The sequence below is a fragment of the Daucus carota genome, chromosome 2, assembly GCF_001625215.2.
Source record: "Daucus carota subsp. sativus chromosome 2, DH1 v3.0, whole genome shotgun sequence".
NCBI lineage: Eukaryota > Viridiplantae > Streptophyta > Magnoliopsida > Apiales > Apiaceae > Daucus > Daucus carota.
The window spans coordinates 19,164,141-19,236,229 of record NC_030382.2 but is presented as its reverse complement, the minus strand read 5'-3'; the positions used below and the strand labels follow the sequence as shown (position 1 = coordinate 19,236,229).

The following is a 72,089-nucleotide window of genomic DNA, read 5'->3' as shown; positions in this document are numbered from 1 at the left end:
GGGTTTTTTAATTCTACTTATACATGTCATAGAAATTTATAAAATATGTTGAGAGTTAAAAAAAAAAGGAATATACTGTATATGGTTAAACCTATCTCTATGTATTACATATCATACAAAACAATTAGAGATCACTTCATAACAAGTGGATGATAGATATTATTAGCTCATTCAGTATGGGCCTCGTTAAGATTATTTGATAGCAATTTATTTGGATTGGACAGTAAACACTCTCTCGACCGACATGTAAAGAACTTCCGGAGGATGCATCCTCAAATTTCTCGCTCAATCGTCCAAATAGCTCTCCAATTTATCGATTCCTAATTAGGTTATATGTGACCAGTTTTTTGCGTTATTTTCGACCGTTTCTGCTCAAAAATAGCTAATTTCGACCGTATTTGGCCGGTCGAAATAAGCCGCTTTTCTTGTAGTGTAAGATAACCCGCTACCGTCGGAGGTTTTTTGGTGCCTATTCTTATCATTTCTGCTATTTAGGTATTTAATGTATCTTCTTCTCATCTGAGTCTCTGTCAATCACTTCTAGTTCTACCCAAGTACGAGTCTTTCTCAACCTAAATTGTAAATATTAGTATATTCATGTCGTTTTCTTTGTCTGTTGTTTTTACATATGTGTGTTATTAATACTTTGAAGCTTATCAATTGTGCATTTCTTGCTTAATTTAAAGGCATGAAAGCTTGTAGTATATATCTTTTTCATTTGATTTTTGATCACTCATCAGTCACCAGTTCATAAGTATATATGTTAGTGCGAACTCTACCAAAATCTTAAGGTTATTGGAGAAGTACATTGGACGTGTTTAGTAAGTTGTGTTGGGTACAACAAACGCTCAATTATCTTCTTAAAAATGACCAAAGCTATGTGGTAGAACAGTCTGAATATCAAAGGAAATTTACTATGAATTTATTTAAAGGCAATGAAAAGATGTATATAGTACGACTACAAATTATGTAAAACGTAATTGTAATGGTGGTGGTTTTCAAATTTATTTCAACTTAATAGTTTTGCGATTTTATTCTAACTTCCTCAGCCACTTTTAGTCTAATTATCTAACTCCGGTTCCATAGTTCTGTTTAAATAAATAATATTCGATTTGAATGGTAAAAATTTTAAAAAAATATTTTTACTACTGATATGCATGTTCATATTTTGTAACATTGAGGGAAATGTACGGCTAGTTAACCAGCATACAAGGTGCATGTTTTTTAGCCCCCCCAAGAAATAAGTTTTAGATTTACATAATAAGTAACTAGTATATATGCAGCTTTCTTATTTGTTAAGGTTTTATGATGCGTCGAATAAATACGTTTTATGTTGGATTGGTAGAATTCTGGTTTTTCATAAATACATGTTTTTGTTGAATAGTTTCATTGAATAAATATACTATGTCTTTTACTGATTATATTATGGATGTTCAGGATCGATTGTTATGTTTAACGATAATGTATTGTTATCTAGAAAAGGTTCGTTCAAGAATAAGAGATAAGACCTCTTCATTACTTGGATTTGCTTGTACATTAGAGTTGATGGATAGTTCCAGCATACAGTGTTAAGATATGATGCGTCTTTCTCGTGTTGCATATATTCAACTTTATAACCATTTTAAGCAACGTGGTTGGCTTCGGGATAGTCAATACTCCACAATCGTAGAAAAATATTCTTCAAGTTATAAGTCATAATTATCGCTTTATAAAGGTTGAACGAAGATTCCAACACTCTACTCAGACAATACATAAATATTTTCACGAGGTTTTGAATGGAATGATGGAGTTTGCAATAGAAATCGTTGTTCGTACATAAACAAAACAAAACTCAAATATTTCGTAGAGACAAAGAGAACTACTAAAAATATTGCAGTTCATAATTTTATATGGAAAGAGAAACTAGAAAACAAATACTTTCATCATTGCGATGAAAGTAGTGATGGTGAAGAAAATCACGAAGACATGGAACAACCGACAAATGAGACACAATGGACATCTCAAGCTACAAATACATGAATGATCTTCGAGATCATATTACTTTAAAATTGTAATTCTTTTTTCTAATTGTTACGTAGTTGTGTTTAAAGACCTTGTTTATGCAATAGAAGATCTATAATAACATGAAATTTTAATTTTTTTTATCCTTTATAAATAAGTATATCTTATTTTTTTCATGTGATTCAATCAAAATATAATTTCATATGATATTATTCATTTAACAAGTTATACTAGTAAATTATCATCATCCAGATATATTTGTAGAATTTTTAACAAACAGTATCATTCATTCACTCACATTACTAATTATCGAGATCATCCAAATGTTCCTCTCGTCTAGAATCAAAAGTTCAGATTTAACAAATTCGTCGTGCTCTCTCTTGATTGTGATGAAATACACGATGTTCATATCACGGCAGATCAAATTAGATCAAATTGTGTTATGTTGAGTTTGAGCATATCAAATCTGATAATGGGATGCGGTGGGGATGGTGGTCACTAGAACGGTGGCTGTGATGGGTGTGTAGAGGTTGGAGTGTGGTTGGTTGTGTTGGGTTTGAGTAGATAAAGGCAGATAGATATGGGACCGTGGGCGGGTGCTGATGGTGAGTCGCACGGGTTTAAGTTTGAGTATAATTGATTTTGGGGTTGTTTGTGTGTTATTGCTATGGGCTCAGCAGGGGCATTCATTTTTAGCCATTTGCAATTAGTTGCACGTTTTCAAAAGATTTTTTCAAGTCTGTATATGTAATTTTCAAAAGATTTTTTCGAAACTGCATATGTGGTTGCTAGATACAGTTGCATATGCAACCTCCGTATTTTTGCAAATATTTTTTCAGATACAGTATTTTTGCAATTTGTTTTAAAAAGTTACAGTATTTTTGCAAAAAATCGTTTAGACTTGGGTATTTATGAAAAAAGCCCTAAATATATATATATATATATATATGTGTGTGTGTGTGTGTGTGTGTGTGTGTGTGTTTAATCTAATTTTTAATTAGCTATTTAACAGACTTAACTATTAAGAATTTATTCGGCTGTTAAATACAAAATTTATTTAATCATGTTATTCTATCATAATTTTATTTTCACAATAAAATTAGTTATATTTAAAATATTTATAATAAAATAACAAATGACATAACTGCATTGCACCAGTTATAAGCTAGTATGATTTAATTTAAGTAATATTGAAATTAATGGCATTATACATACCTTCGTTGCCCCTGTCCATGTCAGATATGAATTGGTGCACATTGGCAGATATGAATTGGTGCACATTGGCAGACTCCCTGGTTTGGACCTCCTTTTGGAATTGCATCATTTGAACTCCTCTTTGGTATGTTTGAGTGAGTAAATTGACGATATCATGTTTCTCGTTATCCATGGCTCTGTAAATTAAAGGCATGATACCCATCAATTCAGGATACATGCGCCATATGCGCCGGCCATAAACTGGATTTTTTGCCAGTATCAGTTTAACCACGTCCAGATGATTTTCCTCTACTGCCAGTTCTAAAATCATACGTCCCTTCTCATCAGTCCTATTAAAGAACTGCATTAACCTTTGATCTCTCTCGTCTGAGGTCCCATGCTTATTTGCATGTTTGACTGCTTTAATGATTAACTTAATTACAGCGGTTGCTTCTTCTTCTGCCCCTGCTAGGAAAGTACTGTAATATTAGAAGAAAATCTCCCTTTGGACATATTCGTATTTGAAACATTTAAGCTATTATAAAATTTATTTTTATGATGCAGAAATACTATACTGTTTGTTATTATTAAGTATAACGAGTTGAGTCCAAGACCTGTTAGAAACTTGAAAGTCGCATTTTATGGAAAGTGCAACACAAAAGGTGTTTACGAGTGTTTTGTATAATCAGTACTATAACTAAATTTAAAATATAGACAATTAAATTATAAATGTCATATACGGGTTATAAACTAGTCTATCAACATTATAAAAGAATTATATATATATATATAATATAGGCTATTGTTCCATGGAGAACCATCTTATATGGAGTCCCGTGGAGAACCATTTGATTCTACTTTAAAATTTCATTAATAATTTTAAAATTAGACATACTTATGCATAAATTTTGATTCTAATGTAGAATACTAATCATACATAACATGTATAAACAATTTAACACATACAATCTAAGTAAAAAAAATTGATTTTTAAATTTGGTTCTACTGTAGAATCACTCTGGATGAATATGGTTCTACTGTAGAACCAGTTTGTATATTATGATTAATTTCCAACGTTTTTTTGAAGAAAAAATAATGAAACCACTAAGGTTCTTATCTAAATCTAAATTTATGTTTTTTACATGTTTAAAAATAATTTTAAAATATAATATATAAACATGATACTTTTTACATATCTGCAGTTCTGATCCATAACAGTTATTAATATGACAAGGTTGTAAGAATTCTTAGCTTAGGGGTTTTAAGAGGGCCTGTACATCTAAAAAAACAAAAAAAAAGTATCTTAAAGCATATTAAATTGTTATATACAACATATATCCTACATACCTTTGTCGAGATTGTTGATAAGAATATGTAAAACAGTCGTCCTACCAGCAGGAGCATCCAAATTAGGAGCAGCGGTGGAAGTTGTACAGATCATCTTTGCTATATCGTAATACCCTCTTTCCACAGCTATGTAGATCGGTGTTTCACCTTCACTGTTCTGTGTGTGCGGATGACTTGGATCCGCCTCCACTAATAGCTTAACAAGGCCCACATTACCCTTCCTAACTGCATCATGTAAGGCAGTCTCCATTTTATCATCAGCTTGCCAAAGGAAAGCTTGAAAAGTAGTCACTGGATTATCATCATCTAGAGAAGGAGGGAGCAACTGTCTAGCAGTATTAATGAGGATCTCAGCCACTTCTGTATGTCCTTCACACGATGCTAAGTGAAGTGCTGTCTGTTTATATTTGTTAAGCTTGACCAGAAGCTTTTTCTCAGCAAACTCCTTTAATATAAATTGCACGTGTTCTGTATTTCCGTTTTCGGATTCTGTGTGAAGAATAGTTTCTTCGTATTTGTTCAGTTTATCAGCATGCATCTCCAATGCAGCTATGGCATCATCATCTCCAGCAATGGCAGCTGAATACAGAGCATCTTTGTCCATAATTTTATAGAGGGTTCCACCAGGGCTTTTAGCTATATAGATAAACATGTGTCAAATCGTGTGTATGTAAGGAATCATCATGACATTGAATATATAGGTCAAGAAAAAATTTACATAATAGGAACTAAATATAGTGGGTGTTTGGCAGCCACTTTTAAGCCGAGCTTCTCGGTTTATAAGTTAGCAGCACTTATTCGTACCGTTTGTGTAATGGCTTCTACTTATTTCCCAAACACTTTAATCACTTGTAAGTCTTATAACTTGTTTCTAACTTCTACTTCACTTTTTTCACTTTAACCAAGAAGCACTTATTATAAGCTCATCCAAACGGCCCCATAGTTTAATTACCAAAAGGGTATGCATGCCTTTATAGTATATATGTCTAACATTAAAAAAAAGAGGCAAGAGACAGAGTCTTTATAAGGCATACCTTGGTCCAAATTCTTGTTAGGCACAACACTACTACAATCAGGTCCCAGCAAAGATGGAGCAGTGCAAGTTGTTGAGATGATCTCTGCTATATCATTCAACCCTTTCTCCACTGCTATGTACATTGGTGTTTCACCAGACCAATTTTGAATATGTGTATCACTTGGATCCGCCTCTACTAATAGCTTAACAATAGGAGCGTGCCCTTTCAAAACTGCTTTATGTAAGGCAGTGTCCTCATTCAGATCAGATTGCCTAAGAAACGCTTGAAAAGAAGTAACTGGTTTATCACGAGTATTATCATCATCTGAAGAAGGCAAATGTCTAGCTGCATCGATGAGGATCTCAGCCAAGTCAGTGTGTCCATTTATTGCTGCCAAGTGAAGTGCAGTTTGTTTCTCTGCAGTCAGCGTAGCCAAAAGATTTTTTTTTGCAAACTCCCTCAGAATAACTCGCACACGTTCTGCATATTTATTTTCAGATTCACCGTGAAGGATAGTTTCTTCCCCTCCGTTGAATATATCAGCTTGCATTTCCAAATTATGAATTGCATCATCATCTCCTTCAATGGCCGCCACATAAAAAGCGTATCTATCCATAATTTTGTATGTTGTTCCCCCCTGGCTCTTACCTATATGTGTGTATATGTGAAGAAAGCTTTTAGCAAAAAACATAAAGAATTAAGCTTAAAAGTAACAAAGAACTACCAAAAGAGTGTTTAAAGAGCATACCTTGGTCCAGATTTTTAATACGCACCACAGTACTACCACGAGGCCCCAGCAAAGATGGTGCAGTGCAAGTTGTAGAGATAATGTCTGCTATATCGTTGAGCCCTTTCTCCACAGCTATGTACATGGGTGTTTTACCGTCATCATTTTGAATATGTGTATCAGTCGGGTCGGCCTCTACTAGTAGCTTAACAATATCCAGGTGACCATACTTGACTGCTGCATGTAAGGCCGTGTCCATATCTTTATCACCTTGCCTGAGAAAAGCTTGAAAAGAAGTCACTGAATTATCATCATCATCTGAAGGAGGAGGAGGAGGCAAATGGCGAGCTGCATCAATGAGGACCTGAGCCACTTCGGTGTGTCCTCCTCGATATATAGCTAAGTGAAGTGCTGAATGATTATATTTACTAAGCTTAGTCAAAAGATTTTTGTGTGGAAATTCCCTCAAAATGAATCTCACACGTTCTGTATTTCCCTTCACTGATTGCAGATGAAGGATAGTTTCTTCATCATATTTGAACAGTCTATCAGCTTCCATCTCCAATTTGGCAGTGGCATCAGCATCCCCGGCCATGGCAGCATCGAACAGAGTATCCAGATCCATAACTATATTTTACTCTGCCTGGTGGAATATCTGGGATTATAAATTATAATACAACAAACTTGCTAGCAACCAGGAGCTAGTTATGTAACTAGAAGCTTGGTATATTAAGAAGATGCTGACCAACCTAAATGCTACGCTGTGGTGATGTAAAATGGTTGTTGGGCTTGGTAATGATGATGATGCATTATAATTTTGAAAACTAAAAAGTAAATACTGTAGGAGTGGTCTAACTGCAGGAGTAATTTTGTTGGTCTGTGAGATGATGAGACATTGAGACTGATAGAGCTGGAATTTTCTTTATTCAGAGGCAAGCCTATTCATTAAAGTATAACGTGATTAAAGTGTACTACTACCTGAATTAATGTTTGTAGTGACATACAATAATTGATGCATCCCTTCCCATTAATCAGGACTAGGCCGTGATGGTGGTTATATATATACAAGGGGAAATTAGACTATATTCTTCTTCTTTTGATATTTTGTAAGCCTTTGACAAAGTTGTATCATAATTTTGCAACAGCTTTGGATTAGAGTAACAGGGAGTTGAGAGCAAATTTTAGCTCTTAAAATGGATCAGAATGTCTATCACAAAGCAAAGTCCAGGTTGGTAATCAAATTTCCAAGTTCATATGTATTTTAATGGCCTATCAATCTGAGCAGGATCTTCTTCGTATTTCATGGTAGCACTTTCAACGTTTGAACTAAGGTACCAAGTTCCAAGTTTACACCACCGGACAAAAGTAGTGCACGTTCAAGGTTTTACTAGTGATGATTAAAGCATGAACCCTGCGCACTACATGGCAATGATGGTATGAACTTTAAATTATTGTATGTCATTCTGGCAAGTGGATATTGGCTTATTATTTTACAAATATTTCGCTGTGAAAACGTCTAGATCCTCTTTCACTACTAAACCCAACAACCAATTTACATCAAACTGGGGACAATAAGGACCTACTTTGAAATTTTACACCACAATATATTCATCAATACTTGACTGTGTGAGTAGTGACAAGAAAAATAATGGAGTCCATTATAGATACCCTCCATGTTAAATAACTATTGAAATATAGTGTGCTGAGTTAAAAGTTATGGTATTAGGAAGCTGATTAAGCGAATACTTGAGTGTCTTCAAGGCAATTACTCTTGATGATTAGGAAGATAATTAAGCGAATACTCATGTTGTTATAATGAAACACACGTGAATAGTAATGGTAAAATTCATCATGCTCCACATATCATATGGGAGATATGATACCTTGAAGAGGTGCTGGTTGCTCGAAGGTCATTGTGCTTAGTTGATCATATCCCATTATTTACCAAAGAGGTCTCTATTGAATCCTTTGACAACCCAATCCCATGAGGGGAATCTTAATGCTGGTTTAATTAGGGAGTTGATAGCAAATTTTATCCGTTAAAATGGATCAGAATGTTTATCACAAAGCAAATCCACATTTTTTTAAATCAAATTTCCTAGTTTATATAGATGTGTATGGCATATCAATCGAAGCAGGATCTTCTTCATCTTTGATGAGTATCAACTTTCTTAACTTCATTTAATCTACCACTTTCATAATTTAAAATAAGAAACAAAGTGTAGGGAACCCAGCAGAAGTACTAGTGCACATTCAAAGTTTTACAACAAAATTTCCATTTTTCTATTAATGATTGTAGGGACGGAATGGCAATTATTGTTTGAACTCTAAATTATTGTATTCTAGTTTATTGTATTTCATTCTGGCAAGCGGCAATTGGCTAATTCACAAATACTCCGTTCTGCGGTTCTGAAGACGTCGAGCTCCTCTTTTAATCCTTTGCCCAACAGCCAATAATTAGGAGTAATAATTCACAACTTCCACTGCTGCTCCTAATTTATATGCATCCCTTTCCAATAATTAGGAGTAAGTTTCTTCTATTAATCCAGTGATTCGATCTGATTTATATGAACTTATATAGCCAGGAGCCCTGGTAGAATAATATATAGTAGTTATGGATCTAGATGCTTTGTATTATGCTGCCATTACAGGAGATGCTGATGCTCCAGGCTCCAGCTAAATTATAATATGGAAGCAGATATATTAAACCAATATGGTTCGACTGAACCCAAACAGGCACAAGAACAGGTTGATACAACTGGTTTTCATTATTGAGAGACACTCCTCGTGCTCGTACGATACCTGAATTGTGGACCCCTGGTTTTCAATTTCTGAACTTCATTTGCTTTAGGGTTATCATTTAAAATTGATACATGTATATACCTGGTGGAAACTTGCGAAAACAAATAAGAAGTTCCACAGATCTGTGGACTTGAGTGAGGATTTTGCTGCACCTATAAAAAAGATATGTTGTTTCTGCTTTGCTAGTTCTTTCAGGAATTTTAACTCCCTGCCTACTCCCCACAACCTCTAGCTTTTTATCAGTTTTATTATCTTACAATTTCATCTAATAGTTTACAACTTGGACTGATATTACATAGCGGGAAATGATTTCTTTAACACCCCTTTCGGATGTCATTCCTTCCTGTACCCTTCATTCCCGATTCCCGATTCTCATTCTCATTCTCATTCTCACACTACAACAAAACTGGCATCAGACAATGGTTTTTGCCCGTTGTCTGATGCCAAAGAAAACCGTGGTCTATTGAGGTGCCGTCTGATACGCAACTCAGACAATGGTACGAACCGTTGTGTGAGAAAAAGAAGCACAATTGTTTATATTTTAGGGCGTGTTGTGCCACATCCAGAAACAACAACATGTTTGTTTAAGAAAGTGTTGTTATAAGGGTTTCACAACATTAGTCTTATTTTGGATTTATTTTGGATTTGTGTTGTTAGTAGCTATACAGACAACAGTTTATGTAGTTAGCTACCCTTGTTGATAAGAGTATCCGACAAGTGTATTTGTATAACAGAAGGTCATGTTTTAGTATGTTGTACAACGGGTTTATATTACAGATACACTTGTATCAACAACCTCATTAATATAATCATCCCAATTGACATATCACCTATTTGATTGAAAATAATTTGGAATATCCAGTAGTATTATCCTAATATTAAAGAACATGTGATAACATAGGACCCCTGGTACAAGTACAAATACTGTAATCTAATTCATAAATGATGCATTTAATGTAACAATTTAAGGAAAGTTAAGGTAGGTATTACTTAATTTATGAACCAATGTTTCCTTAATTTATGAACCAATGTTCCTACTTCTTCCATGATTCTTCTTCACTTTTCTAACCCTTTTCTCTCTCTCTCTCTCTCTCTCTCTCTTTCTCAAGTTTTTTCTCATAAAAACATCTCCAAGGGTAATCCCTATATTGGTTACCTAAAATATAATAAAATAATAGATACCTAAAATATAGGTAAGCAAAAAATTGTTTTACTCCAATGGTATTACCTATACCTGTTACTTATAATTTAAAATTTAGTATTTATCCAATATTTAAGGTAATATATGTGAGAAAAGGTAGAGTTGGAGTAAATATATGTTATATTTTAAGTATATTGATGATGTGACATTATAGGGGTTGACTTTTTGCTCCCTCAAATAAGAGCAACTCCAAGGGAACACCTCCCTTACCTATAATGAGCCTACGTGGACAAAAATAGGGGTTGAAGTAAAAATTCTTCACTCCAACCATCCTCTCCTTACCTAAAATTTTTAGGTGAGAGAAAACAAAACCCCTTCTTTTGGGGATAGAAAAGTGAGCCTCTATTTCTTCCAACTCATCTCTTTCTCTCTCATTTTCTTTCATTTTTTATTTTCCCTCCTTTTTTTATCTACCCCACCATAGTAAAAGTTTTAATAAATTTTTTTTTTTCAAATATAGGGAATACCATTGGAGTAAAACAAGTTTTTGCTTACTTATATTTTAGGTAATCATTATTTTATTATATTTTAGGGGTCGAAGATAAGTAACACCATTGGGGTTGCTCTGGGGATGAGTTTTCTCTCCCCTAAAATTTTTAGGGGATAGAATGTTGCGTTGGAGGACTGATTTTTTATCCTAACCCCTAAATCTTGTCCACCTAGATCAAATATGAGTAAGGAGAGCTTGCATTGGGGTTGCTCTAAACTTGGAATTTGATTAAATTGTTTCATGCTTGATGAGTAATAAATTTTTTTGCTATATTTGACTTGCATACTTACCACTAACATTAAATACACATATTTATCTGATGTAAACCTAGCTTAAACAAATAAATAGGGAGGCAGAAAAAATCATGAACTCGCAGCTGCCTTTCGGTAAGTAATTAGTATCAGTGTTATATTGTTGATATATATGTGAAGATAAGTTAACAATATATATGGTGTCCTCTCTCTTTTAGAATGTTTGATCTGTAAATTGACTATAAAACTGTCGCTTTTGTTTTTATATTTTTTACTTTTCGAGCACGGGAATTTTCCCACTCAACACATAAAAGTTAAAAGCGACCGCAAGACCTAGTATATTTAAAAGCAAACAAACAAAAGCGACCTCTTATAAAAAGCCACCAAACAAAAACGACCGTCAATAAAAGCGACCAAACACGGTCGCTAGTCAGCTCAAATTTCTATTTTGAATAACGACTATTTCCGGTGACTTTTATACTTGGTTGCTTTTATTTGATGGCTTTTAGTGTTTTTTCTTGTAGTGGTTTCAAGTCCATTCTTTTTCTGGTTGTGTTCATATGGTAAGATAAGAAGAGTGAAGTGGAAGTGATTTTAATAGATGGTTTTATAGTATTCGCCTTCACAAATTTTTGTTTCATATATTTACTAACATTATTTAGACAAATTGAAGGCTGAGGCTCAAGTCAGATGCTAATCAAGCGGAAATTTTCAAGTGACCATGTATAGTGCAGGAGTTGAGCCTGCAGTAATCTTCTCATCCTGAATGAGACTGTGGAAGAAGTTCTTATAAGCTTATAGTTTCACTTTTTTAGCTCTGTAAAGCAGAGCTGGACAACATTGCTGAACTTTTGATCCCCGTTAAAGTTATTCTGATGGGTTAAATACATACCTTCTTCTCCAACTATATCAGTAGACTACATGCAATTTGGCCCAAAATAATAAAACATATTTTATCTCTTAAAGTGGATCAAAATGCCTATCACAGAGCAAGCCAGTTTGTTGTTAAAATTGCCGGGTTCATTTAAATTTTTATGCATATAAATCTGAGCAGGATCTTCCTCATCTTTGAGGATTAACAACTTTGTGAACTTTATAATTAAGCCCTTCCATCTTCTGAAAATTAGAGAGTAAAAGTGTATAGAGGTGGATGAAACCGCATCATACTACTGCACATTCAATGTTTTACTGAACATTTTCCATTTCTCTATTGATAACTAAAGCTAGAAGTGTACCAATCAAGTGAATTCATATATGTTTTTTGTTATAAGTTTAAGATTATAAATCCATTATGGCTACTAAACTTAACAATTAATTTACAGGAAGAATACAATAAGTCCCCACACAAGGACCATGATACAGGAAATGAAAGCGGGCCCATTTAATTGTTGGAGACATAGAAAAGTTCAATGCACATGGTATTATCAAGTAGGAGGAGTAAGTTTTGTTGGTTTGTGAGATGAGACATTGAGACTGATCGAGAGCTGGAATTTTCTTTATTCAGTGGCAAGCCTATTCATTAAAGTATAACGTGATTAAAGTGACTACTACCTGATTTGTTTCTAGTGACATACAATAATTGATGCACCCCTTCCCATTAATCAGGACTAGACTATATATATTCTTCTTCTTCTGATATTTTCTAAGCTTTGACAAAGTTGTATCGTAATTTTGCAATAGCTTTGGATTAGAGTAACAGGGAGTTGAGAGCAAATTTTAGCTCTTAAAATGGATCAGAATGTCTATCACAAAGCAAAGTCCAGGTTGGTGATCAAATTTCCTAGTTCATATATATGTTAATGGCTTATCAATTTGAGCAGGATCTTCTTCATATTTCATGATGGCGCTTTCAACATTTGAACTAAGATACCAAGTTTATACCACCGGACAAAAGTACTGGTGCACGTTCAATGTTTTACTACTGATGATTAAAGCAAGAGCCCTACGCACTACATGGAATTTATTCTATCAACTTTAAATTATTGTATGTGATTTTGGCAAGTAGCCATTGGCTAATTGTTACAAATATTCGGCTGTGAAAACGTCTGGATCCTCTTTCACTACTAAACCCAACAACCAATTTACATCAAACTGGCGACAATAAGGACCTACTTTGAAATTTTACACCACAATATATTCATCAATACTTGACTGTGTGAGCAGTGACAGGAAAAATAATGGAGTCCATTATTGATACCCTCCATGTTAAATAATCGTTGAACTGTTGGAAACGTGATGGGTTTACAAAAATATAACTAAATATTTAGTATAACAAACACATACTTTATATTAAAATCGCAAAGCAGAGTTACAATATAATTAAGCTACAGCTTTTTCTTTCTAACACACAACTAGAGCTTCGGCTCTTTTTCTTTTCTCTCAATTACTACACTTCTATGTTTTCTACTACTATCTGATTTAACACGTAGAGAGGCTGTATTTATAGGCCATACTTGTCTTGTGTTGATCTCATGCCTTACATCAGTGTCCAGCTATTAGCATTAATATAGCCACCTTATTTTTAGGCTTTGAACAAAGACTAGCCACCATTTCTAGGTAATCTTGTATTTGACGTACACGTATATAAGAATCACAGTTGTACTGCCCACCTTAATTTATGACATTAAGTTCATTATTTTATTATAAGTTACTGCATGCATGCATATCCTTGTGTGAACTCTTGACGTTAGATATGAATAAACCATCGCCCACCATATTTCCAGGATGTTATAGCTGCTTCATTTACTATCTTGCGAGAGTTTGATTTCTAACACTCCCCCTCAAACTCGACTTTCCATCCCGAGCTTCTTTTCATTTTATGAAATATCTCCGGCTTCAACGGTTTTGTGAAAATATCTGCTAGATTTTCTTCAGTTCTGCAGTGCACCAATTCCACAATTTTTTCATTTACTTGTTCACGAAGAAAATGATATTTAATGTTGATGTGCTTGCTTCGACTATGTGACACCGGATTTTTCGCAAGTGAAATAGCGGATTTATTATCCACGTAAATAGTAACCGGTTCTTCCTTGACAAGATTTAACTCGCCCAAAATATAGCTTAACCAAATAGTTTGACATGCGCATGCTGCTGCTGTGATGTATTCTGCCTCACATGTTGAAAGAGCGACTGTCTGTTGCTTCTTTGATGACCATGAGAATATTGCCGAGACAATATGAAAAGCATACACTAATGTGCTTTTCCCGTCATCCAAGTCACCACCATAATCACTATCTGAGTAGCCAACTAATTTTGAATTTTGAGAATGAGTATAAAACAAGCCATTATTAAGTGTGCCTTTAATATATCTCAAAATTCTTTTAGCCGCCATGAAATGATCTTGCTTCGGCTTCTCCATCTACCTACTAACCAATCCGACTGCATACATGATATTCGGACGAGTGAAAGTTAGGTACCTCAGACTTCCAACCAAATTTTTAAATAATGTCGGATTTACCGACTATCTTGTTGAATCAATTCTGAGCTTTATGATTGCTTCAGCTGGCGTGCTTACTGGCTTACATTCCTCCATTCTGAACTTCTTCAAAATCTGCTCGGCATATTTTTTCTGAGACATAAAAATTCCATCTTTGCTTTGCTGCACCTCGACTCCAAGAAAGTATGACATTTGACCAATATCTGTCATCTCAAATTCATTAGTCATAACTTTCTTAAAATCATCAAACATACTAGGATTGTTTCCGGTAAATATCATGTCGTCCACGTATAAGCAAACGATCATAATATCTCCCCCTGAATTTGTTTTCGTGTAGAGTGCATGCTCATATGGACTCTTCACAAAACCATTTTTCTGGAAGTACTCATCAACCCTTGTGTTCCACGCTCTCGGTGCATATTTTAGTCCGTACAATGCTTTCTTTAGCCGGTAGACTTTATCTTCCTGGCCTTTCTGAACATATCCTGGAGGTTGCTCGATGTAAACTTCTTCTTCGAGATAACCATTTAGAAATGCTGACTTTACATCCATTTGGTAAATCTTCCACTGATTTTGAGCGGCAATTGCTGTAAGAAGTCTGATGGTGTCAACTCGTGCAACTGGAGCAAACACCTCATCATGTCAATGCCATATCTTTGCTTGTAGCCTTTAGCCACCAACCTTGCCTTGTATTTCTCCACTTCACCATCCTGATTGGTCTTTGTCTTATAGACCCATTTGACACCAATTGTTTTGTGTCCTTCTGGAAGATCTGTGAGCTCCCATGTGTCATTCTTCTTGATTGCACCAAATTCTTCATCCATGGCTTTGTTCCATATGCTTTCTTTTGAAGCTTCCTCAAATGTAACTGGATCACATTCAGCCATTAGACAAAATAAGGAATAATCAAAGGTTGTTTGTACCGGACTCGTTGCTTCATAGATATTATCCAAACTCCGCATTTTTCTTGGTGCTCCCCCTGAACTTCTGCTTCCACTTGAATCCAATGGTGTTGATGCGGGAGTTTGTTGATTCGGACTTTGTGGAGGAGTTTGATCATCATCTCCGCCATCTTCAATGTGGGAGTCATCACCATCATCATCATCATCATCATCATTGAAAAATAAACCAGCAACTTTTCTTTCTTCCTCGCTCCATCTCCAGTAATCTGATTCATCAAACTCAACATCTCGAGAAATGATTAATTTCTTCGTCAGGGGATTATAGAGTCTGTACGCCTTGCTCCTTTCGTCATATCCGGTAAAGATGCACTTCTCGCCTTTATCATCTAGCTTCTTTCTTTTCGGATCTGGGACATGGGCATATGCAATACACCCAAAAATTCTGAGATGTCTAACTGATGGTTTGCTATCACTCCATGCTTCATTTGGAGTTTTATTTCTGACACTTTTTGTTGGACAACGATTCAACAAATAAACAGCACATAGATAGGCTTCGGCCCAAAAAGTTCTCGGCAAGTGCTTTGCTTTCACCATGCTCCTTGCCATGTCAAGAATAATGCGATTCTTTCTTTCTGCAACGCTGTTTTGTTGAGGAGTATAGGCCGTTGTCAACTGATGATTGATTCTATGTGCTCTGCAAAAACTTCTGAACAGATTAGAAATATACTCGCCTCCTCTGTCTGATCTGAGTACCTTCAAATAATGACCACTTTGATTTTCTTCTAGTGCTTTAAACTCTTTGAATTTATCAAGAGCCTCCGACTTTTCTATGATGATATACACCCACCTTTTCCTACTAAAATCATCAATAAATGTTAGGTAATATCTATTACCTCCAAGTGATGAGATATCAAATGGACCAGCAATATATGTGTGTGAACAATCTCCAATGGCCTCCTGGCTCTCCATGATTTTCCAACGGGAAAACTTTGTCGATGTTGCTTCCCCTTTACACATGCTTCACAAAAATTTTCTGGTTTGTTGATTTCTGGCAAACCGTCCACCATTTTTGTCTTTGACAATAATTTCAGGCTAGAAAATCCAAGATGACCATATCTCAAGTGCCACAACCACGAGTCATTTTTAATGACCGACTTTAAGCACTTTTGCACCTTCGTTTGCATATCAAGCGTAAACAAACGATTCTTTGACATCTCCACATTTGCAATCAATTCCGGAGCTTGATTTCTGATAATTAGGGAATTGTCCTGCATCTGTATATTATATCCTTTCTCCACAAGTTGGCCAAGACTGATAATATTATTTTTCAATGCAGGAATATAATAAACATCATTTATATATTTCTTTTCACCTTTTTTTCACATGATCGTGACAATACCTTTTCCTTTGACCGGAATCTTTGACGAGTCACCAAAAGTAACTTCTCCGCTGACGGTGTCGTCTATCTCTGTGAATAATTCCTTATGACCAGTCATGTGATTGCTGGCTCCCGAGTCAAGATACCATGTATTTTTCTTGCCTCCTTTATCTCCTTTGTAAGTGAGAAACATAGCAGAGCCAACATCTTTATCTTCTTTTGCTTCAGCAAAATGACTTCTTTCTTCCACCTTTGGTGCTCTACACTCATAACTGAAATGGCCATATTTATTACAATTATAGCACTGATATTGAGACTTGTCACCTCTTTGTTGAAATCCACCTCGTCCTCGGCCTCTAAAGTTTTGACCACGACCAGATGGCTGATAGCCTTCAGAATTCTGGCCTCTATTGAAGGACTGCCTACCTCGTCCTCGTCCACCATGGTAGCCATCTCTAAAGCCACCTCTGCCACGTACAGAACTGCTACTGCCAGAACTGTCACCAATGGACACCTTGCTTTGCAACGCCTTTTCCAAATGGCTTGCATCATCATACGGGTTCATTCACTGCTCGTGGGCTTGAAGAGAACCTACGAGCTCATCAATCGAAATTATGGACAAGTCATTTGACTCCTCGATGGATGTCACAATATAATCAAATTTTCTTGTTAATGAACGGAGCAACTTTTTCATGACCCGAATATCATCGAGACTTTCTCCATTTCTTTTCATCTCATTTGTCACCGTTTTCAAACGCGTAACAAATTCACCAATATTTTCGGAACTCTTCATCTTCAAATTTTCGAACTCCCCACGTAGAACTTGGAGCCGAACCTTTTTGACTTTCTCGACACCCTGGAATGATTTCTGCAGAATCTCCCACGCGTCTTTCGCCGTTTTTGCATTTGAAATTTTTTCAAAGGTTGATTCATCAACTCCTTGAATAATTGTATATAACGCCCTTTGGTCTTTTTTCTTGGAATCTTTTAACGCCATTTTCTCCGCATAAGAAAGAACGGCTTCATCCTCGGGCTTGTCATACCCACTTTCAACAATATCCCAATTATCGTATGAACCGAGTAACACCTTCATTGGGATACTCCAGTTCCCGTAATTTGGTGCTGTCAACTTTGGAATTTGTGGTTGCGCCATCTGACATTTTTCTTCTCCGAAATAACCTAGCTCTGATGCCACTTGTTGGAAACGTGATGGGTTTACAAAAATATAACTAAATATTTAGTATAACAAACACACACTTTATACTAAAATCGCAAAGCAGAGTTACAATATAATTAAGCTACAGCTTTTTCTTTCTAACACACAACTAGAGCTTCGCCTCTTTTTCTTTTCTCTCAATTACTACACTTCAGTGTTTTCTACTACTATCTGATTTAACACGTAGAGAGGCTGTATTTATAGGCCATACTTGTCTGTTGTTGATCTCATGCCTTACATCAGTGTCCAGCTATTAGCATTAATATTGCCACATTATTTTAAGGCTTTGAACAAAGACTAGCCACCATTTCTAGGTAATCTTGTATTTGACGTACACGCACATAAGAATCACAGTTGTACTGCCCACCTTAATTTATGGCATTAAGTTCATTCTTTTACTATAAGTTACTACCTGCATGCATATCCTTGTGCGAACTGTTGATGTTAGATATGAATAAACCATCGCCCACCATATTTCCAGGATGTTATAGCTGCTTCATTTACTATCTTGCGAGAGTTTGATTTCTAACATGAACTATAGTGAATATGCATCCCTTTCCAATAATAACGAGTAAGTTTCTTCTATTAATCCAGTGAATCGATCTAACATATATGAACATATATAGCCAAGAGCCCTGGTAGAATAATATATAGTAGTTACGGATCTAGGTACACTTTGTATGATGCTGCCATTACAAGATATGCTGATGCTCTAGCTAAATTATAATATGGAAGCAGATACATTAAACCAATATGGTTCGACTAAACCCAAACAGGCACAAGAACAAACAGGTTGAGACAACTGGTTTTCATTATTGATAGACACTCCTCGTGCTCGTACGATACCTGAATTGTGGAGCCCTGGTTTCCAATACTGAAATTCATTTGTATATACCTGGTGGAAAATTGCGAAAACAAATACTCCCTCCGTCTCAATTTATAAGTCCCTTTTAATAAAAATTTTTGTCTCATATTACATGTCCCGCTCTTCTTTCAACACAACTCATTTCTTGATATGCGTGTTTTTTTCAAAAGGGACTTATATATTGAGACGAAGGGAGTAAAAAGTTCCATAGAACCGAGGACTTTAGGGAGGATTTTACTGCACCTATAAAAAAGATATGCTGTTTCTTCTTTGCTAGTTCTTTCATGAATCTTGACTCCCTGCCTACTCCCGACAACCTCTATTTTTTTATCACTTTTAATTTCTTACAATTTCATCTAATAGTTCACCACTTGGACTGATATTACATAGTAGGAAATGGAGAGCAATATGTTGTTGTAGTGGTACTGCATCATGTTAATTAAAAAACTCAGGTCTCATAAAACTTATTAAAATATCTATCGCACAACAAGCGCTCTCTGATGATTAAATTCCTTAGTCGGTTACTACTTACATCGACGTTTATGCATATAAATTTGTGTCCAATCTTTGAGTAGCTTTTTGGAATGTATTTAGGAGGCGTTTCTTTCATAATCAACGAGTCCGGTTAACGGGCATCGGAACCGCAAACCCATGTATTGGTGTTTGGATTAGCCATTTTGAGGTATGGAATGGGTACTCCATTATCACTTGATGGGTAAATGATTTCTTTAACACCCCTTCGCAATTCGCATACTCATTCCCGTACCCTTCATTCCCGATTCTCATTCTCATTCCCATCTACCATCCAAACGTCTCATTAGTAACAACCTCGTCAATATAATCATCGCAAATTAACACATCACCTATTTGAGAAAATGATTTGGGATATCTAGTATTGTCCTAAAAACAAAAGAATGTGATAACATAGGACCCCTTGATACAGTACAAATATTGTAATCTAACTCATAAATGATGCATTTAATGTAACAATTTAAGGAAAGTTAAGGTAGGTATTACTTGATTTATGAACCAATGTTTCCTTCTTCTTCCTTGATTCTTCTTCACTTTCTAACCCTTTTCTCTCCCTCTCAAGTTTTTTTCCTCTAAACTTGGAATTTGATTAAATTGTTTCATCCTTGATGAGTAATAACTGGTTTTGCTATATTTGACTAGCATACTTATAACTAATATTACATACACATATTTATTGTGTATTTATCTAGATGTAAACCTAGCGAAAACAAATAAATAGTGAGGCAAAATATCATGAACTTGCAGCTGCCTTTCGGTGAGTAATTAATATCAGTGTAATAATATATATGGTGTCCTCTCTCTTTTAGAATGTTTAATTTTTACATTGACTATAAAACTGTCGCTTTTGTTTTTTATACTTTTAGTTTTCGGGCACAGGAATTTTCCCGCTCAACACACAAAAGCTAAAAGCGACCACAAGGCCTAGTTGGTCGCTTTTATATTTAAAAGCGACCAAACAAAAAGTGACCGCTTATAAAAAGCCACCAAACAAAACCAACTGTCAATAAAAACTACCAAACACGGTCGCTTTTGTTTATCAGCTAACTCAAATTTATATGTTGAATAACAACGACCATTTCCAGTGACTTTTATACTTGGTTGCTTTTATTAGGTGGCCTTTGGTGTTTTTTCTTGTAGTGGTTTCAAGACCATTCACCGAACACGGTAACTTTTGTTTATCAGTCAACTCAGATTTCTATTTTGAATAACAACGACCATTTCCATTGACGTTTATACTAGGTTGCTTTTATTTGGTGGCTTTTAGTATATTTTTTTCTTGTAGCAGTTTCGGGACCATTCTTTTTCTGGTTGTGTTCATATGGAAAGATAGGAAGAGTGGAGTGGGAGTGATTTTAATAGATGGGTTTATAGTATTCGCCATCACAGTTTGTTGGAATTAATGCACTTTCACATTCATGTATCTCTAGTATTTTCTAGTAAAATCTGTTTTTATTATATGTTCATGAACATAGTAATCTGATCATCGGGAATTCATTGAATCTGATATCTACAAATATTCTATAAACGTATGTAAGGACATATATATTACATTGTACTTCTTCAGCATCATATATATAAAAATCACAAGTTTCATATAGATATCAAGAGCTCTGTAGTAGCAACTCAATAAAATTTCTACAAATTGGCATCAGAGAAGTGTTTCGATTCCAAACTGGGATTGAAATAAGAAGTTAAGTATGGCGTCTACTTCAGTTCCTAGTGGTGAGTCCCAATCATCTTTAATTCCTTTTTTGATGGTGAAGATTATGACTAGTGGAAGATAAAAATGAAGACTGTTCTACGGGCTGAAGGCTTGTGGAATATCATGGAGAAAGGCTTTGCAGAACCTACTGACGAGGCTAGGTTGACAGAAGCAGAATTAAAGAAAATTGAAGCATTTCATCACCAAGATGCCAGAGCACTAAGCAAGCTTCAGATGGGTGTTACAAAACTAATTTTTTCAAGGATTTCAAGAGCAAATACGGCAAAAGAAGCATGGGAAATCCTCGAGACTGAATTTTATGGAGATGAGAAGGTGAGAAGTATCAATATTTAAGCTCTTAAAGATGATTTTCAGAATCTAAAAATGAAGGATTCTGAAAATATTCAAAGTTATCATGCTCGAGTAATGGAAATTGTGAACCAAATGAGAACTTATGGTGATGATATATCTGACCAACATGTTGTGGAGAAAATCTTGATCAGTTTGACGGAAAAGTATGAAAATATTGTTGCTGTTATTGAAGAAACTGAAGATCTCACCAAGTTGTCAGTAAAAGAATTGATGGGTTATCTCCAAGCACATGCAAAGAGAAGATTTACACAATCGGAGCAAACAGAGAATGCATTTCAGTCAAAGACAAAGGTGAAGGCGCAACCATTTACAAGGAAGGGTGGTTACAATCAGGAGCAGAAAAAGGCTGATTGGAAGAAAAAGAATGAATATTTTAACAGCAACAAGAAGGTAGAAAACAATGACAAAGGTATAAGCTTTAACTCTAAACTATTCTGCAAAATTTTCAAAAAGACTAGTCATATGACATCTAAATTATGGTTTAAGGGGAAACCACAATGTCATTATTGTAATAGATTTGGTCACCTCGAGAAAGATTGCAGATTTAAATTTCAGGAAAGAGCAAATTTTACTGAAGAAAAGGTGGATAACAAAGAGGAAGATTGTTTATTTTATGCGTGTCATTCTAGTCACCATGAAGATAATAATGTTTGGTTCCTCGATTGTGGCTGCAGCAATCATATGTCTGAAAATGAAAATATTTTTGTGTACCTGGATACTACAGTAAATCCAAAGGTGAGAATGGGAAATGGGACAGTAGCTGAAGCGAAAGGCAAATGCACGATTGTTGTCAAAACAAAATCTGGTGTAAAATATATTCGTGATGTTCTTCTTGTTCCAGATTTGAAAGAAAATTTGTTAAGTGTTGGACAACTTCTGGAGCATGGTTATTCTCTTGTTTTTGAAGATAACTTTTGCAAGATTTTTGACAAGAAGAACAACAATCAGGCCATTGCTGAAGTAAAAATGGAGAGCAACAGAAACTTTCCTATAACATTTGACTACAAAGCTTTAAAGGTTCATGTTGTTGAAGATTCATGGCTTTGGCACAAGAGATTTTTTCACCTGAACTTTCAGGGATTAAAGCTTCTCAAGCATAGAAACATGGTGGACGGACTACCGGAATTACAAAGTAAGATGGACCCTTGTGAAGGTTGTATCATGGGAAAACATCACAGAATTCCATTTCCTAAAGGGAAGTCATGGAGAGCTAGGGATCGTCTAGAGCTTATACATACCGATATTTGTGGCCCAATGAAGACTCCATCTTTGGGACAACAAAGGTACTTTATCATTTTTATTGATGATTTCACAAGAATGACTTGGATTTACTTTTTGAAGGAGAAGTCGGAGGCTTTCACTGTGTTCAAGAGATTTAAAGCTCTTGTAGAAAAGCAATCAGGTTCTAGTTTAAAGTGCATTCGAAGCGATAGAGGAGGAGAATATACATCTAAAGAATTTGAAGAATATTGTAAAGACGAGTTTAAAGTGCATTCGAAGCGATAGAGGAGGAGAATATACATCTAAAGAATTTGAAGAATATTGCAAAGACGAAGGAATTTGGAAGCAACTAACAGCTGGATATAGTCCGCAGCAAAACGGAGTTGCTGAGCGGAAAAATAGAACCATTGTTAAAATGGGCAGATCCATGATGAATGAAAAAGGGCTGCGAAAAAAGTTTTGGGCAGAAGCTACAAGCACGGCTGTATATATCCTTAATAGGTGTCCCACGAAAGCTGTACAGAACATGACACCTTTGGAAGCATGGAGTGGTGACAAACCTTCTGTAAGTCATTTTAAAATTTTTGGTTGTGTTTGTTATGCCCATATTCCTGCAGAGAAGCGCACTAAATTAGATGATAAAAGTACAAAATACATTTTTATCGGATATAGTCTTGAGACTAAATTAGGATACAGACTTTATATTGTCAAAACTAACAAACTGATTGTTAGTAGAGATGTTTTATTTGATGAAAAAGCAGCCTGAGATTGGAGAGAAAAACAAGAGGATCATATCAATCATCCTAATTCCTCAATAATAAGTGAATAATGTGAAGAAAGTGGTGAAGGAGAAGTACAAGCTCATACCTCAGCATCTGAATTGGAGGATGATAATTCCTCAATATTAGAACCTTGATTGCTCTTGCAGAACAAAAAAGATGGAAAATTTCTCAGCTTGATGTGAAGTCAGCTTTCTAAAACGAAAAGCTGGATGAGGACATTTATGTTGAGCAACCGCAAGGTTTCGTGGTAGAAGGGAGAGAAAATAAAGTATTAAAACTCAAAAAGGCCCTTTATGGTCTAAAACAATCACCTCGAACTTGGTACAAAGAAATTGATACTTAGTTCTTATAAATGGATTTCAAAGAAGTAAGAGTGAGGCAACCTTATATGTAAAGAAAAATGGAAGCAATATTCTGATTGTGTGTCTCTATATTGACGATCTCATCTTTACAGGAAACGATGACAAAATGTTGCAAAGCTTTAAAGAACACATGATGAAGGCATATGAGATGAGTGATTTAGGGCTGCTTCACTACTTTTTGGGTATCGAAGTAACTCAGAAGGCAGAAGGGATTTTTGTCTCACAAAAGAGGTATGCAAAAAGTATTCTTGAAAAATTTAATATGTCAAATTGCAAGCCTGTTTCTACACCATTAGTTGTTAGTGAAAAGTTATTAAAAGATGATGGTGCATCAAGGGTTGATAGCTCTCTCTATAGAAGTTTAATTGGTAGCTTGTTGTATCTTACCGCCACAAGGCCTGACATCATGTTTGCTGCTACTTTACAATCACGATTTATGCAAAATCCTAGTTAAATTCACTTTGGAGCAGCAAAAAGAATTTTAAGATACTTGCAAGGAACTCTGGACTATGGCATCTGTTACAAGGCTGGAGAAAATTTAGTCTGATTGCTTACTCGGATAGTGATTCGGCTGGAAATGTTGATGACATGAAAAGTACCTCAGGGTATGCAATTTTACTAGGTACAAACATCTGTTCGTGGCTGTCAGAAAAGCAAAAGGTTGTTGCGCAATCATCAGCCGAAGCTGAGTGTGTAGGAGCAGGGAAGGCAACCTCCCAAGCTATTTGGCTAAGAAGAATTCTTGAAGATATTGGCGAGAAGCAAAAGGAAGCAACTATTTTGTTCTGTGATAATAAATCTGCCATCTCTATTGCAAAGAATCTAGTATGTCACGAAAGAACAAAACATATAGCAATCAAGTATCACTTCATCCGGGATGCAGTTGAAGAAGGTGAAATTAGACTACAGTATTGCAAGTCTCAAGAACAACTCGCTGATATTTTTACAAAAGCCCTTCCCAAAGAGAAGTTTTGCTATCTACGAGATCGCATTGGAGTTGTCAAACAAGTGCATTAAGGGGGAGTGTTGGATTAATGCACTTTCACATTCATGTATCTCTAGTATTTTCTAGTTAGATCTGTTTTAATTATATGTTCATGAACATAGTAATCTGATCATCAGGAATTCATTGAATCTGATATCTACAAATATTCTAGAAACATATGTAAGGACATATATATTACATTGTGTTGGGTATCAACCCAATATGAATAAGATTCTGATTTGAGTTAGAAATTAGAATTGGATTAGGACTATGATTAGGTATATTAGAGTTAGATTCTGATTTGTCTAAGTTTGATGGCTATATATACATAGTCATATTGTTTGATAGGTATGCTTGAGTATTGTTAAGCTTGAGTATCCTAGTTTGTTGGATTGTATTATTGATAACGGTTTTGATTAATAATACAAGTTGGGACGTGGATTTTCCGCGTCATATAATTTTGGGTGTGTGCTTTGTATTAGAAGATTGATCTCGCATATTATTCCTAACAAGTGGTATCAAGAGCTCAGGTTCATGATGGATAAGATGGGAGGAAAATTCGAGATTGAATTGTTTGATGGTAGAAACAATTTTACTTTATGGCAGAGCACAGTGAAAGATTTGTTAATTCAACGAGGATTATATGCAACTCTCGAGGATAAGAAGCCCGCTGATGTGGATAATACAAAGTGGGAAGATATGAAATTACGTGCTGCGTTGACTATCCGGTTGGCTCTTGCATCGGAAATCAAGTATGATGTTCTTGAGGAGAATAACCCTAAAAATTTGCGGGAGAAGTTGACAAAGACATATCACTCAAAGTCTTTGGCCAACAAGTTATTTCTCAAGAAAGATTTGTTCGGACTTAAGATGGAAGAAAATGGAGATCTGAGAGATCATCTAATCGTTCTAATAGATTGATCAACCAGCTGAATAATTTGGATGAAAAATTACAGGATGAGGACAGAGCCATTCTTTTACTTGTTTCCCTACCAAATAAGTATAATAATGTGATTACTTCGTTAATGGTTGGAAAAACGAAGTTAACTTTGAATGAGACTACTGTTGTTATTCTTGAAGCTGAAAGATTGATGAAGCAAGGATCGGGTGATACATCAGACGGAAGTGCACTTATGATGGATGCATATAACAGGAAAAAGAAGTTTGATAAGAAACATAACACTAATATCAAGTGCTTTTATTGTGAAGAATTGGGCACCATCAATTCATATGTCCGAAAGCAAAAGAAGACTTAAAGGAGTTAAAGAAAATTTGGGAGAAGGGTAGTGCTTCGCTTGTTGAGACGATTGATGATGCTCTTTTGGTTCAAGAAGACAAGGGATCAAAAGAAGAATGGATAATTGACTCGGGATGTTCTCATCACATATGTGCTAGGAGGGAGTGGTTCTCGTCCTATAAGGATTGTGAGGGAAAGATGATAGCTTTACCAAATGGTAAAACGATAAAAGTTACCGGCATTGGTGAGATAACAATGAATCTTCATAATAGTCGTATTCGAAAATTAGCTCAAGTAAGGTATGTACGGAGCTAAATCGAAATCTAATTTCATTAGGTAAATTAGTTGATTTGGGATGTAGTGTTATGATGAAGAACGGTTGTTTGGAGGTCACCAAACAAGAATTGGTGATACTCAAAGGTTGGAAGGATAAGAGAAATCTTTTTATGCTAGATGGAGAGGTTGTTACTCAAGGGGAGACATTGGCGAATGGACGTCAACGTCTTCATGGAGATCGTTAAAAGATTATGAAAATCGTATTGGGTTGAAGGGGAGGATTGTTGGGTATCAACCCAATATGAATAAGATTCTGATTTGAGTTAGAAATTAGAATTGGATTAGGATTATGATTAGGTATATTAGAGTTAGATTTTGATTTGTCTAAGTTTGATGGCTATATATACATAGTCATATTGTTTGATAGGTATTTGTTAAGCTTGAGTATCCTAGTTTGTTGGATTGTATTATTGATAACGGTTTTGATTAATAATACAAGTTGGGACGTGAATTTTCCGCGTCATATAATTTTGTGTGTGTGCTTTGTATTAGAAGATTGATCTCGTATATTATTCCTGACACATTGTACTTCTTCAGCATCATATATATAAAAATCACAAGTTTCATATAGATATCAAGAGCTTTGCAGTAGCAACTCAATAAAATTTCTACACAGTTTTTGTTTCATATATTTACCAACATTATTTAGACAAATTGAAGGCTGAGGCTCAAGTCAATGCTAATCAAGCGGAAACTGTCAAGTGGCCATGTAGTGCAGGAGTTGAGCCTCCAGTAATCTTCTCATCCTGAATGAGCCTGTGGAAGAAGTTCTTATCAGCTTATAGTTTCACTTTTTTAGCTCCGTAAGGCAGAGCTGGACAAATTTGCTGAACTTTTGATCCCCGTTAAAGTTATTCTGATGGGTTAAATACATACCTTCTTCTCCAATTTTATCAGTAGACTACATGCAATTTGGCCCAAAATAATAAAACATATTTTATCTCTTAAAGTGGATCAAAATGCCTATTAGAGAGCAGCCAGTTTGTTGTTAAAATTGCCGGGTTCATATAAATTTTTATGCATATAAATCTGAGCAGGATCTTCCTCATCTTTGAGGATTAACAACTTTGTGAACTTTATAATTAAGCCCTTCCATCTTCTGAAAATTAGAGAGTAAAAGTGTGTAGAGGTGGATGAAACCGCATCATACACTACATCATAGATGCACTTACGCAACGCAAAAAAAAGGTTGCAAAAAGCCAAAAAAATGTTGCTGTAACCCTGAAAACAGAAACCGCAACACTTTCCCGGAGTTGCCTTCAACACCGCTGCCGTAGTGTTAGGTCCTGAAACGATTGTAGAAGGGGGGGTTGAATACAATCATCACAAAATAATCGCGGCGGAATAATCTGATTTGAATTAAACTAGTTAATCAGATTTTAATTAATTAATATAACAATGTTTTAAGTCGTTATATAATTAATAAGGTTCGTTTTAATGTCCACTAAAGTTCGTAGAATAGATTCGACAGGATGTATTCTAACTTAGTGATTAAAACAATCGAGTGATCAAAGCACAGAAAACTGTGGATATAACGAATAGCAAGTTACAAACAACTTGAAAGTTTACAATGCAATGAACACTTGAGAAATGAAGAAGTGAAGCCATATTTATAGGCAAACCACTTAGATCTAGGTATGACATTGAAAGGAATGACTTTTAAGCTTAGGAATGACATTACAAAGGAAGATATGACATTGTTACACAAAGCCATGCCCTAAAACGAGAAAGGAATGACATAAACAAGTAATGTCATACTGCATAGGCACGGTATGACATTCTATACTTGGCCACTAAGTCATTCGGTATGACTTTGAACACAAAAGACATTCGGTTGCCTTCGGTATGACTTTTTCAAGTCATTCTAATGCAAGTCATACACACAACTGATAAAGCCTGCAGGTGGGACACGGTATGACATTCTAATGTCATACCAGATGAAGTCTGTGGAGAGCAAACGGTATGACTTTCAAGAGAAAGTCATACCGAATGATTTACTCATACAAACAGCCACGGTATGACATTTGAACATAACTCTGAGAATGCCTGCTCAATTGACACGGTATGACATTCTCTGAGAATGTCATACCGAGCTAATTAAGCATAAAAACAGTTGATTTAATATATATAAATATTAAATAATTACCCACTTAATTATATTATATATATAAATTCATTAATTAAATTAATTCGAAGGTGAATCAACTTAATAAATAAATTATATAGTCAATTTAATTATTATGATTAGTGAGATAATTAAATAAATACTTATAATATTGTATATCTTCATCTGCAGAGACTTCAGGCTTGATTAAACTTTGTAGATCTTTGTCTTGATCGAACGGCCACTTGTAGTTGATGCAGAATACTTAATTAGAGTAGCTGACACACAAATGTACTGTCTGGTTCATCTGTATCTAGCTGAATTAAATATTCTTTATCAAATAAACATTTGATATGTGGCTTGTTCGTTGATTCTTTGTCTTCGTAGTTCTTCTTCATTAGTAACAATAGTATGGAATCTTCTGAATAAATAAAGTATTAAAACTTTATACCTTCTGGACTTCTGGACGTGCTACAAAAGATTATTTGTACACTGAGGCTTGAACATATTAATGAACTTCTTCCAGTGGTGTGCAGCATCATCCTGAAATTCTTCAGACATATAATTTCAATAAATCACTTGACGTTCTTCGTACGGATTCCTTCAACAGTACTTGCTATTTACCTTGCCTTCTTATCAGAGTTGAGTTGGTACCTCTTTAATTACAAATAGGCTAAACATATGCCTTTCACGTAGTGAGATGTAGCAACAACACTTGAATAAAACCACAGTAAAATCTCCCCAATAATCAAGTTCCAGTATTTCTTCTATTGCGCCATAGTAGCTGACTTCACTGACTATTGGATTTTGATCTCTTGAATTTGCAAAGCTTGTTGTCACAGCACTTAAAAATACACCACTATTCTGTGTTGTACATTTGGCATCTCTAAACTTAGTATGGAATCTATATCCATTAATGACATATCCCGTATATTTTTTAGCTTTTGGATTAGGACCCATTGCAAGAACTTGTAGTTCTTGTGAAACATTTTCTTTTTTCCCGACTAATTCTTTTAACCAATTCCAAAATTCATCAGCATGCATTCTCTCCCATTTATATCTTTTTGACAGAACATTGCCCTCAACTAAAGCTCGATGTTCCCTACAACAAATAGCTAGTCAATACACTACGCCATATATGGTCTACAGCAACATACAAAAAATGATGTTAAAATCCCAAAATATGTTGCCATAGCTCGAAAAAGGGCTATTGTAACATAAAATTTAAGTTGCATTTTTTCATGTTGCCCTAGGCCTCTAATGCAACATTATGGTCATCTACTGCAACAAGGATTTTTCTGTTACAACAACCATGCTACTGCAACATCTAACTACCCTATTGCAACTAAAATTTTATGTCACGTTAGAGTTTCTGATTTCAAAAAAAAGTGGGACCCACGTGTGGACCCCACCTACTAGTACTGTGGAGCCACATTTAATTCATGAAAGACAACATTATAAACGGAAAGAAATTGAAAATATACTTTTTAGATATTAAACATCCCAATAAACTATTCTTTCATACAAATCAAAGTACTTAACAAATCCAACCAAACTAAACTAACTACCAAATCAAAGTAGCTAACAAATTTAACCAAACATGAACAGTAATAGCAAAAAGATGAGAAACTAGCAACTTCAAATGCCTTGAGCATACTAGCAACTTCAAATGCCTCAAGTATAAATCTTTTCAACTTCTTCGGGACTCTTTCCATTCCTCCTCTCTTTACCAATCAATTCCAATATGCTTCCTCCATTTACCAATCTATCATCAAAACCTGACATGGAAACTTGTATATTTATGCACAAGAACAACCAATATACACATGTCAAAAATACACATCTCAGGAACAACCAATGAATAAATACTAATTACATAACTATGATATATTAGCAAGAGTTAGTTGAGAGCATTAGCTGGCAAAGAAAACTCTGTCTACATATACAAGCATTTGCTTCTATATAGAAAAGTCAGTTTCTGAGTAATATTTCTGTCTCCAGAACTTGTCTCACACTAATAAAAAGGCATGAATTTTGAGATCTTATTATTTACACAAACGTAAATGCATGCATGTATAGAAATTTAAACTAGAATCACCTTTATTGCTCGACCTGCAATTTCCAGTTGTCCATTTAAACTTTCTGCAGCTCTGGCATCTTCAAGACGTGCAAACTGTAATAAAGCATACATAATTAGATGCAAAAGATAATCTTAATTCATACGAACTTGTGCCAGTTTACATAAAGCCCGATTGTTAATATCCCTGATATAGTGTTATCCTTAAAAAAACAGCTATAATGGCTTACAACTCAAATACAACACATAAAACAGAATAAAAGGTCCCTACGGACCTAAGAAAGTCGTAACAGTATTCACCTAAACAAAATCATAACTTTTGCCATTACCAGTCGACTACACGAGCTCTACAGAGCCAAATGATTCAAAAACCTGAACAGAAAAAATGAGATGGTTATCAAGTTATGCCCAACTGGAATAGCACAATATCATCGAAAAAATATATATATAAGAAGCAATTGAACCATCTCTTTCTATATATATACATATATAAGTTCATATATGATAGCTCAAAATTTGATAAATATTGATGGGCCTCCATGTTTCTGGCTGTGCTCAATTTTAATGTTCAAATAGGCTACTTAATCAAATGTTATTTCATTAACTTGTGTGAGGACATATAATATGTATCGTACAAGTCACTCCAGAGTCCAGGGAGATGCAACAGTTCAACAATTTATTTGATGATACTTTTCGGAATTATATTATTTTAACGGGAAAAGTATGCGGCAAATAAAGGTGACTCCAAGATAATTCAGGGCAAGGAAGAATTATATTTCCTAGAAGAAAATGTAAAGATTACAACTAATACTTTTCTTCCAAGGATGTAAATTCAGGGTCAGGGTAATGCAAAAAAAAAAATATCAAAAACTCCAGGAAATTCAGGAAAATATTACCGTATAAAGTGTGAAGTGCATTAATATACCTTCGGGAAATTCTAGACTGCTGCAATCTTAAGAACAAAAACTCCACCAACAATTAAAATTAAAAAACATACATAAAAATCAATAATAAAGACCCAAAATGATAATCCAGAGCATAAATACACCAAAAACAATTCTGTTCTAACTAAATTAAAACTGAAACTTAAAGACTTACAGAATCAAAGTTTCTATCTCCTTGTTACCACAATTAAAAAGAAAGTACCGATGACATTCCAATAATTGAGATTCTTTTAGATGGATAGTTTTTCCATCTTTATTTCTTCTTGTGCCAATTGGATATTCCAGATTTTGTTTGGCAAGACATTTGCTACTTTTTATAGCTCCATCATTACCTAAGAATCTGGAGCAGAATGTTAAACATTCTTCGGATAGATAACCCTCAGCTATGGAAGCCTCTGGTTTACTCCTATTTTTGAGGTATGATTTCAACTTACAAAGGTAACGCTCGATTGACCACATGCACCGGACATGTGCTGGTCCCCCATACTCAACTTCTTTGCATAAGTGAACAGGCAAGTGCACCATTATATCAAAGAAAGATTGTACAAATATCATCTCAAAATTACAAAGAATTTCGATAATTTCTTGTTGCAGCCTCTTGACATCGTTCAAATCGATCACTTTTCCCCAAAGTCCTCTCAAGAATGCACCTAATCTAATTAAGGGCACTGCTACTTCAGGTTTTAATGTTCTCTTCACAACAAACTCTAACAAGTAGTGTAAAATGAAATGTGCGTCGTGACTCTTATACCCTGTAATTTTCCTCTCTTTCGTATGCACATATCGACTGATATTGGATGCACAGCCGTACGGCAATTTCGCATTTTCCAAAACTGAACAAAATATTTCTTTTTCTTTATTTGTCATATCAAATATGGCTGCCCTGATCTCGAGGGTTTCGCCATCACTTGACAGAATCAGATGCAGCTCCTTCCTGATGCCTAATTCTTGAAGATCCAACCGAGCATTGAGATGGTCTTTCGACTTCCCGCCCATATTTAACAAAGTACCAAGTATGTTATCACATAGATTTTTTTCTATGTGCATAACATCAAGGTTATGCCGACACATATTTTGACTCCAGTACGGTAAATCAAAAAAAATCGACTTTTTCTTAAAAGGAGAATTTTTTATTTTGTTGCTGCCCCTCTTCCTCTTATCACCAAATTCATTCTGAAATCCAATCAATAATTCTTCAACATCTGTCCCGGCTAAGATTGGAGGTGCGGTTCCCATTTCAATTTCACCATTGAACCGTTTTTTATCAAACCTCCATTTGTGGTCAGGCTCTAGAAATTTCCTATGGTTCATGTAGCACATTTTCCTACTGTGTTTCAAGTACATTGAAGACGTCTCGTAATGACATACAGGACACGCTAATTTACCCTTGGTGCTCCAACCGGATAACATCGCGTATCCCGGAAAGTCACTAATGGTCCACAAAACACAAGCACGTAAAATAAAGTTTTCATTAGCAAAAGCATCGTAAGTCTCAATCCCAATATCCCACAAATCTTTTAACTCGGCGATAAGAGGCTGCATATAAACATCAATACTGTTCTTAGGAGATTCCGGGCCAGAGATCAATGTGGAAAGTATTAAGTTTTCAGGTTTCATGCATAACCAAAGGGGGAGATTGTAGTTTACTAATACAATGGGCCAAGTGCTATGAGATATACTCATTGTACGATATGGACTAAAACCATCAGCTGCTAGTCCTAACCTAATATTTCTCTTTTCTGATGAAAAATGAGGATAATTGGCATCTAATACTTTCCAGGCCTCGGCATCAGCAGGATGCCTCAGTTTTCCATCATTTTTCCTTTGTGATGAATGCCATATCATAAGTTCTGAGTAGTCCTTCGACATAAATAGCCTTTGTAGCCTCGGTTTTAGTGGAAAGTAACGCATAATTTTTGCGGGAACTTTGTGAATCAGCTTCTCTGGATCACTGTCACAAGTACCATTCTTTTCCACTACAACCCATCTGGAGGCACCACAAGTTTTGCAGATATCTTCCTTTTCATCCCCACCCCAAAAAAGCATACAATTGTTTGGACATGCATGGATTTTTTTGTAATCCAGACCTAAATCTCTAATAACGTTCTTAGCAGCATTGAAGGATAGAGGGATGTGGGCCTGTGGAAAGGCCTCTTTGATTAACTCTAGTAAAGAACCAAAGGCAGACTCGGTCATTCCATGTACACATTTTAAGGAATAAAGCCTAATAAGGAAACTTAAACGTGTAAAATTTTTACAGCCTTGATATAATGGTTGTTTTCCATCTTCAACAAGGCGATAAAATCTTTGAGCTTCCTCATTTGGTAATTTTGATTTATCTTCATAGTTGTGTGTACGGTGTAACATATCAGCAATGTTATCTCCTAAATCTATACCACCATCAGACTCCATATTTTCATCACTACCTAAACATTGATTCGACACTTCACAAATCCATTTCACATATAGTGGAGACGGACCATTATAAATCAGATGGTCATAAATCACGTCTTCACGACGCCACCTCTGGTTATTACAGTTTCTGCAGGGACATGTAATTTCATCACCTACCGCAAATCTAGAAAATGCATTGCCTAAAAATGCTCTGATCCCCCTAATATATTCTTCGCTGAACTTTGAAAGTTTTATCCAGCCTTCCATCACTACCTTTATGACCAAAATATATTAGTATCATAATATATATTTGTTTATTTAATTATGGATACCAAAAGATACTTGTAAATTTGTAACTAACAGAGCATGACTTGGCTATTTAATGGAACTAAGGACCACTGTCGCGTCTATATAAAACTATAACTTACAAACAAAATACAAAGTTTAACAGAGAGCATGTAGACATCCATTATACACTATACAAAAATAGTCATACATTATACATACCATTAATTAAAGATTTAAAACAGAGAGAGATAGAAGAAGGGGGAGAGAAAGGTAGGGAGGGACTGAGTGAGACATGAGGGGGAGAGAGAGGTAGAGAGAGGGAAAGGAGATGGGGAGGGGGAGAAAGAGAGAGAGATGGGAGGTACAGAGAGGTACAGAGAGAGATAGAGGGAGGGAGAGAGAGAGAGAGAGGGAGGGAGAGAGAGAGAGGGGGCCAGAGAGAGCGAGGGAGAGAGAGAGAGCAAACACATACATTATCTCAATCTCTACAGATACAAAATCAAAATCCATAGATGCAAATGAAGAGGTTAAATAAAGAATAATACCTGATAATAGCCCTAATATTTCAGCTCGATTTGAGAATCCCGAGTTGATTTCACCCCAATCAGAACCCTAATTGAAGAAAAGAGCTTGAGCTTGAACCCTAATCTCGAGCTTCACCTTCAACACTAATCTCGATCGAGCTTCACCTTGAATCGTACCCTAGTCTCGAGCAGTGTGCATCGCGAGCTGTGGTTTTGTGTTTCTGTGGTTTTGTGTTTGTGTAAGAGGAAAGGTATGTGTATTGTGTAGTTCAATTATTTCACCAAGACAGAGGCGGCAAATTGTCCCGCTTCTAACACCCCAAAAGCAATCTGTCTCCCTTCTCCCAAACACCTCTTCTTCTTTTTTTTTTCATTTTTAATTTTTATATATATTTTCACTAATTTATTTATTCAAAACAAATTTTCCACAAAAATGATATACTTTGATATAATGATAAATTTATATTTTTTAAAAAAAGTATTTTTGTTTAATTTTGTGTGAAATAGTATTTTTAAATTTTATTCCATTAATTATCATTTTAATTTTATTAGCATGACGTATTTTAAAATTATTTAAATAACAAAATTTTATAAAAATAATTTTACTCGCCTTAATACCGACTTTGCGTTAAAATATTTATTTTATTTTTTTTTGGACTTTGTTTTATTTTATGATCACTAATTGTTCTCTTTATAATTTTTAATTAAATTACATTTAATTAGAATATTGAGGCAACAAATTTTAAGTGTTGCAATCTACAACATTTCTTAGAGCTACGAGAACGCCGTGTATACAAGTCAGCAACATCAAAAGACCAATGTTGCCGTAGATAAAAATTTTGGAGCTATTACAACATTTTTCAGTGCAACACACAATTTTGGGGTTGCGTAAGTGCATCTATGGTGTAGTGATACTACTGCACATTCAATGTTTTACTGAACATTTTCCATTTCTCTATTGATAACTAAAGCTAGAAGTGTACCAATCAAGTGAATTCATATATGTTTTTTGTTATAAGTTTAAGATTATAAATCCATTATGGCTACTAAACTTAACAATTAATTTACAGGAAGAATACAATAAGTCCCCACACAAGGACCATGATACAGGAAATGAAAGCGGGCCCATTTAATTGTTGGAGACATAGAAAAGTTCAATGCACATGGTATTATCAAGTAGGAGGAGTAAGTTTTGTTGGTTTGTGAGATGAGACATTGAGACTGATCGAGAGCTGGAATTTTCTTTATTCAGTGGCAAGCCTATTCATTAAAGTATAACGTGATTAAAGTGACTACTACCTGATTTGTTTCTAGTGACATACAATAATTGATGCACCCCTTCCCATTAATCAGGACTAGACTATATATATTCTTCTTCTTCTGATATTTTCTAAGCTTTGACAAAGTTGTATCGTAATTTTGCAATAGCTTTGGATTAGAGTAACAGGGAGTTGAGAGCAAATTTTAGCTCTTAAAATGGATCAGAATGAATGTCTATCACAAAGCAAAGTCCAGGTTGGTGATCAAATTTCCTAGTTCATACTCCCTCTGTCCCATTTTATATGATGTTTATTCTTTTTTGGGACGTCCCAAAAAGAATGAACCTATTATACTCACTATTTTTGAACACTACTTTACACTATTACACCCACTACTTTCTTCTACTATCTCCATTATATAATAATATAAACACTATTACACCCACTATTTTCCTTCACTATCTCAAATCCATTATTAAACATTGATAGGTCCCACCACCTTACACACTTTTCAACTAAACTTACTATCTTTTTCTTAATCTCCGTGAAAGTCAAACCAGCTCATACATTTTGGGACGGAGGGAGTATATATGTTAATGGCTTATCAATTTGAGCAGGATCTTCTTCATATTTCATGATGGCACTTTCAACATTTGAACTAAGATACCAAATTTATACCACCGGACAAAAGTACTGGTGCACGTTCAATGTTTTACTACTGATGATTAAAGCAAGAGCCCTACGCACTACATGGAATTTATTCTATCAACTTTAAATTATTGTATGTGATTCTGCCAAGTAGCAATTGGCTAATTTTTACAATTATTCGGCTGTGAAAACGTCTGGATCCTCTTTCACTACTAAACCCAAACCAATTTACATCCTCGTGACCATAAGGACCTACATTCAAATTACGTGAAAAAAGTCAAAACGACACTCATTTTGGGACAGAAGCTTGACAAGAAAAATAATGGAGCCCATTATAGGTACCCTCCATGTTAAATATATATATATATTGAAAAACAGTATGCTGAGTTAAAAGTTATTATATACTCCTACTTAAATACAATAATAACTCTAACTAGGCATCTAAAACTTTTATAGATTATATATAATAACTCAAAATTTAAGAATCTAAACTTATTTCGTTACAGAAGTAGTCCATTTCTGTTTCTTGATCACACCTACATTTTCGGAAGTAGCTGCTGGGGTGACAATTTCGGGTAACGGGTCGTGTTCGTGTCAGTAATCGGGTCGATTTCGGGTCAAGCTAAAATCACTCAAAATTGAATAAAACTGAAAATTAAAGTTATTAGAAATGAAGTTCTAATTTCGGGTCATTTCGGCTCAATCGGGTGATTTTCGGGTTTCTGTCTCTGTACATTCGATAAATATCACTATTTCCTTGAAAATGTTGAAAATTATTTATGCTAAACAAGCAGAACATGTATGTTTTGCAACATCAACAAATGCTCAGCATACTAAACATGATTTTGTAAAATAATATGTTTTTTAGTGTTTTATATGCCAAATGTATAAAATTTGCAAGATTGTCAATAAAATAATGATCTTTGTAGAACATGATTCGAAAAATAATACTTTTTGCAATGTTTTTATGGAGTATTTTAGTTGCAGTACATAAGTGGTCTCCAAGTCTTCAATGAAAACGTGGTCTTCATGGAACTTATCCCATTTGGACGAAGATTTAGACCACTGTTGAGAAGGTTTAGGCCGAAACTGACCCAAATTTGGACCTTTAGCCACTGTTATTTCAACAACAGCGCCTTAAAATTAACTTTTTAGTTTTTACTGATAAATCAAGTAATATTGATTTTGAAAAGTCCAAAAAGTATGATTCCAGTAACAAAGCTAGTTCAAGTGACTGCATCTTAAAATACAGCAAGCTTTTATATATAGAGACAGGGGATGCAGTTTCTTCTATTAATTCTTCTATACATAAATATATAAGAACATATAGTAGGTATGGATCTGGCTAGTACTATAGTGTTTTATATAGATGCTGAATTGGAGATGGACGCTGATAGAGTCGACGAAGATGGGGAAACAATCCTTCACATTGCATCTCGAAATGGAAACACAGAACGTGTGCGTTTCATTCTCAGGGAGTTTGCAAACAAAAATCTTCTGGTCAAGCTTAGTCATTATAAACATACAGCACTTCACATGGCTATATACGAGGGACACACTGAAGTGGCTGAGATCCTCATTGATGCAGCTCGACATTTGCCTCCTCCTGCAGATGATAATGATAAATCAGTTACTTCTTTTCAAGCTTTCCTTAGACAGGGCGATAAAGATATGGACACCGCCTTACATGCCGCAGTCATGGAAGGAAATGTCAGTATTGTTAAGCTACTAGTAGAGGCGGATCCAAGTGATACACATATCCAAAACAATGATGGTAAAACACCAATGTACATAGCTGTGGAAAAAGGGCTCAACGATATAGCAGATATAATCTCTACAACTTGCATTACTCCATCTTTGGACGGACCTCATGGGAGTACTGTTGTGTGTATTAAGAATCTCGACCAAGGTATACTCTTTAAAGATTCTTTTGGTAGTTCCTTGCATCTTTCAAGTTAAATTCTTTATCTGTTTTGCTAAAAGTTTTTTCACATATACACATATATAGGTAAGAGCCCAGGGGGAACATTATACAAAATTATGGACAGATACGCTTTGTATGTGGCAGCCATTGAAGGAGATGCTGATGCCATTCATAATTTGGAGATGCGAGCTAATATGCTCAACCGAGGTGAAGAAACTATCCTTCACGGTGAATCTCAAAATAAATATGCAGAACGTGTGCGAGTTATTTTGAGGGAGTTTGCAAAAAAAAATCTTTTGGCCACGCTGACTGCAGAGAAACAAACTGCACTTCACTTGGCAGCAATAAATGGACACACCGAATTGGCTGAGATCCTTATCGATGCAGCTAGACATTTGCCTACTTCTTTTCAAGCGTTTCTCAGGAAAGCTGATAAATTGTTGAACACTGCCTTACATAGAGCAGTTATGGAAGGTCACCCTTCTATTGTTAAGCTTTTAGTAGAGGCCGACCCGACTGATACACATCTTCAAAATGATGAAGGCAAAACTCCAATGTACATTGCTGTGGAGAAAGAGCTCAATGATAATTTCGACAACGTGCAAAGCTCCAAAAAAAATATTGTATCAGATAACCATTGTATGGTGGATATAATTTCGACAACTTGCAAAGCTCCATCTTTGGACGGACCTGATGGTAGTACTGTTATGCGTAACACGAATCTCGGACAAGGTATGTATTATAAAGATCCTCTCACTTTTTTATCTAAAAAGTGTACTCCCTCCGTCCTTAAATACTTTTCTCGTTTGCCTTTATCACGTTTGCCAACACACACTTTTGATCATTAATATCTTTAATTTTGCATTAGTATTAAATATACAAACTTCACTGTATTAAAGTACTCGTAAATATGAATCTAACAAGATCACTCATGACTATATTTAGTTTTATAGATTAGATGTAAATAAGTAATTTGTCTCGTGTCATGAACAGTGCCGACATATGAAATGAGCAAAGTATAAAGAACCAGAGGGAGTACTAGATTATAACAGTGCAAATCAATGCAAATCACCGTGGTTTAGCCCCTCCGTCCTATTGAATTGTTAACATTTGACACGCTTTTAAGAGTGTTAATAGGCTAAGACATTACTGAACTAACTCAAAACTTGTAATTGGGTTATTGAACTCAAAAAAACTTTCGCTTGACTAACTTAACTAATTTAAACTAATATAGTTTCATGATATTTTTTTTTAAAAAATATTTTCTGAATAAAAGTTTGATATTAAAACTTTTATTCAAAAAAATAAAATAAAAAATATTATTGAAAACTTTGTAGAGCCTCAAAATGCGTGCAAATAGCGAAGGTTAACAACCTCATGGATAGAGGGAGTATAATATTTCTTTTTTTAACAAAACTAGTTTATAATTAGTGCTTTGCACGGGCGGTTATAATATTTGTTTTTTATCGTATATATTTTAAATATAACTAAATATTGTTAAAATAACATTATTATAGAATAATGCAGCAAATAAATTTTTTATTTAACAACAAGCTAAATTCTTACTAGTTAAGTCCATCAAATGGGTAAATAAAAATTAGGTCGAACATATATATTTTAATGAGAATGTTAAAAAAAATTGTATGTTATAATTTAAGGAGACTTATAAACCGAGATATAAACCAACTAATCAACCTCTTAATATTTCATTATTAGTAATTAATAATATAGTCTAGAACATATTATAAGTTAAAGAGACGCCATAAACCCAAATATCGACGAGTCATACTAACCTAATTTATAATATTTTGATTTAATATATAATAAAAAATATATTATAACATTTTATAAATTAAGGAGTTCTGTGGGTCGAATACCAATCCGCTCACCAAATTCGACTGACCAAGCGATCAACTGACCAGTTGAACTTTTTTCGACTTTAATAGTATAATAATATATAGTATAGTACAGATTTATAATATTACTTTTAAGATGAGACCATTAGAGTATTTAAAATTAATGTTGATGTATTTTGGTTGAAAAATATCACCGGTTATTTATTAATAATTATATATAATAATATTATTTTTATATATGTCGCCCGTGTTAATTGTAGAAGATCAGTCTTTTAAGTTAGAAAATCTTAAAAAGATGATGTGTTTTAGTTAAATAGGTAATTACTATGTTGCTCGATATTATTTAACAAAATAGAGTTTTTTTAGTTAGAAAACATTAAAAAGATAGTATATTTTAGTTAAAAAGAATAATTGGTTTTTTAAATAGGCCCATATTTCGGACCAAGTACTGACCGACCGACCAAATTTTCAATGTTTCAACTTTAATACTAAATTTCAATGTTTTTTTTTAACGTAGGAACCCGCAGCCGCTACCCTTCGGGTGCGCACCGGGTAAACCCACGAGCTCACGTAATAGCCTGCAAACTACGTGAACTAAGGTAAACCGCACTTAAGCGACAGACTCTGATCCAGGAGGCATAATCACACATTCTCCCCCCTTCGGGAGTTGAACCTGTGACAAAGGGGATACAAGTCCCCTCTTCTAACCAGCTGAACCAACCCCTGCGGGCCTATTTTTTTTATTTCACCATGCATATGCCAAATTTTATCTCCCTTCATCCCATGTTTTTGGCAAAATCCGAAAATTATTAAATGTCATCTACACATTCGTCTACAAAAAAAACCTTTTTTATGAACCGGTTTATCCATTCTCGACTAGAAGCTGACATAATTATCTAAACAGATATATCTTCAATGAATAAAAACACACACACATATATGTATACACACATAACTGTCATAAATCACATAATCAAAATCCACATTTATTGCACATACATATAGAGTACATATTCATATTTGTTACACATACACACATATTTGTTACACATACATATTTATCCTACATTTATTTAACATATATCATAATATATTACACTTACAATTTTCAAGTTTCAATTCTTCATCCTCCAACTTTATTCTTCAAGATAATGATATAGAAAATTTGTATATACATTTATATGAGATGAATAATGAAGAATGGTGAAGAAAGAGTGTATATAAGAAATGTAAAATAAGAAATATACTACCAATTGATACTAATAATTGCGGCAACCCATTTAAAATAATATATATAGTGCAGCTAGTGGGAGAATTTATTGCAGACAACTGACTTCCCGATCACGAGCAGTCGCAATAGTTGGTTGCTATTGAAGTTACGACCGCATTGGTAGCTACTGACTTTACGCCCATATTGATCATAAGTGTACAAGAGGCAATTTTGCATTTTAGCTTTATATTCAACTATTTACTCCCGATATATCTTGAAGGAGGTCGGAAGTTTTTAACTGTTGGTTGTAATTTGATGAATTCGGTCATTTTTTGGGATAACCAATGGTCACTATCGGTCATTATTTATGCAATCATTTTTATGCTCGAAAGTTTCATTTTTTAGCTGCAATTCAAGCTTCCAATCATAAACCAACATCTAATCAAATCCATATAAATTCCACAAATCTATATAAATTCCATAAATTCTTATATCGTATAAAATTCATAACAGATCCATAAATCCTTAAAAACATATGAAAGCCATAAATCCACAAATCCATAACATATCCTTAAATCTAAAATCTACAATATATTCATAAATCAATCAAATCAATAATAAATTCATAAATCCACAATCAATAATAAATTTACTAACTAACCCTCGCACTTTTATCGTAAACGTAGCATAAAAACCGTGACGATCGATCATCTCTACACTCAAACCCAAAATATCTCCCTGCTTTAAAGCTAAAACAACCCAACACTGATCATGGATGACTATGTTTTCTTGGTTGTCTCCTTAATCTCGAAGATCCAATTTAAATTATTAGGATCACGAACATTTATATGACACAACCATTATCACAATGCTTCATAATCGCATTGAATTTAAATACAATTTAAAGTAAGACAAAATCATTAAAAAATGTGATGAAATTAATCAAATTAATATGATAAATTCTTGCAACGTCAAAGTAGTATGATCCTCAATGCGAGTCTTAATTCGATATTAAACTAAATAGAGCACAATATCATCAACAAACTATAGTAAAAAAAAAAGATTTACCGCTTCGAGCGGCAACCTGGGAATATGTTTTTACAATTCAAAGCCAGTCAAAACAACTGCATCAAAGTGTCCATTACCACCATAGCGAAGAACCTCTATATCCACAAAATGTGTGGATTAATTCATAGCCAAATATTGTTTTCTCCTAGAGTATGTAGGATCTGGAGAATGTTGAGCATTCGTTAAAGTAATAATCACCTGAGGGGGTATGAGATTGACCCTATCTCTCAAGGCATGCATCTGGGATTCTTTACGCATGTATATTTAGTCAAATTATTTATGCATCCACCTTAGAAAATGAACTGTATTCGTATTTAGTGCGCAAAACCGAATAAATCTGACCATAAATCCTAAAATGAAAATAAAAATTTCCACCCCACCCCATTTGTTTGATCTAAAAAACAAAAGTACGCAACCATAAATACATTGTAAGGAGCAAATAATGTTTAGAAAATTTTAAAATTAAATAAAATTACCTCAAGCCGAGGGATCATAAAGCACCTACATAAAATTATCATTGAAGACATTGACGAGAAAGATTCCATCATCCTTGTAACTAAACATCGCTTGAATACACATTTATAGAGGTGTCAAAAACACCTTCCTCCAAGACACGATCACAGTTGGTTTGCTTGTTAGGAAGTTGGAAAGTACTACTTAATGGAATCGATCCCCTCAAAAAAAATTCTACAACTATTTCGATGGTATGAGTTGTGCCTAAAACGGGCGAACAACCAATTAAAAGTCATATCGATAGTGGAATTTGATATATATATATATATATATATATATATATATATATATATATATATATATATATATATATATATATCAATATTCTCATAATTATACTTATACCATGTTATTGTGCATAGCATCTTGAGGGACAATTAATTTCATGAAATGATGATATCGGACATTCTCAAGGTCCACTAGCATTAAATAAATGACTTGAAATTAAAAAAAAAATCTAAAAATAAAATTCCCATTGAAAATCCACAATAACCAAATAATCGAACCTAACATAATCGAACCCAAAACCATATATAAAATTGAATCGGACGTATATACATCGAACATATAATATGGAACTGGACATATATACACAAACACACACGCATACCAAACAATATATACACATATAGAACATATAAGAAATCTGATTGGACATATAATCTAGAGTGAAACATATAATGTGACATTAATAAACACACAATATAATCGAACATTATAAACACACACAATATATAAAGACACAAGCGACATGCACAAACACACTATATACCCATAATGCAGTAGGGGTGATCATCAAACCGCATAAACCGCAAAAAATGATTGCACCACTTCACACCGCACCGTAAATTGCGGCTTTTATTTCTTGTGGTGCGGTTGCGTTTTGAAATTTTGATAAACTGCAAGATGCGGTGCGGTTTGCGGTTTGAGATTTATTATTACGGTTCAATTACCTTTTTTAACTAAAACACATCATCTTTTTAGATTTTCTAACTAAAACGCTGATCTTCTAAAATAATACGGGCAATATAATATAAAAAGATAACATTAAACCGAAACATTAAAAGTTTAGCCGGTCGGTCGATATGTGGGCCGAGATACGGGTCTATTTATATAACCAATTATTCTTTTTAACTGAAATATATTATTTTTTTTATATTTTCTAACTAAAAAAAACTCAATCTTCTAAAATAACATCGAGTAATATAGTAATTAATCTTTTAACTAAAACATATTATAAAATTAATTAAATTTATAATATATACGATAAAATAATAAATATATTAACCGCCCGTGCATTGCACGGGTTATAAGCTAGTATGTATATATATATATATATATATATATATACATATACATACATATATATATATATATATACTACAAACTAAAAACCAGTCTCTCGCCAATTTTTAATCACTATTTTTAACTACGGAAATCACTAATTTGTACATCACAAATCACTAATTTATATATAGCATATCTCGCGAATATAAATATATACATTCATATACATACAATGTATATAATCATCTTCACATGGACCTCCTGCCACCATTATCAACACTTTATTTATATAACTGGGCACCACCGACTACCATCAACTAATAGCCACCGCCGCTTGCCACCGTAACTTACCACAATTAGCGACGACTTACGACAATCACACGCCTAGATCATCTCATCACTTACTACCATCATGGAACTCCTATTATCATAATTGATCATTAGTAATCGACAACTAATTAATAGTTAAGATAAGTAGATTTTTTCAATTATGAAAAATAAAAATTGCAGATTTTACTATATAATACAGTGAATATTAATGCAGTATAAACTAGTGATTTCTGTAGTTGTAAATAGTGATTTTGAAACATGTTTTTATCTTGTATTTAAAATTTGGTTTGTATTTGATCACTAGCATATATATATATATATATATATATATATATATATATATATATATATATATATATATATATATATATATATATATATATATATATATATATATATATATATATATATATATATATATATATATAGGCCATTGCTCAAAACAGAACACTGTTTAAAAAAGAACAACACAGAACACTTTAGAACAAATATAGAATCTCATCTAAAACTTGAATTAAATTCAAATTTTAAGCTGAATAACGTTTTATTATGAATGATAATAGTATCCACCATGTTTAATAATAAATATTATTAAAAATAACATGATTCTATGTAAAATAATCATGCAAAAAATATATTTATATGATTCTATTCTGGATTCTGTTCTGGATTCTATAATATTTCATATCAATAATTTGGATGAGTTTGAATGTTAGATTTCATATATTAAGTTTAATTAGTGTTTAGCTATGTAGTTATAACCTTAACAAATAATTATTTGTGAAAAATGAAGTGTTATGACAGTGTTTTGTGTTGTTCTTTTTTTAAAGCTGTTCGCGAACAAGCTCGAGCTCGGCTCGATAAAAGCTCGGTTCGGCTCGGTTCGTTAAGAACTCGAGCTCGAGTTCGAACACATAAATGTGTTCGTTAAGAAGACGAGCTCGAGCTGAGCTTTTAGTGTGTTCGGCTCGAGCTCGGCTCGTTAAAGCTCGAAAAAATACAATATTTTTTAAATAATTTCATAATATATACATGTTATTGAACGCCGAATTCAACATATAATATATCAAATCGATCAGGAGAATATTTACTATAATATGGTACCATCAAAAAACACTAAATTTTTTATTTTGCTTGCTATTTTAAGAGCCAAGTAGGGATTTGACCTTAATTGTTCGTGAACAAGCTCGTGTTCGGCTCGTTAGTTAACGAGCTCGAGCTCGAACACGATTTTTTGTTCGATAAGAAAGCTCGGCTCGGCTCGGTTCGATAAGAAAAAATTTAAAACTCGGCTCGGCTCGGTCAAAACTCGGCTCGGCTCGGTTCGTGAACAGCCCTACATATACATATATATATATATATATATATATATATATATTTTTTTTTTTTTCTTGTTATCTTTTTATGCTAAATTCAATTTCTTCCTAATAATTCCTCCGAGTACATATATAGTCCAGCTCCTTAAATCCATGATCTGACACATATTTATTTATATAGCTAAGAGCCCCGGTGGAGGCCTCTATAGAATTATGGATAAAGATGCACTGTATGCAGCTGCCATTGCCGGAAATGCTGATGCCATATCTATATTGGAGATGCAAGCCGATAGACTCGACCGTAATGGAAAAACTATCCTTCATGTTGAATCTGGTGATGGAAAGACAGAACACGTGGCATTTATTTTGAAGGAGTTTGCACCCAAAAACCTTCTGGTCAGGCTAGATAATCAACAAGTGACTGCACTTATGTTGGCTGCATACTATGGACACGCTGAAGTGGTTAACCTCCTCATTGATGCAGCTAGACATTTGCCACCACCATCTTCAGCTGATGATAATCCAATAACTTCTTTTCAAGCTTTTCTTAGGCATGCTAATCAAGAATCGGAGACTGCCCTACATGCAGCAGTTAAGAAAGGTCACGTGGATATTGCTAAGATATTAGTAGAGGCGGACCCAAATGATAAACATATTCAGAACAAATATGGTAAAACTCCGATCTACATGGCTGCAAAGAATGGCTACCACCAAATAGTTAAGCTGATATGTAAAACTTGCACTGCTCCCCCTGATTTAGATGGTCCAGCTGGTAGTACGACTGTTTTACATGTTGCTATAAAGAATCTCAATAAAGGTACGTAGGATTACATACCTAGCATATGTACCAATTTAATTTGGTTATGCATTTTTTTTGTTTTAAATATATAAGTATAATGGTTTTAAAAAAAAAGTTATATAAGTATAGTATATACTCCCTCCGTTCCACAATACATGTCACTTAGACTTTTTCACGTAATTTGAGGTGCAAATAAAACATATGTCTATATATTATTTTTCAAATTTTCCTTTTCTGAATAAAAATATGGATGTTATACTTTTATTCAGAAAAAGAAAATTTGAAAAATAATGTACAGAAGTATGTTTTATTTGCACATCAAATTACGTGCAAAAACTCAAAGTGACATGTATTTTGGTACGGAGGGAGTAGATAATAACTTGTGTGTCATGTAAAGGGTTGTTTAATAATATATATATATATATATATATATATATATATATATATATATATATATATATTAGTTAAGTTCTATGGAGTACACAAAAACATTGGAGTATTGCAGTACAAGTCATAATTTTTTAGTTTAATCAAAAATAATATTTTTGATTATTCAAATTTGTATATAATTTATCATTTATAAGTTGTCTTAATCATAATTATCAATTAATCAATAATATCTTTCAACTTTAACAAGTATTAAGATTCTTGTTCTACTTATTAGTTATATTGCAGAAAATGGTGCCTCTGATTTATAAAAGTAATTGTTCTACGTTTTGATTACAATGTTTATGTTGTAGAACATAATCTGCAGGTTGTAGAATGTTTACAAATATTGCAGAACAAAAAAAATTAAATTTAGATGACTACATTATATTTTATCCAATTTTGTACTCCAATACTCCAATGTTTTTTTGTACTCCATAGAACTTAACTCATAATATATATATATATATATATATATATATATAATATATATATAGGGGCTTACTCCACTAGAAACTAAATTAGCCTAGAAACTAGAAACTAGTATCTGACCAATTTTTTATCACTATTTTTAACTGCAAATATCACTCGTTTGTACATCACCAAATCACTATTTCCTATACAAGAAATCTCAGAAATATAGATAATATAAATATACATATATATAACATATATCATCATCATCTTCACTCATACCACATTGATGAACCTTCGAGCATCATTATCAACCCATTCCACTGCTACCGCGGTCACCTACACCCACGATTGACCTACCACCGCTTGTCACCATAACTTGTCATTACTAGTGATTATTTACCACCACCACACGCCTAATCTCATTATTATTTTACCATCATAAACCTCCTACAACTATAATTGATCATCAATAATCGATAACCAATAGCAAATATAAGTAAATTTTCTCAATTATTAATAATAAAAACTGCTAATTTAATTGCATAAAATAGTGATAACTAGCGTATAAACGAGTGATATTAGTAGTTGTAAACAGTGATCATGGGAGTGGTTTCTAGTTTCTAGAATAACATTAGTTTCTATTTGATCACTTGCCTATATATATATATATATATATATATATATATATATATATATATATATATATATATATATATATATATATATATATATGGAAGTGCTATATATATATATATGGTCGTATTTGAGTACAAACATACAAAACCCTGATTATGACAATAATACTAGTGATTACCAGTTTTTATTAATCACCAAAATATACTAGTGGTTGTGGGTTTAGTATGGGTTTAGTGATTCCTTTTAAACAATATTTTAGTAATTGTTTGTAAATTTATAAACTTTGTATTTAGGAACTTCCCCAAGTGTTCAAATATAAACTAAAAATAGACTACAAACTTCTTAGCCAGATCTAATCTAATACTCCCTCCGTCCCATTTTATGGGAAATCCCAGAAAGAATGAACCTATCATACTTACTATTTTTAACACTGCTTTTCACTATTACACCCCACTACCTCTTTATTTTATACTCTCTTTTTATTAAATAAACATTATTACACCCACTACTTACTTCAACTATCTCAAATCTATTATTAAATATTGATAGGTCTCACCACTTTACCCATTTTTCAACTAAATTTACTACATTTTTCCTAATCTCCGTGAAAGTCAAACCAGTTCACTCTTTTTGAGACGGAGAGAGTAGTAATTCAGGACACACAGTAGAGTTGCACCCTCCACGTGATTCCACAAAATTCCTCCGTTTTAATTTGAAGTTTCCCATCAATAGGTTAACTTTTTTTAAAATCCGATTCACAAAGCATTATAATATCACATATATAATTAGTTTTGACCATAATGATTGACATGTTTCATCTCACATTGTTCCAGTAAAATAACTAGCAATATTACATATATGGTCATATAACTAATTTAAATATAAGGGATATTAATTCATGTGATCAATTCACACCGTCATTATCTTTATCAGAAATTAATGCATAATCCTTAACTACATATCTTGTGTTGGACTGGAAATGCTTAACTCGTCTTGAACTGACTCACCGAGTCTAAGAGAATCTCCACCAAATTTGCAAATTTTCCTCCGACTTGTTGGTTGTTAGTCCATGATACATATGAAGCTTTTGACTGTAGAATATAAAACTGATTCTTATTAATTCTTATTCCTCTAAAAAAGAGATTACATGTCATATTTAAAACAAACGTACTTGACTCCTAACAATACTCTACTACTTCTAATAAATCTCCTAAAACAAGATAGATTCAATACCTCCTACAAACTCTCTAAAACTCCAACAATCATCCAACTACTTCAATATAAAATTAATCCTCAAAATAAATAACTAAACAAACAGTGGCGGAACCAGGATTAATTTCGACCCCGGGCTAAATTATTATTAAAATTTCAGCAAAAAAATTAAAAGTAAATACACATGCCTTAATTGGTTAAGTGGTGACATCTTTACAGCTTTTTTTTAGGAAGGAATGGATGACAGCTGAGTTCTACAATTTTGCATATTTTAATAGCATTGTAAGATAACTTCATCGTCTATGTCTTTAAAATATGGTCTTCTCGATGTAAACCACCATATTAAGTGGGCTATTTTTTTTTTATATATAATCATTTTTAAATTTGTCCCCGGGCTAAAAAACTAAAAATAAATAAATTATACTTACTATTTTTTTCTCAACCGGGGCTGGCGCCGGGGCTAGCCCCCCTTGGTTCCGCCCCTGTAAACAAATAATAATAATAACTCAATTTAAGATTATTCCAACAATCACCCCCATAATCTTAAATTTACTTAATAGAATTTATGAATCACTTCTCTTCATTCGTGATGCACTTCTCACCACCACCAATTTGTTGATGCACTTCTCATCAACACCAAATTCACTGGAGCACTTCTCTCCCGGTGCACATAATCACCCATAATTCTAAAGGAGAGGTTCTGCCTCAACCAATTGAGCCATGACTTCTTCATCATTTTGGAACCTACAGTTTTTTGCCAGATGCCCATATCTGTTGCATTTGAAGCATTGTGGCTTTCCTTTGTGCCAACAATCCTTCTCTTCATGACCGAGCTTATGACAGTGGTTGCATTGAACTTTGTTGCATGTGCCTTTGGAGAATGAAGTTTTTGCTAATAGGAGTCCCTCATTCTTTCCTCCTTTTTCTTCCTCCCTCATTGATCTCCTTTGATCAACAGCACTAAGTGCATTGACTAACTCCACTAGGGTTATTTTGGATAGGTCTTTGGAATCTTCAAGTGAGGATATTTTAGACTCATATTTTTCAGGAACACTCACCAGAATTTTATCAACAACCCTCTCATTGGCAAATGTTTCACCAAACAACTTTATTTGATTAACAATACTCATAAGCTTACTCACATATTCCTTAATAGTTTCGTTCCCCTTCATCCGCTGCATCTCGAATTCTCGTTTGAGATTCAAAACTTGCATCAACTTTGTTTTAGCATTTCCTTCAAACTCTTCTTTTAACGTGCTCCATGCCTCTTTTGGTGACTCGCAAGTCATGATACTTGTAAAAATTCCATCCGACACCGCCGAATGAATACATGAGAGTGCCTTTGCTTCTCTTGCCGCTTCCTCGTCACGTTTTTTGATTTGAGCTGCGGTTGGATTTTGTGGAAGAAGGGTTAATTCAACATCACTTTCAATTGTTTCCCACAGACTCATAGCTTTCAAATATGATTTCATTTTGATAGCCCATGAATTATAGTGATCTCCTTTGAATGTAGGTATCGAAAGAGAAAAATTATTTGACGCCATTTGAAAGAAAATACAAAGATTGCTTATCTATATATATATTTTCATAACTTCACAAGCTCTTTAAACCTAGCTCTGATGCCAAGTGTAGAATATAAAACTGATTCTTATTAATTCTTATTCCTCTAAAAAAGAGATTACATGTCATATTTAAAACAAACGTACTTGACTCCTAACAATACTCTACTACTTCTAATAAATCTCCTAAAACAAGATAGATTCAATATCTCCTACAAACTCTCTAAAACTCCAACAATCATCCAACTACTTCAATCTAAAATTAATCCTCAAAATAAATAACTAAACAAATAATAATAATAACTCAATTTAAGATTATTCCAACATTGACGCTTTTATATTATGGCAACTAAAATATAAAAGCGTGTAAATTTGAGTCATCACTTTGCAATTTACTCTAAATATAACTTGTGCTAAACTTGTTATTCCTAATTATTGCCAAAACTCAACTATCGTTGCACTACAACAATTCTACTTACGACGGAAATTCTGTAAATACAAAGTATAATCGTAAATATATATGCACAACTTACGAAAAAAAATTTCGACATAACCTCGTTTATATTATATATGACGAAAATTTATGTCACATATTGTGGTTGATAAGTTGGCCAGCGGAGTCCACATGGGAAACATACGACTAGAAAATTTCGTCGAATATTACTTTAACAAATTGGGTCTTGGGTCCACGTGACTGAACGTCCTAAATATACTAGGCCCTCATTAAAAATACGACAAATATATTTTGTCATATATTGTTGTTGATAAATTGAGCAGTGGGGTCCATGTGGTTGAACCTACAATGATAGCGAAAACTTGCAGCATACAAGTAAATTACCGACCATTTTTAATACTTAAGACGCCATTAAAAATGATGGAAAGTTCTTGTCGCAAATGGTATTAATTACGACAAAATAGGCGGAAAATATCCTTCATAAATACCCAGAATTGTTGCAATGTTAACATTTTTAGTATAGCAAAATATTTTTTGTTAGACTAATACTTTGAATATTTGAACTCTAGATATGTCTACACAAATATTCCCCCCCTAATATATTCTGTTCCCTAGCAGCGAAAAAAGAAGACAGAGATGTGATTGGACGAATCATTGAATCCGTCAAAGGTGTACGTGATCATCAGGGCAAATATGGAAGAGATGAAAGATTAATTAATTTCTTTAACAGAACTGATCAGAAGAAATGCATGGTTTTGGAACTAGCCGTAGAAGGAAATTATTTGGACGTGGTTAAATTGATATTTGAAGAAAATCCAGTGTATCGCCTTCGTAAGCCCCGACATCGTGATTTGATTGGTATAAAACCTCTAGTTTACAAAGCCATGGATAAAGAGTACAATGAGATGGTCAACTTACTCACTGAAACATATGAAAGATTAATCAGAGAAGCAAACGAAAGAAGAGTTCAAACTAATGCTGCTCTTAATCTTGAGTTCGCGATTATGTCCCAGTTGATCCATGCTATCAGTATCCGTCTGGAAGGTACAACATTTATAATTCATTTCAGTATTATTCAAATACTAGGATATTGCAGAGTTATATATAAAGTCCGTAAAATGCAAAGTCATATATGTTAAATAATACTATGCAAGACAATTTGTTAAAAATAAGAATATCAATTCAATTTATTTAATGGATTCTGATATATAAGAATTATTATAAACAAGGGTAGATAAAATTTACTAACAGACAACATTCACGACAATAAAAGAAGATAAAACTTACCGAGTAAAATATAAAACCGACCAACAACGTTTGGTCAGTTATGAAAGACACGACAATGTTTGATGACATGACAGAATCATAACTGCTAAAAAGGGCTGGTTGGTTTTATGAAAATGTTGAAAACTGTGTTTTATTTTAGCTTCAACCCATTCCTTATTTACATTATCAATCATTTTATTCAAGTTAATTAGATAAGTTCAAGTCATCCCTGGTTTGATTTGAATGAGTAGAGATCGAGCCAAACAAACACAAAACTCAGATCATATTCTTTCTAATGACCCAAAAACTTTTTACATTCGAATTCACATTCAGTTAATTAGTAAATAAACACATTGTACAAAGCTCGAAAAATGGATAGAAACACATCAACATATTTTATAATCAGTAGCAACCATATGTCATATATAAAGAGAATAATTATATCCTGAAGTGCAATTCATATAATTAAATTTTTTTCAGACTTCGCTATGATGGTGTTGCATGGATGGCGTCGTGCAAAATTTGAATTTGTTGACAATATGGGATGGACAGTACTTCACCATGCAACATATTATGAATTTAATTCAATTCTTGACTACATAGTAAGAGTGCAACAAGAACTTGAACATCCATTTTCGTATCAAGACATGATATCAACACCATTTCATGTAGCAGCACAAAAGGGATATACTTCTACGGTAAAACTTCTTCTCGATAAATGGCCGTCTACATCTCAAGCATATACTGCTGTTGATAAAAATGGACAAAATATATTACATTTAGCAGCATTGCAGAGCAACAAAGAGATAATTCAATGTAGTATAAAAAAATGTCCAGAAGAGTATAAGAAGAAATTTATAAATGAGATGGATAATAATGGTGATACGCCACTTCATATACTTATCTTGCGTGGTTGCTTCGTTCCCGAACTCTTAAGATATGAAGGAATCGATATGACCATAAAAAACAAGAAAAGATGGACTCCTGCAGATATGTTGTATTTTGAAGACCAAATTGCCGATGATCAGGTACATAAAAATTGACTCTTTTATTATTATTTCTGAAATTTTGAATTACTTTTTAGATTTATATGTGTGAAATGTAAGTAGAGCCACCATTTAATATTTTTAATATTGCTTAGGACATTGGTAAGCGTTAGGCTAACTGTTCACCTTCATCCGTAGTTGGTGTTGAAATTTGAACATGAATGTAATTAAAAATAGAGTGACTGACATTTTGCACCCCTTATGTTTAGGCGTTTTTTCGATTTGGTCTCAAACAATTTTTTTTGCCAGTATGCACCCTAAAGTTCGAAAAGCGCTTCGCTTTGCACCCCTTTAACCACTTTCCGTTTAATTGACCGTTAAAGTTAACAGATGTGCCCTTTTCACTTTGCACCCCACAATTTTAATTTTTTTTCATGAGTATTTTGAAATATTTTTTTTCATGAATGTAAATATCAAAAATATTGAGAGACTTTAAGTATGGCAGTGGTTTCGAAAGCTTATGCGGAAAACCTCCGGCGGCCAAGACCTTTGAAAGGCATTGCAAATGAAAGCACCAAAATTAGAAGTTGCTCAGTAGAGTAAGGTTGCACAGAATAATGTAAAGATAATCTGAATATTACCTTCAAGGAAACACCTGCTAAGGAGAACTTCTCAATTTTATGTAGACTACCAGGGATTATAACCACATTGAATGTTTGCATCTCCTCAGAGCAATCTTCTAATAACATTAAAGAGTATTCTTCGAGGTTTTCTAACCCAGCTAGAGAATATTTGGAAGATAACTCATGGTGTACTTGAATCAGACGTTTAAGATTAGGAGCACAAAAGTTGTTAGGGAAAAGTCCTCTGCGAATTACCAAGGTCAACTTCTCAAGTACAGGGCAAAAGAAGATGCTTTGTCCAAAACTATAAGTAGCATCAACTAGCTCAAGATGAGTCAGATTAGCAAATCTTTCACATGAGGGTGTATAGGGAAACCAAACACTTAAAAGCCTTAAATGAGTCAGGTCTAGAAGAGAGAATTATGTGCATTAGACTCTTCAAGGAGATTATAATAGTTATCCAGTGTAGGTTGCTTGGTACCATTCTTTGATAATAATGAAATCCACTGATCAATATAATCATGAACTATTTGAGTATCAGACTAATAACCTTGAGGTACGTCTAGTACTGAAAAATTGAGGATCGGACCTTTGTGGAGTAGGAGAACTTTATTTATCACACTAATAAATCTATACGCATTCAGTCTTGTATCATCATTTTCAGTATATTTCTTCATCATGCTGTGAAATATCGATTCCAAATCAAAGATCAGATGTGAGATCCTAGTCCAACGATGCCTCCATGCTCTTGACAAGGCACTGGTTCTCACTGCGTCTTGTATTGGCAGAAAACATAGGGATAATTTCTTGTAAGTTCTGAGGCAACTCACTGATTATATCTTTCTTAACACCACCGACCTTTCTCCTACTAGATTGTGCCATCATCTTCTACAATTAATAATTGCCAACCCCTTCAATTTATTAATTATTATATCCCAGTAGCATCATTTTAATCACACTAAATTCATGAACTAGGTTTAAGATCCATTAATATTCCATCATCAATTAGTGCATGCAGAAAATTCTTAAACATATTGAAAATATTTCAAAGGGCTTACATTCATGAAAAAAAATATTTCAAAATACTCATGAAAAAAAATTAAAATTTTGAGGTGCAAAGTGAAAAGGGTAGATCTGTTAACATTAACGGTCAATTAAACGGAGAGTGGTCAAAAGGGTGCAAAGTGAAGCGCTTTTCAAACTTTAGGTTGCATATTGTCAAAAAAAATTGTTTGAGACCAAATCGAAAAAGCGCCTAAACATAAGGGGTGCAAAGTGTCAATCACTCTTAAAAATAAAACCAAAAATTATATCAATAGCCGTTTAGTGATGTAAATAAAGAAAATGTCATTATCTAATACAAAATTACTAACATATAAATATATATAATCATATAAAAAAATTTTAAAAAACATTTATCATGTAGAGTAAAAACCATGTTAAGAATGTATGTCATCCTTTCTTAAAAAAAAAAGAAAGAATGTATATCATCCTCTCTGAGGTAAAAATATGTCATCTAAATTTGTTTGTCAACTTCTTATAAAATGGATAATATTATCCATTCTCTCTCCTCTTTATTCTCAATTTTATTATTCTCCATTAGTTTGTCATCTCGAATTATTATTTACACATCCATCTATTTTATATTTTTAAGTAACATTCATTTTACTTTTCTGCAATTTATGTAATACCTATTTTTATGTATCATTTGACTGTGTTTTGATTAAATATATTAAAAATATTTATTTTAAATTTGAATTATGACATTATTTAATATTGAGACACATTTTTTACATATATTTTGAGTTATTTTTCTTATAAAAAAGTTAAATATAATATATTATATATGAGTTGCTCATGTTGCACATGCACACCTAAAGAGAGAACATGTGCAATTTGAATATATGAAAAGAAGATGGATCATATAAAAAACACAACATATACTATTTGAATATATAAAAAGAGGATGGATGGTTACCTAAAATTTGAATATGGTTTGAACCGTATTTCATGATTTTTTTTTTTATATTATTTTCTTTGCGTTATTTACAGGTACAAATCAAAATTGCACTTGATGGTATCCAAACTGATGGAAAAATTGATATTTTTTCAAGTTCAGTCCTTCCAAGTAAACGGATGAGAAAAGATGAGATTCTTAAAAAAGAAACACAATCGAAGACGCATGAAAAGTATGCAGGGATGAAAGAAGATCCTGATGCTATTGCCAGTTGTTTTGCCGATGCCATTGCGGGAGATGCTATTTCCAAAGCTGCATTAAAGATGAAAGTAGATAAAGTGAATGAATTGGGAGAAACTATCCTTCATGTTGAATCAAAGAAGGGAGATATAGACAATGTGCAATTCATTGTGAGTTCGTTTGCTAAGAAAAACCTTTTGGACAAGCTGGATAGATCAAATCAAACTGCACTTCACCTTGCAGCACAACATGGACACACTCAAGTGGTTGAAGCTCTGGTTCATGCCGCTAAGAAATTGTTTTGTTCAGCTAATGATGATGCCAATATTCCAGTCAGTTCTTTTCAGAATTTTGTTAGGCAAGCTAATGTTCCAGACAAGAACACCACTTTACACCTAGCAGTCCTCAATAATAATGTGGCAATTGTTAAGCTCTTAGTAGAGGCGGATCCATATGATGACCATGTTCAAAACAATGTAGGCAAAACTCCAATCTACATAGCATCCGAAAATGGGTACAAAGATATAGTAAGAGAGATCTGTAGCACTTGCAATGCTCTGTCTATAGATGGTCCGGATGGTACGACTGCTTTGCATGCTCTTATTCAGAATATAGGCCCAGGTAAGTATACTATGCTGTATGAATGGATGATTTGTTTTTTTTCCCCATTAACTTTATTTAAATTCGTATATGATATCTCTCGAATGGACTAAAATTTCGGAAAAATATTGTAACAGCCTTCAGGTTGGTGCTGAAAATAAAAGGGTAGTATAATTTGAATATAGGTAATTGGATGCTCTAGGGACAAAGCAATGGGATATCTAAAATTCATTTAGACAATTTCGTTTATGTGATAACTTAGTAATTTAGAATCACAGAACACATGTTTTTTAGTGAGAGTAACAACTTATTATGACATGTAGTGACAGAAGGAGAGAGCGATGTGATTGGGATGATGGTTCATGCAGCCAAACGCTGGAGTAGTGAACAGAATGCATCAGCCGTAGATTTTGAAGAAATATTTAGGAGAACAGACAAGTCAGGAAGAACTGTCTTACAACTTGCGGTGGAGAGAAATGATGTGGATGCTGTTAGACTCATCCTAAAAGAAGATCCGGCCAATCAACTTGGTCGTGATATTAAAAGAAATGGTCTCATGCGTTTGATCAGCAATGCCATTGATAACGGGTATAGTGATGATATTATCAAATCACTGTCTGAAACATACAAAGCTGGAATAACAGACCCAGATTATAAAGAGGCACTTGCTTTGATTCTTGCTATTCAAAAGCTTGATAAAGGTATGTAAATTATATCATATATGTGTATATATACTGTATGATGAAATCTTATATTTTTATATTTATTGAGGACTATTAATACTATATACTCCCTCGGCCCCCTCAATTCTTAACATTGGAGGACGGGGACTTGGCACATATTTTAACCCTCTCATAAGAAATAGTTTGATAAATTATTTTAAATTCTTTTTTCTTCTGAATAAAATTTTTATACATAACAAGAAATTTTTTAAAAAAAGCTATAAACTTATATTTTATATGCACCTTAAAATGCTTGTCAAGCCCTAAAAAAAGTGTTAAGAAATGAAAGGGACAGAAGGACTATATGTTGTGCTTGTGCAAATACATTTTTGCAAACATGTGCAGAATATGCTACTTCAAGTAATTTTGTGGTTGCTATATCAAGTGCCTCAGTATAATTGATATCTTATGTGGTGTGAATCAAATTCAAGATTATTATGTGTATTTTTTTCCTTTGACTTGTGTTTAATATAATTCACGTATTCACCTCTTTGTTTTTTCTTCAGACTCTGTATTAAGTCTCTTGAGAAAGGCCAAAAAACTTGTAAGTTTTACCGAAGATAATGGTTGGACACCACTTCACTATGCAGTATACTGCGAATTTGATTCGATACTCGATGCCATAATAAAAGCGCAAAAAGAGGTGGGATACTCATTTGTGTACAGAAATATGGAATCTACACCATTTTATGTAGCAGTGAGACATGGATATACTTCTACGTTGGTACGACTTCTGGAATCATGGCCAGCTTTGTCTTCTGCTGCTGAATCTCCATACACAATTGTTACTGAAGATGGTAAAAATATACTGCATTTGGCAGCTGCTGCTGATGCTGCTGAAAATAAAAAAGCTTTTGCTGATAATGCTGATACTAGAAAAGCTGCTGCCGATAATAGAAAAGAGATGGTACAAGGTATATTGAAATATTGTCCTAAGAAGTACAAGGACATGATTTTGAAACAACAGGATTGCAATGGCAATACTCCTCTCCATCTACTTTTCTGGCATGGTTGTTCTATTCCTGAGCTAACAAAACATCAAGGACTTGATACAATGAGAAAAAACAAGAAAGAATTTACTCCCCTGGACATGCTGTATGTTAAAGACGATATTGTTGCTGATCAGGTACCTTAAAAACCTCACTTTTCTTTTTTACTTTTTGGGAAACTAGTTTATTGTCCTTTTTTTAAAAAATTAACGCGGTACCGGAAAATTTAGAATCCCTGGTCATGCTTGTAGTAAATGGATACCAATATTTACCTTCCATTCTTGTTAATTTTGCTCCTTGGCTAAGTGATCAGAGACGCCAAGGCAAGAGAAAGTTTACTACATTGATTTATTTGATACCTCTAAAGTCTTGGTACAATCTAATTATAAAGGATCATGACCCCAAAATGAAGATAATTAGCAACTCTTGGTTGTCCTCTGTTTGTAGGTGCATATCAAAATTGCACTTGATGATGTCCAGAATGATCAATCAATTTTGAAGCTTTGGGATAAAAAAAGTGAGAAGAAAAAGGATATTTGGGAATGTAACAAAACCACCCCAAGTAAACGAAGGAAAAAAGATGTGAAATTTGACGTAGAGAAAAATAAATTGAAGGAGAAAAAGCACGCCGAGAGGAAAAAAGATCGGGAAAGATATAAAATGAGGACCAACACCCAAATATTAGTTACGGCATTGATAACTACAGTAACTTTTACTGTAGGATTTACGATGCCGGGTGGTCTCCATCAAAGTGGAGAGGCTGATGAAGGACAGGTAATTCTGTCTAGAAAGGGAGCGTTTAATGTATTCATGGTATCAGATGCCTTAGCTCTACTGATGTCAACATCTTCATTATTTTTCTACTTCCTTGAATCAATGAATGAAGATCTACACCAGGTGTCACTGCTCAATGCGTCATCCACTGTGCTCAACATTCTTTCTATTGGGACGATGATGTTGACTTTTATCGCAGGAACGTATGTGGTCTTATCCGACACACCAGTTCTGGCTATAGCCATTTGTATCACTGGTTCTCTCTTCTTTTCTCTTATTCTTCTGTGGATCATCAAGATAGCATATGATCGTTGCGTAAAAAAGAACAAAGATTGAGTATGCATGTCACTATTTTCATATGTTCTAATAAAATTTACAATTTGTATGATGTATTGTATACGACTCCACAATCAAGTGATGGGCAATGGTGTAGTACATTTGTACCTGACAAGTGTTTAAGGACATCTTAAAGCTTTGTTTAGCCTTCCCGAGACGCACTCTAAATATTGTTTCGAAATGATAAACTACAGAATTCTTTTTAAAGCTGGAGAAGAAACCAGGACTTTAACTCCCTAGTCCCTATCAGGCTTGACTAGTAGGCATGGCAAGATGTAAAAGAACAAAAAACAGTGAAGAATAAAACACCATATTCATTCCTAAAATATATATTAATGACAACAATGCATGATACTTGAAATAGATTATTGTTTTAGTAGTGTGAATGTGTAGGAAAACATGAAACCTTTTTCAAATCTCCAGCTCAGTCTTAACTAATCTTTACTTTCTTCTACTGACTCAACATCGTCGCCATGTTAGTCAATATTACAGGGGACTTTCTGCACTTGCAGAGAAATTGTCAGGGATTTGAAGTAGATCAGCTAGTTGCATAGTTTCAGACTTTCAGCCTCCATATGGTGACACTTTACAGATCGTATGTACTTTTGAAATCCTTATACGTACAAATGAGGAAAAAAGACCGTTATTTTAGCAGTTTTTAGGTCGTGAACTGACTTTGAGCTCGTTGAACTCAATAGTAAGCTTAAGAGAATTGCAAAATCTGATATCACCTGCAGAACTTTTGATCTGTTTTGGCCAGGTTTAATTTAAATGCATACATGTATCTAGTACTAATGCTAGCAATACTAGGTAAAATAAAGTTTAAAAAGTTGATACTTATCAAGGATGAAGAAGTCCGCAGACAAGCTGATATGCATGAAAATCTATATGATGAAGTAACAGTCTGTCCAACAGACAACGCAAAAAATCACCAAACAGGACTTGCTCTGCGACAGACATTCTGATTAGTTTTAAGAATTCGAATTTGTTTGATTCACTTGATGCAGTACTCTACCGAAACAACATATTGCTAGTTTTCTACTCCATTTCCTACTATGTACTGTCAGTCAGAGTATTTTGTGATTAGAGGAAGATACAAGGTAATAAAACCGATTGAAGCAGGCACAGAATTTAAATTCTTAAAGAACTAGCTGAGGAAGAACAACATAGCTTTTTGAGAGTCGATGGTATGTTTTTAGGACTGAACTTTTTCATCAGTTGCAGCTGTTTTCTGAATCCACTTCTTTGTAATGGAATTGCATTTCGAGCACATTGGTTCTTTTGATATTTGTAAGCACGAAAGAAGAATTGCACAAGCCAAAAGTTCCAGATAATTATAATAGAACAAGTAAGGAAAGTTTTACACATCTGATATTTCTTTATTCATCTTATATTCTTTACACATCTTCATCAAATATGTCTTAAGTTGATACAACGATACCTGTACGGTCAGAATGAGAAGAACACTGCAGGATCCACTCATGAACCACCTGGCTCATTCAAAAGTTGTAACAATTGATTAACCTCTGCTTTTAGCCTTAGCTTTCAAATCATCCAGATAATGTTGATACAAATATGAAACAAGCCCCAACAGGGCCAAAATCATTGAAACCACTTTCACCCCAGTCATTTTATCATTCAATATGAAAACAGCCAGAACTAGAACAACTGGGAAACCCAGCGCACAGATAACATTTGAGAATAGCGAAGACACCTTATAAATCAATGCTATAACACCGATACTAAATACTTGCCAAAACACTGCAGTCCACAACAAGGTCATCACATAAGACACACTTCCTAACTCAAACTCTCTCATTTCTCTGTGCAAGGTCTCCCACTCTCCTGTCACGAGAAGTGCTGTGAGGACTACACATGTTGCAATGACACATTGACATATAGTCATATCCACCACAACCTGAAAAGTTACACTTCAAATAATTTTCTGAAAGTAAAGCTGTGTTAATGAGAGTAACAACGCATAACCAGCTGATGCACCAATAGTGCATACAAAACCTAGCGCATATTTGTTATTGTTTCTCCTAGAGTTTGAGGAATCGTCAGGTGTGAAAACAAGGAGCATTGAGGAAATTGTCAGTAGGGCTACACAGTTTAGTATGTAAGGAGTTAACTTCTGGGAATTAAGGAAAAATGAAAATAAAGCATTGAAGCCTAATTGACTTGCACAAATGAGAGTGTATACTGAAACCGGAAGATTTAACAGTCCAACTGCATACAATATACTAACTGCAGCCAAAAATATACCAAGAGAGATGCGAATTGATGCAAGTGCTGCAGATGAAATTTGTGTCTTATCGGAACTTTCTTTATTGTCAGATGGACCAAAAAGGTAAAGAGGTAGGAGAATTGGAAATCCTGCATTGATAACTAGTGTTGCCATCCACTTGCTGTTTCCGCCTTTGTCATAGTAAAGCCTTCCCAATATTGTAGCAACTAATTGGCCACCAAGAACAAAAATTGTGTAGACAATCACTTGAAGCCACCAGCTGTATCGTGTAAAGGTGTTCTTGATATTTGCATATGCATTTTGAGTATAACTTGTTGCTTTATCTTCTTGTACAACTAGTAAATCATCTGGACAAATATATCAATATTAAAACTAGGTCCAGTAGATGGTAAACTCATAAAAGCGTAAACAGGTAAAATTTTAAGAAAATTCAAGATTTTGAGATAGGGAAAAAAAAAAAGGCAAGCAAGTCATGATGTAAAAAGAAGAAACCACAGTACATCACGATACAGGCATGCAGTAAAAACGTCAAAGAACACAAAGAGAAGGTACAATAATGGATGGTATTTTCTTGAAATATACAAACGTTGAGCATAACTTGCAGAAGTTCTTATAGGATTGAGTGCAGTTTATATTTATAATCCGCTTACCCGTGACATGCCAAAGACACAGTAACTCAGCAATTTAGATGAAGATATGAAATTGATGTATAGTTATCTTATATATATATGTACTCTACTGAATTTTTGTAGTATATAATTCAACAAGTCTTCCAAAATGCTGCAGAAGTATTTATTTAATTGAATTATTGGCATGATCCAAAAAGTCTTCCAAAAATGAGCAAATAATATTGGATCTGCTACTGTAGTTTGTACTCTTGTGAGATCAATAAGTTCTAATAAGAGTATTAATTGCATTATCAGAGAAGAAGAATAAGAAATTGAAAATAGGGTATACTCATGATAACAATGCTCTGATGAAGATGAGTTGGGAGAAACAAGCAAAAAGACGTGAATAGTGGCGAACACATTACAGCATCATATAGTAGGGTCACGGTATGAAAACATAAGTGATCATTCAAATTTCTGGATGAAAAAAACTATTTAGTACAAGAGATGGGAACTGATGTGTTAGTGTTACTAAATCGGCAATGTTGCTTGATATTCTTGTTTTAAGTAATTTTGCTAATTGACTTCAACAACTAGATCTAAATCACCGGCTAAGCCAGTGGATGAGGTGAGTGCGTGATAAACCAGCAAAAATTATGCAGTAAACAAGAAACAACTTCAAAGATCAGGCATTTTGCATTAAAAGATGAGACCAATTTACAGGACACACACTACCCAGATTTACTATATTACAAGTGAAATAAATCAAAGGTCAGTCTCTCACTTTCCGGGAACAAAGTTAGTGGCAAAGGCCCAGGCATTGTTGTTGACAGGGTCTGCAAGGTGGTCAGCCAAGTTCTCTAATGGACCCTTTCCGGTCACAATAGCTTGTACAAAGAATCCAAACATGGAGAACATGGCTAATCTTCCATTCTTCAGCTCCTTCACCTTGAGCTCTGCGAATGCTTCTGGATCTTCAGCAAGGCCTAATGGGTCAAAGCTTCCACCGGGGTAAAGTGGGTCGACAATTTCCCCAAGTGGCCCACCAGCAACACGGTAGCCCTCAACTGCACCCATCAAGATGACTTGTGTAGCCCAGATGGCAAGAATGCTTTGTGCATGGACCAAGCTTGGGTTACCCAAGTAGTCAAGTCCACCCTCGCTAAAGATCTGTGATCCAGCCTTGAACCACACTGCCTCACCAAACTTGACACCGTTACGTGCCAATAGCTCTGGGAAAACACACCCAAGGGCTCCAAGCATAGCCCATCTGGAATGGATCACTTCGAGTTCACGGTTCTTGGCAAAAGTCTCGGGATCAGCTGAAAGTCCAGCAGTGTCCCAGCCATAGTCACCTGGAAATTCACCAGTGAGGTAAGATGGGGCTTCACCAGAGAATGGTCCCAAATACTTGACACGGTCTGGACCGTACCATGGGCTGTTAGACACGGGTGCCTTGACAGTCTTTCTCATGGAAACTCTTCCATTTCCGAAGAGTTCTGGTGAAGATGGAGCTACCTGAACAGCCTTTCCGGCAAAAGAAGGAGAAGATAAGGCCATTGTTGAAGCAGCCATTGTACTAAAAATGTTGAAGAGAGAAGCTTTGTTGTTGATGTTCAATTAGTGTTTGTGATGAATAATGGTGTGGTCTGGTACTTATTTATATTGACACGGGGATAGATTAATGGCTACATTGTGAGATCCATATCTGTGATTTGATTGGTTTTAAAGATTTTATTCCTCTTTGTGTTTTTCAGAACCACCAGTTTTGAAATCTTACAGAGGCCATTCATCTGCACCACTTGCTTCTTTTGGCTATTTCTTTGTTACAATCAGATTACTAATCAATTATAACGACACAAGTACTGAATGAGCAAACTTATGCACACAAAAAAAACAATGAAATGTTAAATTTTAAAAACTTATTACTTTGTGGCAATTACATAACTACATATATCTGCATTTTATTACAACGTAGAATCGTTGTTTGCAGTGCAATCAGATATAATCGCCATGAAACTCACACATCACTGAAACTCGGCCTGCATTGCAGATGCAGAATACATGCCCATAAACAATATACAGGATATCAATCTAAAGCCATTTTGTGTAATTTCACTTTGGGGCAACTTATCTAACATTGTTAAATTTAGAGATGAAAGACCAAGATAAAATAACCCCGGCTATACTATCCGCTGAAGGTTTTTTCCCCAGCAGGCCCCTGTTTCGATAACATTCCAAAATAAAACAAAGCAGACGGTATGTTAGTCAATAACACATGTCACAATGCGCGGGCACACATACATACACATGTCAGGCACGATCACACACGCAAATATTAAGTGCATAATGCAGAGTTTTGTGACAAGGCAAGGATTCGCAACCACAGAAAATGAGTTATGGTCCTACTTTAATTAGCCAGGTCATGCAATCTCTGAAGACATCAGACATGAATACATGTGACACAAATAGAGGCTATGGTATACCTGCTCCATGATGATGATAACATTATACAATTGCACATCAAGAATTGTGCCTCCAAACAACTTGTTACTGGTTTTGTGGTAGGCAAATTGCCAACTGGAGCGGAAAAATCTAGTTCTCATAATATCATAAACCAATGAAAAGAGAATTAAAAATCTCCAAGGATATAAAATTGGTGATTCACCTATATATATGAAACCTTAGTGCAACTTGTAACCAGTGATCAGGATTAAGATAACAAGTTGCAAGCATCACTTTACTCTACATATCCAAAGAAGGACAACCTCTCTTTTAAGTCCATATGGTTCTTATTTCAATTCTACCATGGCTAGCATTCAAACTTTTTGCAGGAAACCTTCAACAGAAATTGTATTCTAACAGTTTAAGTTTTTGTCTGACCTCATAAACCTTACATTGCATAAGACAAAGCTGGGGTACGTAGAAAATAAAATGTGCCATGAATCTTGAAGAGTATACCTTTTTATCATGTTCAACCATTACAGAACAGAAGTTTTCACCAAATTGTAAGTGATAATGTGCCAGTAAACCGATATTGCATCTAAACTGCATCTGCCAAAGTCGCTAGACACTTTCAGTATCAAATACAATATATCAACACGAAAAAAATACTACTATGCCAAACATGTTATTACTAACTACTTTACTCTGCTTTTGTAATTACCGTGAAATGGGCAGAACCTGGTGAGCTTGTAATCAACAAGCTGCAACCTCTTGCAAGCATTGAGCACTGACTTCAGTAACTTACTCTTTTCAGCTGGAACTGGAACTCTCTCATATGCAATCGGCCGCTTTCAGGAGCTACATCATAATTCATAAACCAAAATTACCTTACTACCATCAAATTTTATATTTTTCCCGCCTGTTGTGCTAAAAAGATGAACAAATCTTTTTATTAAAGCAGTGCAGAAAATGGTTTTTTTGCAATAAAAACTCCAAAAAATGTATTAGAAATTATGAAAAAGGGGTATCTTGAAAAGAATGTATACACTGTGAAACAGAGAAAGATGAACAAAAATTTATGGATCAACATAGTGAAAGAACCACTTGAGAAAACCATTGATTTAGCCAAGCTTTTCTGTACCCTTCATCTCACAAACACCTATCTCTTCACTCCTGCTTATGTAACCATACCATCACTCACTTTACGTTTTCACATTTTCTTGATTTTCCTGATTAAAGTTCATATTTTTATTTTTGTAAGTAAAATACTATACTAATTCCTTTGTGGATGTAGCAGGTTATAGGTCCAAGTATGATGCCAGAATATGATTTTAATGGAGAAGTTTTAACGAAGCATTCTGACTGGCGTGATCTTCAGTTTGTGATATGTGCTAGTTCTGCATCCAATTTAATTTAATAAATTTCTCTTTGTAATGTTTTTATAGATTTAATAATTTTAAGTGTATATTGTTTCAAATCATGTGTCATCTTGCTGAAATTGTTCTAGTTTTTCTAATCATAACATACTCTCTAATTATAATTTTCAAGTCATAGGTATGCCATTTGAATGAGTCGCAAAGGGAATAGGATGAGGTGATTCTCGTTCAAGCTACATCACTGATACTTCACAGTGATGCAGTTCTGTTCTATGAACTGGTACAATTCTTCATATCATTATCAGTTTTTCATCTTATACTGTCTTGTGACCCTTCATATACTTTTTGTACACTTATTTGTGTACTTGATTTTCATGGTTTAATGAAGCAGGACTCTGATTTCTGATTGAACAGGAATAAGCATGCTGCACAGATAGTATTCTTCAAGGCTTAAAGAGACTTTTTCTTTGTTAAATTTTAGAGACATTTTTGTTTTTAGTATTACTTTGAAATGGTTTGCTTGGGGACAGACAGTTCATCTTTTCCTTGATGCTGAGTCCATCATGTCATATTATGATGATGATATACCATTAGGTCAAAAAAATGCCAAGGAATCTTATTATAGTTCAGGTCACCTGAGTTCTTGTCATTTTTATTCATTTCAAGTTTATAATAGTTGATAGCATCAAATATTTCATATCATATTTCTAGTTAATCTTCACAGTAATGTTTACTTTATGGAATTAGAAAAGAACTTCTTCGCGCGGGTGCATTAATATAAATTTGTAACTATTAGAATGGATTGCCAGCAATTACATGTTCTTTATTTCCTTGTATTGGTGAATATTGTGAACCATCATCAGGCGATCAAAATGTATCAGCCTTTTTCTTTCTTTTTTATAAGGTGTATTTGACCAATGGATTACCGGTACAGTGGTATCTCTCGCTCCTTTCACGTGATGTGATTCTGCTCGAGACATAATCGATATTATTATTACTTTTTTTAATGGGTAGGGTGCTGACCCATCAACATCTTTTATATAATATCTTTCTTAACCCCGCCTCTAAGTTATTATTTACCACACAAATTGGTTTAAATTGTACCATGAGGAATGTACTCGTTATTTTGTATGATTACTCATGCTTTATTTGAAAGCTTTATTTTTTTGTAAGATCCGGTCACTTATTCATTCAATAAAAAATCTTTTTGGGTAGTCTTCAGAAAAAAGCCAGAATATGATTTTTATGGAGAAGTTTTAACGAAGCATTGTGACTGGCATGATCTTCAGTTTGTGATAATGTGCTATGCCTCCAGTTTTAAGTTAATAAATTTCCCTTGATGTGTTTATGGATTTAATAGTTTTAAGTGTATATTGTTTCAAATCATGTGTCATCTTGCTGAAATTGTTCTAGTTTTTCTAATCATTACATACTCTCTAATTAAAATTTTCAAGTCATAGGTATTGCCGTTTGGATGAGTCACAAAGAGAATAGGATGAGGTGTGTTAGACCAGAAAATGTTAGACCAGAGAGAGTAAATATGTTGTGTGTATATATATTATATCTCATAGTCTGTTACAGGAGGAGGTAGCCTCAAGTTTCCAACCTCTTTTCCAGATCTACTTCTACGTTATTTATACTACCTGCTCATGTGCTTGGCATGTGTTGTGGCTTGTGGGCTTAATCCTAATGGGCTTCTCACTTTCGGGCTGGAGGCCCAACATTAGTCCCCCTCCAAAGTAGTTCCAGATCTTTAGATGTGGATTAGAATATCTTGGAAAGCGTTTTTACCGCATGTAATTTTTGTTGTTTGACAAGTTTATTGTGACGTGGAGGCGGTGAGCCATTTCTATAAGGAGGTACATGAGGTGGTGAGGTTGATGGTGACCGTTGTGGCGAGGACTGTTGACTTGCAGAAAAACTTGTATGAAGTTGGGAGACGATAGAAGCAATGAAGTTGAGGAGCGGGAAACTGGAGTGATGGTTGATGAGATTCTTTCGGACAAAGAGTCTCTTTCCTCTCTAGTTACTTTTTTACCAAGCAATCGAAGCCAATCTGATCGTGATAATTGCTGAAAGAACACGATAGCTAAAAGAATAAGCTGCCGAGTGAAGTAGAGGGGCTGTGAGCTCAGCATGGAGAACCGTCTTTGGTGGTGATATCCATGTTGTCACTTCTAGCTTTCAGGTTTGATGATTGACTTCAGCATGAATAGGAGGTCGTCTTGTGGAGATTACCTCAATTTTCATCTAATGGGTATAAGAAAACACCGGATATGAGAGTATGCTACCATGCGCTAGGATTTTGCCCTCGTTGGGGCTGTCACTTCACAATTTTCAAGTGAGGAGTGATGGTGGACTATTGCATACTAGAAAGGAAGTTAATGCAGATGCCTTGATTCACATACTAGCTTGCCCGCAAAGCGTGCTTATCTTGGAGGTAATGTGTTTGGGCAGATGAAGCCTTGAGGCGTGATACCTGAGACGGTTGTAAGGCTTTGCCTGCCATTTAAAGGACACTCGCCGAGCTAGTGAAGCGATGTAGTGAGGAGTCATCATACCTGAGACCCGTTGTAGGGCTTTGTCTACCATTTAAAGGACGCTCGCCGAGCTAGTGAAGCGATGTAATGAGGAGGCAGAAAACAGAGCCACTTGGTTCATCGGTTCAATATTTCAGCGCCTCATTTTCCGATCAGATCTGAGAATATCATCTCTCTGCTCAAACTTTTCAAGAAGCAACTAATAGGCGTCCTCCTATGAGGCGAGGAGCTTGCTAGCCTTGGAAGTCATGACTAGAACTTCGAATGTTGGAGGAGCCGATGAACTAAGGAGGCAGAGCCGCTGAAGCGAAGAGGCTATTCGACCTTGAAGGTCAAGGACAACTAGAGCCTAAAATACTTTGGAAGCCGGAGAAATAATGAAGCAGAATCGCTGAAGCGAAGATGCAGGTCGTTGAACCACTTTAGCGTCCTCCAAAGTGTGACGCTTAAAGGACGATCCAAGAGCTGGATACTTTAAGAGCTGTATTTTGTATTTAAGAACACTTCAAGAGCATGATGTTTCAAGGGTGTGACTTTTCAAGAGCATGACGCTTCATGAATTGGACGCTCAATGAGCAATTAAGAATACTTCAAATATTGGACGCTCGAAGAGCAATTAAGAATGCTTCAAAAATTGGACGCTCAAAGAGCAATTAAGGACGCTCCAAGAGTTGTATTTAAGGATGCTTCACAAGCAAGACGCCTCACAAGCGGGACGCCCCACAAGCGGGGTGCCTCACAGAGGGGCGCTTCAAAAATTGGACTCTCCAAGAGCTGATGGAGCAAAGGACCGAATTATAGAGCCTTTTTAGGACTATGCCTTTTACTTTCAAGGATGCTCCAAGAGCTGATGGAGCATAGAACCGAATCATGGAGCCATTTTGAGGCTATGCCTTTTATTTTCAAGGGTGCTCCGAGAGCTGATGGAGCGAAGAGGCGAATTCTAGATTCGTGTTTTTTGGATTCCCATAGGGATGTATGTTTGTTTCCTTTGGATGCCGGTGGGATTCAAATTTTTAAATACTCCAAGAGCTGATGGAGCGAAGAGGCGAAATATGTAGTCATTTTGAGGCTATGCCTTTTATTTTCAAGGATGCTCCAAGAGCTGATGGAGCAAAGAGGCGAATTCTAGATTCGTGTTTTTTAGATTCCCATAGGGATGTATGTTTGTTTCCTTTGGATCCCGTTGGGATTCAAATTTATGTATGTTCCAAGGGCTGATGGAGCGAAGAGGCGAAATATGTAGTCATTTTGAGGCTATGCCTTTTATTTTCAAGGATGCTCCGAGAGCTGATGGAGCAAAGAGGCGAATTCTAGATTCGTGTTTTTTGGATTCCCATAGGGATGTATGTTTGTTTACTTTGGATCCCGGTGGGATTCAAATTTTGTATGCTCCAAGAGCTGATGGAGTACGGAGTCAGATTGTTGAACCTCTTGAAAGTTGTATTTGTTACTTTTTTAAAGGACTTCAGCGCCTCATTGACTTCACGGCTCAGCGCTTCCTTCTTCGAATAAGATACATGATATTTCATTTTGAGTTTTACGAAAGCTCTAGGAGCTGGTGAGCCGATGAGCTGCTGAGCCGATGAACTACAAGAGGCGATAGAGCATGGAGGCAAATCGTTGAACCACTTGAAGGTTGTGCTAGATACTTTCTGAAAAGTTAAATACTATATCAGTTCAATGGTTCAGCGCCTCCTTCTTCACACTCCTTTCTGCTAGGACAATTTAAGTGGTTAATCGGTTCAAGAGCTAATGAACCACAACTTCCGTAGCATATATCAACAGTAAAAATATCAATGATTCAGGATCAGATTGCAAGCCTAAGTGGCTTTCGAGACACACATCGGATATCTGAACTTCGCGGCGCATATCGTGGCGGTGCTTAGCTCCACATCATTGACGAAAGTATCCAAAAATAGATCCAAAAAGAGATCGGAGAGATTGGAGGCAGTTCAGAGACGGAGAGAACGAGTCATGACTCCGTGATTTAGCGGTGGATTCCAACTCGGAACTCCTGACTTTTGGAGTGCTCAGATCTGGAGAAATGTTCTCGTGACATTTCGCTGGCGTTTTTTCCGGCCAGCGGGGTCCGAAGCCGTCGGGCCTTATTCCTCACTGACCTGCATCTCGCCGTTCTCATCAAACAAACGCCTAGAGAAGAAATTTGAAGGAGAAAAAATTTATAGGAGAAATTTTTTTGCAGGACATGACTTCTCGGGAACAGCGAGCACCTCTCACGTCGCCGGATCTGGCGGCGATTTGTAGAGCTCATCCTCGTTTCCGGTAGTAGCCATGCCGATCGAAGATATGAGTTTTTTGGTTGGAAAAGTGAGAGCCCCTCTTCTAGCGCCAAATGTTAGACCAGAAAATGTTAGACCAGAGAGAGTAAATATGTTGTGTGTATATATTATATCTCATAGTCTGTTACAGGAGGAGGTAGCCTCAAGTTTCCAACCTCTTTTCCAGATCTACTTCTACGTTATTTATACTACCTGCTCATGTGCTTGGCATGTGTCGTAGCTTGTGGGCTTAATCCTAATGGGCTTCTCACTCTCGGGCTGGAGGCCCAACAAGGTGATTCTCATTCAAGCTACACTGGAACTTCATAGTGATGCAGTTCTGTTCTATGAACTGGTACAATCCTTCATATCATTATCGGTTTTTCATCTTATACTGTCTTGTGACCCTTCATATAATTTTTGTACACTTATTTGTGTACTTGATTTTCATGGTTTAATGAAGCAGGACTCTGATTTTTGATTGAACAGGATTAA

The 72,089-nt window shown here is 34.7% G+C and overlaps 5 protein-coding genes, 2 long non-coding RNA genes and 1 pseudogene across 12 annotated transcripts in view; 2 read left to right on the top strand and 6 right to left on the bottom strand.

Annotated features, from left to right (window-relative positions):
- The window catches only part of LOC108208647 (uncharacterized), a 14,087-nt gene extending 6,924 nt beyond the window's left edge, over positions 1 to 7,163 (bottom strand). For 3 of the 5 annotated variants that reach the window (XM_064086540.1, XM_017379184.2, XM_017379186.2), the window contains exons 1-4: positions 6,307 to 7,163; positions 5,577 to 6,206; positions 4,543 to 5,178; positions 3,217 to 3,663 (exon numbers count right to left, since the gene is read on the bottom strand). In XM_064086540.1, coding sequence (XP_063942610.1) covers positions 3,217 to 3,663; positions 4,543 to 5,178; positions 5,577 to 6,206; positions 6,307 to 6,910 — 2,317 coding nt within the window. In that variant the 5' untranslated portion in view covers positions 6,911 to 7,163. The remainder of the gene's footprint in view (positions 1 to 3,216; positions 3,664 to 4,542; positions 5,179 to 5,576; positions 6,207 to 6,306) is intronic. The other 2 variants (XM_064086541.1, XM_017379185.2) reach the window with 2 other exon arrangements.
- Positions 7,164 to 7,386: 223 nt separating this feature from the next.
- Positions 7,387 to 13,008, top strand: LOC108208648 (uncharacterized). The gene is made up of 2 exons (XR_001804362.2): positions 7,387 to 7,513; positions 7,595 to 13,008. It is a non-coding gene; the product is annotated as an uncharacterized LOC108208648 (long non-coding RNA).
- A 4,302-nt stretch (positions 13,009 to 17,310) lies between these two features.
- On the bottom strand, positions 17,311 to 17,898 carry LOC108207149 (uncharacterized). The gene has a single exon (XM_017377607.2). The coding sequence runs from the start codon at positions 17,896 to 17,898 to the stop codon at positions 17,311 to 17,313; it is 588 nt and encodes a 195-aa protein (XP_017233096.2).
- A 12,032-nt stretch (positions 17,899 to 29,930) lies between these two features.
- Positions 29,931 to 31,411, bottom strand: LOC108208649 (uncharacterized). The gene is made up of 3 exons (XR_001804363.2): positions 30,839 to 31,411; positions 30,560 to 30,634; positions 29,931 to 30,239 (listed from the first exon to the last, which is right to left on the bottom strand). It is a non-coding gene; the product is annotated as an uncharacterized LOC108208649 (long non-coding RNA).
- Positions 31,412 to 31,632: 221 nt separating this feature from the next.
- LOC108207147 (uncharacterized) lies at positions 31,633 to 34,143 on the bottom strand. The gene has a single exon (XM_017377606.2). The coding sequence runs from the start codon at positions 34,141 to 34,143 to the stop codon at positions 31,633 to 31,635; it is 2,511 nt and encodes an 836-aa protein (XP_017233095.2).
- A 1,932-nt stretch (positions 34,144 to 36,075) lies between these two features.
- Positions 36,076 to 60,204, top strand: LOC108208771 (uncharacterized). Of its 2 annotated transcripts, XM_017379297.2 has the most exons (9): positions 36,076 to 38,504; positions 38,604 to 39,251; positions 46,281 to 46,916; positions 52,221 to 52,646; positions 53,349 to 53,896; positions 56,530 to 57,295; positions 57,598 to 57,975; positions 58,503 to 59,122; positions 59,433 to 60,204. In XM_017379297.2, exons 1-9 carry the CDS (start codon positions 37,931 to 37,933, stop codon positions 60,093 to 60,095), a joined length of 5,259 nt encoding a protein of 1,752 aa, XP_017234786.1. In that variant the 5' UTR covers positions 36,076 to 37,930; the 3' UTR covers positions 60,096 to 60,204. The 2 variants fall into 2 exon arrangements, with proteins under 2 accessions (XP_017234786.1, XP_063942609.1); XM_064086539.1 differs by lacking the exon at positions 46,281 to 46,916.
- A 1,265-nt stretch (positions 60,205 to 61,469) lies between these two features.
- On the bottom strand, positions 61,470 to 62,697 carry LOC108207146 (purine permease 21-like; annotated as a pseudogene).
- A 931-nt stretch (positions 62,698 to 63,628) lies between these two features.
- On the bottom strand, positions 63,629 to 64,597 carry LOC108206146 (chlorophyll a-b binding protein, chloroplastic). Its single transcript, XM_017376346.2, has one exon. It carries the CDS (start codon positions 64,524 to 64,526, stop codon positions 63,732 to 63,734), a length of 795 nt encoding a protein of 264 aa, XP_017231835.1. The 5' UTR covers positions 64,527 to 64,597; the 3' UTR covers positions 63,629 to 63,731.
- Between the last annotated feature and the right edge of the window lie 7,492 nt (positions 64,598 to 72,089).

Bases quoted from the DNA above. Each gene is read 5' to 3' on its own strand.
- LOC108207149 (XM_017377607.2), bottom strand. From the start codon at position 17,898: ATGGCGCAACCACAAATTCCAAAGTTGACAGCACCAAATTACGGGAAC.
- LOC108207147 (XM_017377606.2), bottom strand. From the start codon at position 34,143: ATGGAAGGCTGGATAAAACTTTCAAAGTTCAGCGAAGAATATATTAGG.
- LOC108208771 (XM_017379297.2), top strand. From the start codon at position 37,931: ATGGATCTGGCTAGTACTATAGTGTTTTATATAGATGCTGAATTGGAG. The intron at 38,505-38,603 runs GTATACTCTTTA...ACACATATATAG, and splicing joins TATTAAGAATCTCGACCAAG to GTAAGAGCCCAGGGGGAACA. The intron at 59,123-59,432 runs GTACCTTAAAAA...CTCTGTTTGTAG, and splicing joins ACGATATTGTTGCTGATCAG to GTGCATATCAAAATTGCACT.
- LOC108206146 (XM_017376346.2), bottom strand. From the start codon at position 64,526: ATGGCTGCTTCAACAATGGCCTTATCTTCTCCTTCTTTTGCCGGAAAG.